The sequence below is a fragment of the Lottia gigantea genome, assembly GCF_000327385.1.
Source record: "Lottia gigantea unplaced genomic scaffold LOTGIsca_1, whole genome shotgun sequence".
Taxonomy (NCBI): Eukaryota; Metazoa; Mollusca; class Gastropoda; family Lottiidae; genus Lottia; species Lottia gigantea.
Window position 1 is genome coordinate 5,502,102 of NW_008706746.1, and position 68,808 is coordinate 5,570,909.

General features: G+C 31.8%; 4 protein-coding genes across 4 annotated transcripts in view; 2 read left to right on the forward strand and 2 right to left on the reverse strand.

Annotated features, from left to right (window-relative positions):
- Positions 1-3,230: 3,230 nt before the first annotated feature.
- LOTGIDRAFT_152282 (hypothetical protein) lies at positions 3,231-9,316 on the forward strand (the record flags this gene model as incomplete). Its single annotated transcript, XM_009045729.1, has 8 exons — positions 3,231-3,260; positions 4,934-5,086; positions 5,574-5,576; positions 6,224-6,410; positions 6,643-6,848; positions 7,277-7,391; positions 8,469-8,592; positions 9,037-9,316. The coding sequence occupies 8 exons, from the start codon at positions 3,231-3,233 to the stop codon at positions 9,314-9,316; spliced, it is 1,098 nt and encodes a 365-aa protein (XP_009043977.1).
- Positions 9,317-15,696: 6,380 nt separating this feature from the next.
- LOTGIDRAFT_103205 (hypothetical protein) lies at positions 15,697-21,147 on the reverse strand (the record flags this gene model as incomplete). Its single annotated transcript, XM_009045730.1, has 9 exons — positions 15,697-15,842; positions 16,316-16,424; positions 17,037-17,221; positions 17,594-17,639; positions 18,058-18,190; positions 18,705-18,856; positions 19,200-19,267; positions 20,545-20,669; positions 21,047-21,147. 9 exons carry the CDS (start codon positions 21,145-21,147, stop codon positions 15,697-15,699), a joined length of 1,065 nt encoding a protein of 354 aa, XP_009043978.1.
- A 4,866-nt stretch (positions 21,148-26,013) lies between these two features.
- On the reverse strand, positions 26,014-35,235 carry LOTGIDRAFT_52481 (hypothetical protein; the record flags this gene model as incomplete). The annotated part of the gene is made up of 5 exons (XM_009045731.1): positions 26,014-26,162; positions 27,090-27,625; positions 28,005-28,114; positions 28,733-28,777; positions 35,107-35,235. Coding segments are annotated over 5 exons (969 nt in total), but the record flags the coding sequence as incomplete, so codon positions are not given.
- A 29,861-nt stretch (positions 35,236-65,096) lies between these two features.
- LOTGIDRAFT_102597 (hypothetical protein) overlaps positions 65,097-68,808 on the forward strand; it is a gene marked incomplete at both ends in the record, with an annotated part of 30,323 nt that continues 26,611 nt past the window's right edge. The window contains one exon of the mRNA XM_009045732.1: positions 65,097-65,219. Within this exon, the coding sequence (XP_009043980.1) occupies positions 65,097-65,219 (123 nt within the window). The remainder of the gene's footprint in view (positions 65,220-68,808) is intronic.

A 68,808-nucleotide genomic window follows, 5' to 3' on the forward strand; every position in this document is an offset into this window, starting at 1 on the left:
ACTTTGTTAAAACGCTTCGAAATTTGTTAAAAATAGTTCGTGAGCAGGATTGAAGCTACAGTTTTCAACCGATTCTGATGAAACTTGGTGTGATCATTGGAATTGATAAGATCTCGGACAAGTTCTAACAAGAGATATTTTTGATGAACATTTTTTGAGTTATTGCCCTTGACTTTGTAAACACGCGTCAAAAGTTGTTTTTTGCCCTTGATTAGAGCTGTGTGATTTAATTGTTTGTTGTATTTGGGTTATTGATATTGATTTTAGAAAATTTTGTAGAATTATTCAGCATGAATAATTTCTTCAATATGAGAAAATTCGTACTTTAGTCACTAAAGACTGTTTTATTTTTTCTGACATCTGCCAGTGGGCGTATGTTACCTTGCAACGCAAGCTATCTTTTGAAAAACTATAAGGTCATTTCACTGTGATTGAAGAATTATGTTGGCTATAAATGCATAAAATATTTAATGGTTGAAGTTGAAGGAAACTATTGTAAATGAAACAAATTAGATTCATGTAGTTCATAAAGACACACCCATGATAGACATACAAGCATGTATACACATAACCTGAACATATTATAACCACAAAAATCACAAATCTCCAAAAGATATATCTAATGGTCTAATCAGACAAATGTCTCAAATAAAATAACATGTTATTTAAGTCGTCATGTTGAAGAGTGACAGATTGGAACTGGCATCATGCGATCAGAAAGTAAACTGTCTAATGATAATGGATTCTGTGTCTTGTAAAGAATAAGAAGACTATCTAAATGTTACTGACTTGACTTGGTGTAATGGAATCACTTCCTGTAGACAGTCAACATTTTACACTTCATCTACCATTACATTTATTAAACACTTAAAAAACACTGAGACTTTTACACAAAATCAATCGTTACTTCCGCATTTCTGTTGAAGGAAGAAACCTTGTCTGAGACATATTTCATCTTGAAATTTTGGCTTTGTGTAACTAAAATGGATTGAAAAGCATGATATTCCATCAACTCTAAGCAAACATCTACAATAGACACATACCAATTTTCAACGCCAAGTTTCATTCACTTGGAATTATTTTACCTATTGCGTGTTTGGGTCAAACTTTACCAGAAGAAGAATATTATGATCATGGTGTGAATGAAGTAAACTTAAGAAAATAAAGAAACATATTTGTAATATAGGTTTCGCACTGGCTGAAATTATCTACTGTCTTTCCAATTCCAGTATTTATTCTAAGCAACAATTTATAATGATAAAAGATATAAATTATAGTATAAACTTAGGGCATGAGTAAACTTCATCTCACTATGAATTAGGTCATAAAATCATTTGAAGTATTTTCTAAGCATGATTAACTTGTATATGATCAGTATGTAATATAATCTTATTTTAATGAAAAACAATATATCTAGTGTATTTCACTCAAGAAATATATTAAAAGAATTCAAGTGTATTATATTGATAAATATGAATTATCATATCTTGTTGAGGGTTTTAGAATTAGATTTGATATGCAATAGTTTAATAGTTAAAAACATTTGATCATTTTTGGTTTGTTTAAAATTTGTAAAGCACCAGTCATATATTTTGGTCTCTAAAATTGATATCTGTTTAAGATAATGAAATTTCTTAGAAGGCCACTAAATCCAGGATCATAACAGCCATTATTTTGTGGACTAATTCTATGTAATTATAGTCAATAATTTATAGAAAGCCAAGGTTGTTTCTAGCTTTAAGAAATTTTTCATGATGAATCTTCATTAGTATGCAGATCAACAAGTTCCAACTTAGATAGTTGATATATTATACTAGAAATTTGATTTATCTGTATACTTTATATCCCTACATGAAATTTTTAAAAATTCAATAATGACTCTTGTTTATGATCTGTAGTTAAGTTTTGGAAAATAAAACTATAACATTTCTTACATTAAGAGCTGCCTTGTTGATCAAATTAGAGGAAAAGTGCACAATTGGGTTACCATATGTTATTTGTCAGCAGATATTCCATTAGTATTGGTTGTCTAAAGAAAATTCTTTTTATTTTTTCAAACAATAGTTGCAAAATTTTGAACATGGTGGTTAATGTAAATCATTTTTGACAAGATCAATACAGTAACAGGTAGGATAGAATTTGTCGATGGCCGTTGATGGCCGTTTCTTTGGACTAATTTCAAGAATATGTGATTGATGATTTATTATAGCCTTGAAATATAAAACTGACCTAAAACTATAAACATATATATCAGTAAATAATTATACACATCTACTCTACATGATATTTTCTAAGGTGTGTCACAACTTAGTAATGATTGATTTTTTATAATCAATTAAGGTTTATAGGTCAATCTATCATTGTTTTAAGTTAATAAGCTTTTTTTGTCATTTTTATTTGTAAAAAGTACTCTTGAGTATATATTATATTGATCTCATTTGTCATGTATAAAGTATATATTCATATTAATTATTGACATGTTATATGTTCACATTTTGACATATCATAAGGGCTACTCATTTCAATTCACTTGATCATGTTTAAAATATTTAAATTAGTTTAAAATTGAGAAATTCATACTTAAGTTAAAAAAAAATGGCTCTAACAAATAAATTAGTCTACAAAAATCTAAATAGCATAGCCAAAGATGCTGATATATGCAGCCTTTATTCAGGTTATATGCATGTTATATTTGTTTTAAGATGATTAACTGTCAAATAACCACACGATTTGAAAGTATTTAGTAGTAAGATGTTAAGATATTCAGTATTTCCTGTTGTATATGGTTCAAGTTAAAATGATTTGTTTGTAAAATGGTTGTTTTCTAATTAAACTGTAAATAGAAGGTAAATAATCAAAAATAGCAACTATTACATTCCATAGTATATAAAATTAGATTGTAGTAGATAGATTTAGATATAGGTAATAATAGATATATTCTATCTTAAATCTTACTGTTTATAACTGACATAGTTTATTACACTACAATATAGCACTTGGAAGTAACCTAACTAAACTTTTTATTTTAAGTGCCATTAACAAAGAATATAAAACAAAATAAGAATGATTGCAAGGAGATTTCAGTATTTCTGCTACCTCAGACATATTTCTTTCAAAGTTTACAGAATGTACTCTCCGTCTACTTTTGAACTGTTTGTAAGGATTGTAAAGAGGTTTTCTAAACTAGGACACTGATATCATCAATTTGCACCATTTTAAATTTCAGTCAGATGTCTGTGGCTCTTGCAATTCAACTAAAAGTAAGCGTTTTATGATGTTCACTGTTGCAATAAGCTGCAATTGATATATAAGGATCTGTGCAATCCCTTTTCAGTGCACACTTTACACATACAATGTTAAGAAAACCTCTTTACAATCCCTTTCATATATATGTCGACAATTTTTTTCATTTTGACTATATCTTTTTACAATATAACCAACAGACCGAATACACTTGATATAACTAGTGAAACTGGAATTAATCTACATTTTAAATTAAATAATAAAGATAAATAATGCAAAAATATTCATTGGTATTTCAAATTAACCTGTTGTAGTATAAATTAGGTCAATCAAAATTCAGTACTTTTTCACATGTCCTTTTAGCAAAATAGAAGTTGTAATCTATCATGATAAAGCTAGCATGATACTCTTGAATCGTAGTTAAGATAATTAGAATACTATATACGCCAAAAACTTGAATTGACTTTTTTCAAGAAAGTTCATAAATTTTTTCATGTCTGATGTTCTACAGTTTCTATTTTGTATTATGTGTTAGTATTATATTTAAAGATATATAAGTATTATTGATATTATAACACTCATGTCTGTTGTCTGGAGGGAAACATTCATACATCTAGTAGTGTATATATTGGTCTAAACAAAACATTATAAAATCTGGGTTACAGTGATAAGAAAATTGATCCATTACCAAAAATAGTCAAGGTTGTGCTGTGTAGTCTATTAATAGCTTGCCAAGATGCCGAAAATAACTACCACATGAGTCAAAATGTTGATCTAGTATTTTGAGGGCAATGCGTTGAATGATTTGACCCAGTGAGCAGGGAATTATAATGTACATTGAAGAGAGAATTTCAACGCTACTCTACTTCATTTTTACAATTTAAATGTTACATATGGTTTAAAAAGAGTTGATAAAATATTCTTTTCAGTTTTCTTAAAATGAACTATCTGGCTTGTCCTTATCTAAAATAAGTCAATGACCTGATGGTCTTAAGTGTACTGAAATGATCCTTATCTCTTCCTACAATCTTCAAGTCATACACAATCATTTCTATTATGTGTACACATATTATCTAGCATATTTTCTTAATTATTATAAGGACTGTGGCTTTAATTATGAAATTACAATGTAATATACTAGATTAAGAATATATGTGTGGTTTTTTATTTTGATTGAAGTGATTTCTAAGGTGAAATAATACCAATACAAATACAGATATCTTCGTACTATTCTGCCATAATCATTACTTTCACTCCCTTACTTACTCTGTCATGTCCATTAATTTACTTTACTATTTATATTATATACAATTACTTTACTATTACTACCATATCTCTCAATTTTACTGTCATATCCCTTTCTATTTCTACCATATCCCCATATCTGCCTTATTCCCTTCTATCCATGCCATATCCCTTACTTTTACCACCACATTCTTTACTATTACTGCCATAGCCCCTACTTTTACCACCACATTCTTTACTATTACTGCCATATCCCTTACTTTTACCACCACATTCTTTACTATTACTGCCATATTCTTTACTATTACTGCCATATTCTTGACTATTACTTATTATTATTGGAAATATTATCCAGGACAAAGAAATCCTCTGACACAGATATTAATTCAACATTGGTTTAGATTATGGTTTGATATTGATAGAATATTTGATTATATATTTTCAGCACCTGAACAAGAAAGAACATAAAGGTTGTGATAGTCCAGAACCAATAGATACTGATCCCTATGTTCATGGTATGAGAGGTGATGAGAAATATGATAGAATTAATGATGAATATCAGAGAGTTATGCAACATACTCAACTAAATCAAATGAGGGTAAGAATATGAGCACCTAAGACTTTTGACATACATGTACATCTCTTGACTTATTCAGAAATCAAGGGATTGTTTAGGTTCTGATGATTGTTAGAAATAAGATTATGTCAGGCCAACAAACCAACCTATGTCAATTCCATTCCATTTTGATTCTAAGCTGTATGATCTTATGGTCTCAAATGTGTTAACCAACTTATCCTATCCTATAGAGATGATGTACAGTGCATGTAAATAGTCAATCATTGTTCAGGGATTGTTTTTCAACTCAACTAAAAGTACTATTGTTTTCTTAGTGTACATTATAAACATGACATGTTTCTCTAGATTATAAGTTTATTAAAAATCAATTGTAATTTGAAATGTGATTTGTTGACACCCACACGTTATAGAACTTATCTCCTCTAATACTCTCAAACTATTAACCACGAAATGATCAGGAAATAAAAAAAAGTTATTTGATTTTCTCTTGATATCATTAATATTATAGTCTGTAAGTTCTAATAAAAAGGTCTGATGACTTAGGTTGAAATGTGATTTTCTCAGGAAGAAATTGACAAATATAATCAGTACTTTCCTGTCATCTAAAATCATGTTATCTCGATGTATCTGATTTTTTAGAATTTTTTTCAATTTACGTACAAGTTAATACGTCATTATTGCTCAAGTATAACACAATATTCAATATTATTGATTGTTACCATATATAATGTGTGTCAACGTAGTTTTCCTTTAATACCAGTGTCCTCAGCTATATATAGATGATTTCTAATCGTTTCCTACAGAATCATTCAATATTTGTTTTAACAATTAACCTATTCTACTTGAATCATGTTTCTACTATATTTATGTAATGTTGTGAGAAATTGTACGTCATCACAACGTTCACAACGTACAAGCTTTCTCTCTAATCTACGTCAAAACATTTCTTTTTACCTCATTAGTCGTGACACCTGCCAAGCTGCTTTCTTTGTTTAAACTAAGAGCTTTTTTACGTTTCAAGCCAAAGCTATATTAAATTAGGGCTGTAAAATATCTAGATAGATTAGAACTGAGGACTTGTTTTTATTTTCCATTGTTATTCAGAGATGCCATTTTTACAAACTGATCTTTAAACTATATGTTCTATTACAATTTCAGGGTGGAATGCAACATTTCCAGAATGCAGGAATGCCTGGAGGATTGGGACTACCAAATACTGGATATCCACCGCCTCAGATGAGTCTTATGTCACCGCATCCACAAAATCATATTATGTCTGGATCACCAGGTCTATTGCACCCCCCTTCAGCCCCACCAAGTGTTAGTCCAAGACCAAACTCAACAGGTACATTAGCGATATGAACGCAGCCATCAATTTTGACCACCAATGTTGATTTGACCTTTTCTCAATGCATTTAAAGTTATTTGGGAAATAAATAGAGGCCATGTCTTCTGCAAATTAGAGATTCCTGTTCATATTGCTATCAATTTCCATCTTAGCGTGCTGCATGTCTTGTCTTTCTGTATTAGCCCAATAAGGAGAAGAAATTGAAATTAAAATTTGTTTTATTTTATAGGTGGAATGGTTGACATGAGTCATTCACCAACACCCAATGGTTACCATCATACAGTTTCACCATGTAGTTCACCTGGCGTCATGGCACATAAAGGTTTATCAAAGCCCTCGCCTGCTCCCACCCCTCCCAGCATGAGACCAAGTCCAAACCTTAATCAGAATTTACGTGTTATGATTCCTAATAATAGTCGAAATGATTTACAAGATGTAAGTTTTACTCTCCGTTTCATTTTCATTTAAAAAACATGAAAATAACAATGGTATAGTCCATTTAGTTATATTTTATCACCATGAAATATGCTCTTTGGAAAATTGTGGTATGGAATAAGAGGTGTTGAAAAATGGAATAAAAAATAAACAGCTTTGCTTGTTCAACAACTGATTTAGCCCTCAGATCAAATTGTTATGACCTAAGAAAAGGACAATATTTGAATCATGAATTTCCTGTCCTTTCCATATTTTACTCTTACTCAAAGATCTGGTTAATCTGGATGAAAATAAACTGTCTTTATAAATGATCAAAGGTCTGCATAACTTGTATCATATTGTTAAAGAAGATAAAAGCAGAAATCTAACACATAATACTGATTAAAGTTTTATTCTGTGTTATTTACTTTTTAAGTTCTTGTTTGTAGGGACATGGTCGATCATTGAATTCTACATTAGCTCCCCCTGTTGTTTCTATGGTTCCTAGTACTGTTGGCATGTCAAACTACCCTCCGTCCGCTCTTCCCTCCTCATATCCACAAAGTAAGTTGTTACAATTCAATATTGAGTGTACTTGATTGGCCTGTTATATTGGCTTGAATGTTACGTGAGCATATAGAAAGTGTTGTACCATGGCTAATGTTTTGTTGTAAATGATCAATATTAAAAAAAAGTGAGAAATTTGGACAAATCTTAGTCATCTTGATACTTTGGAATATGTCCCTGTAGCTATTGTCCTGGCAGTCTGCTACAAGATTAAATAAATGAAATACCACACAAAATTTCTATGCCAAATTCTTCTCAAGGAATCAATGAATTTTAAGTGAAGTTCAAACTCAACTACATAGTTTAAAGGTAATGCTTAGTCTAATTCTATATTTGAATAAGGTGTAGACCTGGGTTTCTGCTAAAGTAAACCTTAAATAACACCTGGGTTTCAATGGGTTCCATAACCATTTAGAAATTTGGAAATATGATTATCTTTAAATCTGGCATGAGTTGCCTTGATATTAAATTTATTCACCTCAGAAGAGGCTCGAAGGTCAGAAAGTAAATATGTCAGAGAAAGCATCCGTAATATTATATACATAGTTATAAATTTGTATATAATTATCTGATTTAGACCGTGGTTCGTGTCGACTTGTCATTAATCAGTCAGGAGAGTGACTGGGAGAGGTTTAAACAGTCTCAATACTCGCTGTTTGAGTGAGAGAGATTTAACGAGCTCCAGTTATTGATTGTGGATTAATACAATAGGCTGTCACCAGATAAATCCTTCTGATTACAACTCAACTACTTTCGCTTCATTTCCCCACACAATTTTCTACTTGTGTTATTTATGTGATAAGACGTAACTGACCTTGTTGGATAGATACAATCTATAATCAGGTCAACAAGTCTTCTTGTAATCTCTAATTATTTCTAAATCTATTGGACTTGTCAACCTGATCCTTAAAACAAATTCTTAGAAACCTATAGCTTGAAAAACAATGGCTTTCATTCCATTTCTTATTATGAGATAATAAAACTTGCACAAGATCATAAGGCTTATTCTTTGATGAATTTTAATTGCTGACTTAAATAATTTATTGTTTTAATGGTTAAGTGTTATTTTTTCAGATAACTTTCCAATGGGTACTGCTGATGGTAATAGCAATTTCCATCATTGGTCAAGTAATGGAGGGGGAGGACAAGGTATGATGTCAGGCCCTGGACATCCTGGTGGCCTCTCTCCACACTCTGGGTAAGTTTTGATTAAAGGTAGCTTAGTCACAACTAGGGCTGTTTTTTTTTTGGCAACGACCTGTGAAATCTGATCTCAATTTCCCCTTGGGTTTGAGAGAAGTTGTATTATATATATACCAGTATTGACATGATGTTTTGCCCTTTAAATACCTTTTTTGGTTTTCCTGATGATTGCCATAATTGACTGTGTGATGTAAGACCACCTATATATTGTCCATGATATTTCTGTCATATTTTCACAGATTGACACACCCTTAACAAATTCCCAAATCATTAGATAAGATTGTTGTGACTCACAACACTTTTGGACTATCCAATGTATTGAATCCACATATAGAAAATAACCAATATAGAAGTCAATACTTTGTTGTTCATGGTTATTATGAAATATCTAAATTATATATGCAGTATTATATATTGAATATGTAATTTTCTTTTTCAGATCTATAACTCATGGAATTAGCCCTGGACATGTGTCACCAATGGCGATAAATTCTATGAGTGCTATGAATATCAAAAGCGAACCTATTTCACCACCAAGAGAATCTACTACTCCATCTAGTCATCACATGTTACGCCCGCCTTCTAATGGCCCAGGTCACCTATCTCCGGGACATATATCTCACAGTAACAGCTCGTCACCGGTTAATATACATAATCATCTTCAAGATTATGATGGCCCTCTGATGAAACGTTCACGTATAGAGGCGTGGACGACCTAGACTCAGCTCTATAATTTTGGGACTGTTATTCGATATTCATTACCATATTTGGTATTGAGATTATGAGGCACTATCCAAGATGCCTTTTGTGTCAGGTCCTAATTGTAAATATATATATACATATATGAAAAGGCCTGTATCATGTGACTAAAAAGTGCTAATCAAGAAATCTATATAGAATTTCTTAGAGCACAAGTGTAAAGTGTTTTTGGACCTTTTTGTTGAATGCTTCTTGGTTTTTGGTGCTTTGATAACGAGAATGTTAAGGTTTACATTGGGTAAAAGGTCACACATAGCTGCCAAAAAAGGTTGGTGAATTGATATCATCAAAGCTGACGTTATCGACACAGTGCTATATTTAACATATTTATTGTTGACTAAGCAATCATAACATGTGCACATATTTTGATGACATCACATGTCAAGTTACACAATATATTATTGTATTTTGTTGTTAAATTGTAGATGATATAAAATCATTGATGTCATGTTGGTTGTATATATTATATATTGAACAGCACTGTCATGTTAAGTGCTATTGTTGTATGATATTCATTGATCATTTTCTCACAAATCACAGGCTTGCAGATAACTTTATTTTTATGACAAATACAGAATTCTTTAAATCTTGACGGCAGTTGGCTATATTGATTTTATTTAAAATGAATTTTTATCAGGATTTAGTCATGGACTGTGTGCAATGTGTTATATTTTATGAAAGATGTAGATATATATTTTAGAGTAACAGAATTTAATATTATTTGATTTTATTTTATTTCAAAATAGTTGTTAAAATTGATAAATGGCTGCTAGAAATTGGCCTAAAAATTTGTAATGAAATTTAAATGGAATGCTATCATTTGACACCAATGAATATGAATTAGAAATAAAGTTTTGACAACAAAAGGTAGAAAATGGCAGGCAATATCATCATGTATAACATATCATGTAGAACTTGTTTTATTCAAAAGCTATAAAAGCTATGGTATTGAAATTATTTATGTACTTACAATCTTAGTTACATATAGATAATAAATCTAGTTTTGGTAAAGAAATGTATATAAAATGATCACCCCATCCCCCTCTCCTTTCTAACACAAATATTATATTAATTGCAATGGATTATGTATAGTGTGTATTTTTGTAACAAACTTATTAATTTTCTAACCTTGTATATTAATCATTTTGTAATTGAATGATACTTGGTCAAAAGATGTGAAATAACTTTTTGATAGATGGAACGATTTATTGCCAAAATTAATGAAACATTTGTAAAATACCAGTTTGAATTAAGTGATGCCATTATTTTTCTGGTACTTCTAAACAAAGCAAATACATGAAACCACTTAATTTGATATATTAATTTTAGAGTGCAGGGGTATTAAATTTGGTGATATTTTCACAAGTTTGTTTTGTTGATGGTAAATGGCCATGTTTTATTGTCTCTTTTGTTTTTAATTGTTAATAATTTATTGTATTCTGTTAATTTTTGGTGCATTATTCTCTTGTTTTAAACTGGATCATCATGCATCATTATTATTATTATTATTATTTCATTATGGATTATGTTTTGTAATATAGATTACTGATGGAGTTTTATGATATTTTTGCAGCTGTAGAAATTTAATTGTTGCCAAAGTAAATTATTGTAAGAAGATTAATTGTTATTATTCACATCACTATCCTTTATCATGTTTTATATAATATTCATATCATGATGTTTAAACAATTATTACTTAAGCCTGGCTTAAACCAGACCTGGATGATCTAGATGTTGGCCGATCTATTTCCTTATCCCTTCTAACAGTAGAGGTATTGCAATAGAAAGTTCTACTTGGGTTCGTATGGTTGACGGATAGGCAACACAAACTTAGATTGTAAAATATAATATTAAAATTTAAATGGTTGGGAAGTGGAAGAACATGTAATCTTCAATAAATCAAATTATAAGGAAACAACAAAATTCACTCACACAAGTCAAAATTATTGTTCTGGTAAATAATTTATGGTTGATATTTTTTGGTGAATTATGTCAGTGGCCTGAAGGATAAGGTGACATTCGATGTTTGGTTTGACTTCTTGTAATGATTAATGTTAGACGAAGAATGATATATAGTCTATCTACTATCCTATACCTACCTAAACAATATTTACTATTGTCTTTAGTTTAGTGGGTGGAAAACTCTTTAATCATGTAATTAATAAATTTTAATTTACCATGCAGATTCTTATTTTATCAAAATTGGACAGTTTTGTTTGATGAGTAATGTTGTCTGCCCCCAATTTTTAATAAAAATTCACATAGACATTATGTTACAGTTTTCAGTACAAATAATTATGCCAAAATTTGAAGAAAAAAAAAAACAAGTTCTGCTATCTGCCTACAACATTTTTGCCAAAAATTCAATAAATCTTAGAAAACTTGAGTACATGAAAACACTAAGTCAAGAGATACTTTTCAGTTTTTAGCCTAAAGGTGTAATTTATGTGACGTCAAATAATATTACTGTTTTGAATTAACCCAAAAAGTACCAAAAAAACTATTGTGAAGTGTATGGAAATTTGAAAAGTTAATGATCTCAAAACAGAGGATTTGTGTCAAACAATAATGCTTTCTTCTTTAAGTCTGGGAAATATAAAATAATTCTTGACTACCTATTGTATTACTGATATATTGTTGCTTTGTTACCAAGGCAACTGATTTCACAATTATTAACAAGAAAATCTAGTTCAATCATCAACTGACATCTAAAATTGTTAATTAATCCCAAAACCACATGTTTCTGAAATTAAGAATTGGGTCAACTTAAAAGGACTAATTCATGTTAAAATAATTCGAGGTATGAGCTAACTTTATAATCAATCTTGTCTTGAATCTGTGATGTCATTTGATGTACAAAGATGTTGTCAAAGGATTACTGACATTATAAAATCTATTATTCTGGAAGCAAGTCTTGACCTTTTGCATGTACACATTTTGCAACTTATCAGCTGAGGATTAAATTCTCAAATCACAAATGACTATGTCTTTCTTCATTTTTATCTTAAATTCATTATCTTGTTATTTGATATTGTAGTGGTTTCAAGCAGAGCTGTCATGACATTTTTTCTGAAATCTTAACCTAAACCAAAAATCAATGATTATTTCTAATTGTAATTGACAATGGTTAGAAATTCCATGATAAGTTCAACAGTATTGTTTATGTTTTCTGGGTTAGCAAAAGAGAGTACTGCATTGCACAATTATGTGGTCAAGATTAAATTAGTGATATAGTTTCCCTTAATGGAAAAGAACGATTCAATTTGATGAAATATTATATTTCTCTGTAAAGTTAATTGGATTTCAATACACAGTGACAAGGCCTACTGTAATATTTGCAAAGAATGTTATAATATATACCAGTAAAAACATGGTAGAATATCGTAGAATTTTAAACAAATAAGCTTAGAGAATTGTTTGAAATGATTAGTAAAGGATATTTATACACAACGGTTATGTTGGAGACTAATATCTTTTTGAAAGCCTCTGATCATGTATTATGTTGAAAATCTAAAAATTATTTCGAAAATATTGAAAAACCCTGATTCACATCTGTCTTTCACAAAGAATTACTTGAGTAAATTATCACTAAATTAAGGTAAAAAAAGGGAGAAAAAAGGGTAGGTGTGATCATTATTTCAAAAAATTACACTTTTGATTATCTTAGAGCAGATATCAGGGATAATTTATTGTTGAAATCAGAAATGCCTTGAATTGTTTGTAAATATATATAGAAATAATATAAATTGCAAAAGAGGTACAACCAACTTAACATATAGGTTATTTGAAGATAAAGGTTCAGTTGGTTTTATCTTGAAAATGAAATGGGTGCTTAAATATTTGCATAACCTGCTGATAGTGCTTGATCTTGCTATCTGTAGCAGTAAGAATTAAATCTGTCACCATCTAAAACAAAATACCCACTATGTAGAAGTTTAGAAATTTGTTACTTTCTCAATATTCTTGAGTCTTAAGATGAGAAATAAGTGTTCAGCCTACAATTTAAAGGGATATAGTATGTTTCGTTTGAATTGTGTGAGAAATGAAGGTCAGTCTTTAATTCTGGGAAGTCCTAAGTTTAGCTGTAACTAAGCGCAATCAGCTGGTAAAGCAAATATTTAGACATCTTTATTCCCTTAAGTTAATGTCAAGCCTAACTAAAGATTCTAAAAGTAGATTTGGTTATTGGTGGATTTCAAAATCCAGGACTCTGTGTAATCTAATTTGAAAAAATTTGTTTACTAATTAAGCTGTTAAATGTTGAATAAGCTTGGCATTACTTTACTAGTTCTTTATTGTATAGTATTGTATTGTATAATATTTGGTCACAATCAACCCCTCCAATCACTTGGTGCACTATTTCTCCCCTCCATTATTTATATCAATGTGTTGCTTCCTGTATATAATATAAATAAACTGAGCGTTGTAGTGTATCACAGTTGACCAAGTAAACAGTTCCATCAAAATTGTATTATTATTAAAACATCAAAAAAGCCTGTCTCTGGATATTGCTTATGTGGTATTGTCTCTATAACAATTCAAGATGCATATGACATGTACTTTCTGTACAAATCGGGTTCAAAGTAGACAATAATAACTTCAGAGAGAGTATTATCCCAATATTATACTAGAATATCACTCTAAGTCAAGTCTAGTCCGAGTTGTATGAGATAAGCATAACTTGCCAGTAACACAAAATCTATAGTGAAGCTGATAACAATCAAGTGGACAATTCAGAGTTTTCATATTACCTTCACTTGAAGATTAGCCATTCAAATACAATTCTACAAAAAATAATGACATTTATTCAATTTTTAAAAATTGATAATTAAGAATTTACAGGAAGTGAAATAAGATCAAGAATTCATTGAACAGATGAGATTCACAGAAAGGCTATGATTATCATGGACATATGCAATATTGATCACAGACTAATTCCAGGATATCAGAGCACCAACCAGCATTTCGTTTCATTTTGATGCCTTGCAAATATCTACATTCAAAACTCAAAAGTTTTGGATCTACAATCAATTATAAATTCCCTTAGTTTTGATATAATTATTGCCATTAAGTTGTTAATTTCATAACAAGTCTCACAGTACAATGTTCTTGTTCAATAATGGCTGCCTTTATAAGTTACAAATTACTTCTAGGCCTTAACTATTTAGCAGGTCTTGCTGCAATTAACTTCATAAGCAAAAAAAGTTTTACATCTTAAGAAAGAGAATGGTAATTTACCATATATACAATGCATTGTGCAGGCATACAATATTACAATGATCATTATAGACTTCAGAATAAGTACTTTATATAAAGTTTACTAAGATAACAAGTAGGCACTTTTAACAATAACCAATAACAAAATCACATATATATCTTTCATTAAAACAACATAAATACAAGCAAATAAAGTTGAAATTTTATAATAATACTCTTTAACAGATAATTCTGATGCTAACAAAATATTAACATGCTTTTTGGCTGTACCCTGTTAACATATAAATCACTGATAGCCAAAAAAAGCTGCCTATAACCATCAGGTGCAGAATGCTTGGTAAAAGAAAACTGATAAACAATGAGGTGGCTTAGGCTAAAGAAAGATTATTACATAACAAGGGAAGTAACTCCACTTAATGAGGAATAAGATGACAACTAGATGTGGTCTGAAGCAGATCTACTACTGAGCAAAAACCGATATAAATTTTTGTCCATGATGCATATCAAGAGCTGCATTACAAAATTGAACTCAAAAGCTACCCAAACCACCGATTGGTTGGGTAAAGATATCCTTAATTTTTAAAAATACATTAATATTTCCAACTTGTTCATGTAAATGTTCAATCAAGGCCATAGTGGAACGGAGGCAAATGCCTTACGTTGGTAACGACAACCAAATTTAAGAGTCTTGTTTTTATATTGATTTGATACGGCCTTGTCAATCATATATATCAAAAAATGAAAGTTTATAAAATTAATGAATATTTCAAAACTTTTTAATGAGTTGAAAGGAATATAAATAAAATTTAATCTTTAAGTTAAACCTCTTATCAATATCAATACGATAAATCACAGTAGATTGAAGTGGTGTTCATACCAGAATCATCAGATCTTTCCTGATATAAATGAAATGAAATGAATGGAGTTTTACGTCCTACTTTTCTGCACTCTCCTGACATAAGAAATGCCAGCTGTTTTAGACCAAGTTATCTGATAATAGACACTTTCACTTTTTCTAGAGCCTGTGCATGTAACCAAAAGCAATTTTTGGTATAAACACAGCCATATTTGTAGAGATGACACTTCCCTTTACCAACACAGCTATTTTCTGATAGAGATTAAATCAAGAGTTCTGTTTCCATTGTTGATGTATGTATTGAAGATGATCTGAGGCACGCTGGCTAATATTTAAAGCTGGATGGAGTTTAATAAGGCCAGGTTCACCCAATAATGATAAACCACAAATACCAAAATAGGCATGGAGTGCATCTACAATATAAACAACATAAATTATGGTGTCCCCAAAGTAAATTTTTTAATTCAATGTTTTTAACCTGGAGGTACAAGCAGACACCACAGAGAGAGTAGATCCTGGACAATATTAAATAGTATTATTCCAAGATAAACACTGAAAACTGTTTACAACAATGCACTGCTGGGAGCCTCTGGACGCAACAGTCTAACAGGTTGGTAAAAGTGCTTAATAGTGACAAGATTGTTAGTAATTTTACAAATTTTGTCTATTTTTTCTTTTTCCTTCTTTGATAAATGAATTGTGCTAATTATCGCAATGAATTGTATCGTTTGGTGAGTATTGTATAGTATATTGAGAATCATTGCAGCCCTATTGGTAACCAAGGACCTAATCATCAGTTTGAACATCACAACCTGATATCTATATATTAATAAAATGACTTATAAAAGACCATTTTAATTGTTATGAGTAAGAAAATATTACGAACCAGGAGAAGTTTGAGGCCACTTTGCAAATCCACCAGTTATATCTGACTGTGTTTCTAAAATATATCCTCTATTAAACTCTGCATCAGACAACTCAAATATTTCTAGTATCTAAAATAGATATTGTATTAAGTTTAAAACTATATAAGTTTTTATCATAAATCATTATTCATTATATATTTTTATATATCAAATTGGAGATTAGTTTTAATGTTACCTATAGACCTTATTCACACATTGGCCATATTGGATCCAGTCACTGCAGTATAAGTGTGACCTTGTAGTCTTTAATGCACCTTTCTCCAACCCACTAGCTCAAAACTGACAATATTTTACATCATTAAAGTGGAATTGATTAAGCTACTTAATGACACTTTCAGATGAATTTTACCTTCACACATTTCTGAGAAAGGGCAGATTTAAGCTATTTTTCTCACTGTCGATCGGGTGTTTAGTGATGTCACATAGGCTACATGTATTCATTCACATGATGTCCCCATCTTATCAATAGATGACGTAATTTGAGTAATCAACCTCACTTTCAGAGCCTCAAAAATGAAGCTTGAATAAGTTCTAATAAAATATTAATCTAACTTTGGATTATGAGATACCAATACATGTACTAATAAAGTCAATTATGTAGGTTGTGCAGATTTAAAACTTTTTGACATTCATAGATTTATCTGAAGGAACTCATGACAAAAGGAAAGAAATTAGATCTACCTTTAATGTAGCTCCAACCCAGAAAGAATAACAAGTATCAACTACTTTATTTGGTCTACCATTAAACCCTGATGACTGACGAAATATACACCATCTTTTTAAACGTTTTAATTCTTTCTGTGTGAATGTTGATTGTAATTTCCCCATTAAAGTTAAAGATGCTATTGCACAGAATGTTGGACCACCTGAAAATTGATAACAAAGCAATGAACCTTATTGAAATAAAACAATGTTCCACTTTGCTATTGAAAATATGTAATGCACAAAAATTTGCAACATGCAATGAAAGAGGAGCTATTTTACACTCTTTTCGATTTGGAACTATTGAGAAAATGTAAAAGCAATCTGCTTGTCTAACTTCACCTAAACACTTTTGCCATATCTGCACTACCAACCTGATTGACTGACAAAATCTAAAGGTGCTGAACTTTTCTATGCCTGGATTAATTTCAAAACATTCAGTCAGACCAGAAAGTATCCTACTTAGTTTGCCACTATCAATCAAGCATAGTATATATTTCTATTTGACAAAAGCTATACAGTAAATGTTAACCTACCATGGGCTTCAAGACCTGGACCTTGACCTATAGCGCCTTCATAAGTCTGAAAAGCAAAAAGTGATTAACTTTAGATTAGATACCATTTTAAAACACTTCCTGAAGCTGCATATATTTCTATATTTTGTTGATCTCATCGTTATACACCGTTTACAAGACCATTTCAAAATTTCCTTGTTTCAATCAATGCAAAACGATTGTTACAGGATGAATTAATGCTAGAATAACCTGATCTGAGTAAGTCTGGTATGTACCTCTTCAATGAAATAGGGTGACTTAGTAAACAGTAAGAGCGATTTTTTTCTTTTTCACATGAAAAACAGAACTCTAATATGATGGTCAATGATGTTGGCTTGCATCTTTCACTTAATGCAAGACAGTTATAATATTGTTTTATAAGCCTACCAATGTTCATTGTAAAGTGTAAAGGTTCTATTTCTACAGAGGAATACAGGGAAACCTACCACACTCTTTTTGATATATTCTACAGCTCTATCTATATCCATTCCACTCCAATCATTTAATATATAACATATACAACTAGCACAAAATACAAATCTCATATCATTCTCACTGCCTTCAGGTACTGCACAAAAACTGTAAAGATAATGTCTTTTAGTTACACTATTTATCCATATTCTATGCTCAGAAAAATCAAATAAACAATATAGCATTTAGACTTCAAAGAAAGATAACTCTAGTTAAAATTGGCTGAACTAAGAAATAAAAAAAAGAACTGGAAACATTTTTTTACACAGAGTTTCACACTGAAAACTTCATAAAACCTGACCTTTTCAGCCTGTGTCCCTACAGAAGTTGGACAAATAGAACTTGTTCTAATGTTTACCTTTCGAGAAAAGTTCGGAATGTTTATTTAAAGACATGTGCTGAGTGACATTGATGATGAAAAATTTTCCAGTGACAATATTTTGCAACTTATTTGACTCTAACAAACAAAATAGATAAACTGTGTTCTTAAATTATAAGTAAAATATTGATGGAAACAGATCACATAGTCACCATCTTGTATAAACTCATTCACAAGTTTTTTAATAACAATATGTCACTAGTTTCCTTTTAAATTCAAGGTTAACTATAAGGTTCAACAAACCTGCCATCTTTTTGTTGTAAGGCTCTCAATCCAGCTGATATAGCCCGTTTGTTTAGTTTACTGAGATCATCACCCAATATAACTAGACTAGATAATGCAGTATATGTATCAGCTATATGTCCACAATCATACTTTATACTATTCTTCTGAGCCTGAAATATATCAAAAAATATACAATATCAATGTCATATTCTCGTAACTGTGCCAAATTTATAATACCATTACTTGTTCAAAAAAATTCAAAATGTGTCATGGAGTTGGCTTCCAGTGCTTGCTCCTAAAAAATCTAATATAATATTTTTTTTATGTAAGGATTAATGTTAGCTAGGCAGCAGAGACCAAATATGAAGGGCAAATCAGCATTTTAGTAAGTATAATTGGGCCTCGAATATATCTATATAGTCAACAGAATGGTACATTCCCACATTGTCTGACAGAATTATGTTTGTGGGTTAGTAAAAGCAGTTCCATCTTAACCTGACATCTGATACCTACCTTTTCTGTGTCATAAAAACTTCCAATAGCTGGGGACCCTCTAAACCCACAACGATGTAAATTAGATTCTGCAAAATATGAAAGATTCTTTTTAATCAAACGTAGTATTATTTATCTTTTGGAGATATGCAATATAATGGAGAAAAAATAGGAATAATCGATTATGTTTATATTCTAAGTGATTTAAGTTTTAAAAAGCAAATATTATGTATGTTATTAATTAAGATTAAATCAAACTTTCGTTCAGTATATTTATTAGCTTCATCTTTAAAACAGTCACTTCAGTTAGGGTCTAAAGATTGTTTGTCAAATTGACCTTTTGGCCTTACCTGAAACACATCACAAAATGCCAAATGTTAGAAATTTGATTGGATAAAGGAGACCTCATCGTTTTTTCAGTCAAAAGGTTAATTTGAAGAACGTTCAAGAGGGGTGTCGTCGTAGTTAGAATCTAACTCAAGTGGCTATATCAAAAATAAAAGCTAATAAAAACAATGGAAGGAAAGTTTGGTCTCATTCTAATCAGAATGGTTATGAAACTTAGGTGTTAATAAGTTCCCTTGAATATTCATGACTATTGCATTGGGATATAATGGAAAGCTGTATCAAAGTGAACCAATAGCAGTTCTATTAATCACATCAAAGGTATTTCTGACACATGTCGTGAGATATTATCACAGATTACCACTAAACCTCTAATATGATTAACACAATCAATCTTTCTTGTATCTGCCTTAAGCAAAATATATATCAATACTTGCTAAAGATTTGAATAGTCATAATATATTATTATCTTTTTTATTCAATAAGTTATAGAACGCAAAAGTAAAAATTTATTTTTATGAATATCGTACCCTTAAAGATGGGTTTCCTTATTTTTTAGTGTCAATTTAGCAAACCATTTGATTAATCGTTTTATCTAATGAATTATCATGTATTCTTAATCATATCATTATGTTCTTATTACATAATTAAGAGTTTAAACCAAACATAAATGTCCATGTATATACTGTCTATTCATATAAGTATCAGCATATTCATTTTCATAATGAAAATAAGGGAACCCATCTTTAAACAATTTTGAGGCAAGTGCTTACAGTTCTAACTGTTCTTGAAAAATCTTTATATATCCTGTGGCATAAGGTTATTTAATAAGTATTTTTTCTGAATGAAAGCATTATGTCACAATAAGAGGTATAATTGAATATTCAAAAGCAGTGAATTTGAAACATCATGTTTTGATGCTTTTGAATGCCAAACATATCCCACAAAAATTGATATATAATATATTTCAGCTGACATGAACAAAAATCAATTGATTAGTAGAACATAGGATCTGATGTACCTGTCTGATTTGGTAGAACTTGTAAAGAATATATCCATTCAATAATATTATCTCTATCTTTATCCAATACATTTAAACTATCTAATACATCTATTCCAGATAAGGCAAAGAAGGCAATGGTCATTCTGAAACAATATTACAATGATACTTTATTAGTAATAAAAACTAATAACAGGACATAAGAACTTTCATACCGTAACAATAACAACTTTATGAACTATGGAACCTGTCATGTTTAATTATATTGTAAAATTGAAACAGAAACCTGCTATGTATAGAACTCTACCAGTATCATCAACATCTGTTGACAAACAAAACTACCCTTAAAGGGACAGATTCACTGTACTTTTGACCAAACATTTTTTAGCGTACCTAATTCTGAACACACATTGATATGGAGGCAGCAGTGAGCTGTGAACTCTAATACTGATAGGAGGCCCAAATTTTGACGGTGAGCTGTGAAATACTGAAAACAAATCATATGTCACTCTGTACAACATACCTATTAGAGTCAAGGGTGGCATATCTGCTTGGTAAAATCTGTAGAATTCGCTGAAAAAATTTGACATGCTTATCGTGTAGAAATTTCATCTGCTCTTCCATTCTCGATTTTACTTACATTGATTTCCTCACCTCCTTTACTAAAGAGTATTGATATAGTCCCTAACCTCCAGACACTTCATATTCTTGTAGTCCGAAACTCTTCATAGTTTTACTAAATAACATAATAGTAATGATAATGAATAATTTCTTAAAGATTAAAATGTGCAGCATGCAAATTTTCAAAAACGTCGTAAATTATTCCCGAAAATATTTATGATATATTATGCTATGTATCTCCTACTAGGTCAATTAACTGAGTTAGCTTTAAAATATTATTAGTTGAACTCCAGAAACTATTCTATTTTCAAGTCTATTTTCAACTAAATTATTCTAAGTCTGCTATAATCAGCTCTATTTTCAGCTAACCAAAATTGTAGTATTTTAGAAAGTTTTAATTGGTGTCGATTATTTTTGAGAATAGCTAGCTATTACATACGTGTAGGTTTAACCTCTAGTGACTACTGTGACTACCTACCTTTTGATTTCGGGGAAGGGAGGGTTTGATTCTCCCAAATGTACAGGCCTAGGGTGGAGCAGACACTTTATTTAGAAATTAGGATTAAGGGTCTTGATATTGGGTTTTCTTCTGTTCTTATTCTGATCTGAAATTAGAAAAAGTATAGTATCTGTTTTGTACTGATTGTTTTTAGTTTACTATGAACAATATTATCATTTAAGTTCTTATTTTTGAATATGCAACTATCATTTTCTGCTTATAGACATGGGGGAATTTCTCTTGAAGGCTCTTATAGTGGGCATGAACTATCTTGCTTGCTCGATTGCTGGTTGTATTAAACGGGACAACAAAGGGTGCTATGCCTACATTATGATGAATATTTAGTCCTATAGGTCTTGCTGTATTCAATGTCTCAATCCAATGGGCTTCCCTAGATTGACGGAATTTGGTAGTTTCATCTTCGGGCAAGTCAATTTCTATACGCTCAATTGGGACTACTTTTAGGGTTAGGTTGAGGGCTCGCAACTGTTCTATATATATAAACTACTATTGTAACTAACTTTAGGTTGAGGACTAGCAACTGTTCTAAATATATAACCTGTTATTGTAACTAACTTTAGGGTTAGGTTGAGGACTAGCAACTGTTCTAAATATATAACCTGTTATTGTAACTAACTTTAGGGTTAGGTTGAGGACTAGCAACTGTTCTAAATATATAACCTGTTATTGTAACTAACTTTAGGGTCAGGTTGAGGACTAGCAACTGTTCTAAATATATAACCTGTTATTGTGACTAACTTTAGGGTTAGGTTGAGGACTAGAAACTGTTCTAAATATATAACCTGTTATTGTAACTAACTTTAGGGTTAGGTTGAGGACTAGCAACTGTTCTAAATATATAACCTGTTATTGTGACTAACTTTAGGGTTAGGTCGAGGACTAGCAACTGTTCTAAATATATAACCTGTTATTGTAACTAACTTTAGGGTTAGGTTGAGGACTAGCAACTGTTCTAAATATATAACCTGTTATTGTAACTAACTTTAGGGTTAGGTTGAGGACTAGCAACTGTTCTAAATATATAACCTGTTATTGTGACTAACTTTAGGGTTAGGTTGAGGACTAGCAACTGTTCTAAATACATAACCTGTTATTGTGACTAACTTTAGGGTTAGGTCGAGGACTAGCAACTGTTCTAAATATATAACCTGTTATTGTAACTAACTTTAGGGTTAGGTTGAGGACTAGCAACTGTTATAAGCTACTATTGTGACTAACTTTAGGGTTGGGTTGAGGACTAACAACTGGGTTAGGGTTAGGTTAGGTTAACCTACACACACCCACATCCCCAATCCTTACAAGTAAAGCTGACAAGGTAACTGTACCAACGTAGTAACAGCGTTCAATTGTCGATCCTCATCTATTTACATAGGTTTTTTTTTTAGACATCTTGCGGGCCGCAAAAACATTACTGGTGGGCCGTAGGTTGCCCACCCCTGCGTTCAAGGGACCTTCCACTAACAGGACGTAAAATGTTTGTGAAAACTGTACACAAATATCTAGAGAAATGTGCCCTTAAAAGTATCTGAAAGTTTTAACTAAAATGCTTTAGTTGTTTAAGTTTTTTTACGCCAAAACAAATGTTTACGTAAGTCCGTTACGATTTTTTGAAGCTGTTAAAAAACTACTGTACGAATTTAAGTAGAACAAACGTTGAAAAATTTTTTTTTGTCTTCGCCTTGCACTTGTCTGGATATTTACAAAATTTCATTCAGGGAGAATATATTTTCTTTAATCCTATTAGGGATGAATTGTGCTCAGTGTAGTACAACCTATTGTTATAATGAATGATGAACAGTTCTTTCTAGTCAGAACATTCTTGATTGGGTACGTTCGATTTGTCAAGTAATTAAGGCCTGCCTCTACAGGGATAGAAAGTACGACCAATCGAACAAATTCTCAACATACATGTATTGTCTTAAATCCCAACATGGACGTGAGCCGAAATCAGGGTTAAGAAATAAAAACTACTGTATGTAATCAAGGAGTTCATTGTTGTATGAAGAGGTTGAAGGCTAAAGTACCTCAATGGGAGAAACTTTCACTGTTATAAGGTATGAAATTGTTGCTTATATTGTCTTTATTCATTGAAAAACCCACAGTTAGTTAGGTCACTTATTAACCGAAGCCTCTTCGAGAAACATAGGTCTTTCGACAACCAAAAAGGAATCAGAAACTGGCGCTCTCCGGATTAAAATTTCTATTGCTCATATATGTATGTAGACGTTCGTTCATCTTGTCGCTTTATTATCAAAGAGTGTTCTTTCCATATTTCAGATTTTTGCCCAGCCTGGTGGCACATGAGTGGCTTCGATGATAGGACCAATTCTAAATGGAAATAATTTTATGGAGGAAGAAGTCTTTTAAAAGGTTTGTGGGTATTTGAGTAGGTTGGTTGGGTTCGTATAGGAATATTTCCGGTGTGTGTTGGAACAGGGGGCGATTAGAAGCGACGTACGGATCTGCAAATCTATGTCCGTGTTCCTTAGAAGAACGGTTTATTGACGTGATAACTCATTCTCTGAGTCTCCGAGATGACCGGTGGACGTATATGTTGGTACGAGGTTTAGTTGCCCCATTGCTCCTGCTAGAGTAATCAACCAGTGAAGTGGATTAGCTCGTACCCATGTTTGTCGGAGACGGTATGTGAGCGAATGATTCCCTCCCTCGTATCCAACTCAGGTGTTGTTGGTTTTGAGAGGGTCATGGAGGTGGCAAATTGGGTGAGCATAACATGGAAAGACGACCAGGATCCCGAGGCAGGGTCGCGGAATGCTAACGAAAGTCGAACTGAACTCGAACTGGAGATATAGGTTTACTGGAAAACGCTCTAAAAATGTTATCAAGAAAAGTGATAAGGGTAGTTGATGTGTAATCTTGAATAGGCAGGATTATGTTAATGAAGCTGAAGCACAATTAAGTAATCTTGATTAGTATACTCCTATACAAAATCCTATTTACATGGAAACCACCACGTTAATTACAAATATTTTGAAATATCTACTTCAAGATTTCATTCAAGCAGAACAAATCGATTACCTTAAGCCAGACATAGTGCCCCGTCAAAGACATTTGTACACTCTTACGAAATTCCATAAGAAAATTAGTGGTTCTTACGTAATAAAAAGGACGCCCAATAATAGCAGATTGTGTTGGCGAGTTTTACAGGGTTTCAAAATAGAATTATTTAGATAATTTTCTGTCTCTCAGGTAAAAATACCCAAAGTTATAGCCATTTGAAGTTAGGGTGGGTTTGACATTTTTTTTATATTTAGGATTACGAAATTGTAGACCCTTTTGGAGTATCTGGAGAGCCAATGCAGCAAACAGTGTCTGGCGTGAACCATTTTTCCTAGTTTGATGTATCTAATACACTGTGATACCTGTGTATATTTTTATCTAGCATATTTTTCTTGTCCCATTTGGAGGCCCTCAATGGCCAAAAGCATTGGCACACGTTCTATACATGTCCAGTTATACCCTGAATGATCATGCACTCGGCAATTGGTACCAAGTTAGTTTGACTGCTCCTGGTTGTGTCTTTAGCTACATAACAACACTTGTCACACGTCGATCTAAAAGGAACTCATAGAATTTACAGTCACGTTTTTATTATTTTACTGAATAAATTAATGATCAACTTATCCTGCTCACTGTTAGAGATTGAAAAAAAAACACTAGTTACTATTGACAATTAATAATCTCACAGCAATTCAGAATCAACAGAACTACTTATTGATGTATTTCCATAGGCTATTATTTCCTTTATATTGAGCTGTAAAATCGTAGGCATGACAATAAAAAAGAAACAGAAATAGATGTAATCTTGAATTTTATTTACAAAAATGATATATTCAAAAGTTTTATTTTGTTTATTTACCACCAGATCTTACATAGGAAATAGCAGGTACAATCACCAATACCATTAATGTAGAAAATAAGGTAATAAATAAAAATAAATAAAACATGGCACGATCAACTACTAAGGCAACTTGTTTCCATTCATCTTGAAGATCATTATCTTCTTCTTCCTTATCACTTTTCTCAACAATTAATTTCAAATACTTCAACAGTTCTTCCATACCCGCACTCGAACGTTCATAAATATTTGAACGATGGTCCGAGTTGTTTTCTTGATTCGAGACACTTCGTCCTTTACTTGACCGGAAGTCAAAACTGTGATTGTCGTCTGGTTTGGAAGTATCAGAGGAATAAGAAGTTCGAACTCGAGCTGGTAGATCATTTAGAAGGCTTGATGTCACTTCCGTATCTTTATTAGTACTGGAAGTGATCATGATTCGCGGAGTTGGTCGCTTCTTTTTACCAGGAAGAGAAATACATTTACAATGAATAATCCTTCCAAGAAATCCCAGGATAAAATATCGAACCCAGGAAGGCACTTCTTGTACATTGGGAGGACTGTGATGTAGTTTCATTACCATAACTGTCATTATAACTGATACGGAAGACATCGCCATGGATAATGTCAGGTAAACTTCTACAAAAAAAAAACATACATCATTCTATTAAATATCAAAATACACGTAAAATACAATCTACACTTTGCCGTATTAAATGCCCAGGTTCGCTTATCTCCTGGTACCCATAAACAGAACCACTTCTACCGCATAGTGATTTATGATATGTATCGTAAAGTAAAAAAATAAATTGTTGAACCAAAACATAATTCGCCTTTCATTTTTCAGTTAAAGAACCACTGATGGCATTCCTATGGGGGATGGGAGTTTGCACTTTCAATTGTATTTATCATTTCACATAGTAAAGAATTGCCTTACCCAATTACTCGTCTCTAACTTTTTGATTAAGTGAAAATATGAGATTTTGAAATCGAAACTTTTTGAGGATTATGTAATTTGATTGGTTGTTTCCGAGAGTGAAAGACCTTACGTTCGCCATTTATTAGCTTAAAGATGGGTTTCCTTATTTTTTAATGTCAAATTAAGCAAACTATTTATCATGTTTCTTAATCATATCATTATGTTCTAATATTGCCTGGAATTAAAAGTTTAAGCAAATCATAAGTGTCCTTGTATGTACAGTCTGGATAAACAAAAAGACTTTTTGACCTTTCTTGATCGGTCACTCATTGGAATTCTGCTGGTAATTCTCTTCTTTTTTAGCTAACCAAGAATTAATTATGGACATGTGAGACAAACTGGTACTTTTCTGAGTCATTAGAACACCTCTACTATCTATTCATGGTCTCTTCTAAAACCACGAATTTTAGTACAATCGACTACTGAATCACCCCCAGATTATTATGTAACATTGCGCTGTCACAATTTTCTAAGGCTTCTCGAGTACCAGTTATATCATTGGTACCACTAAGAAGTAAAAGTACCCCAAGTTGATATCAGTTATCGAACCCATTTAAATTATTAATTAACTATCTTTTACTACCTACCGATTAATGGTACAGATTCTGACGTGGGCGGCATACTTTCAGCAACCAGCAACATAAAAACAGAATAAGACAATAGAACAGTAATACTGAGAGTGAGCTTTTCTCCGGCATCTGGTGGTAAACAGAATGTCAATACACTGAGAATGTTCAACCAGAAACAAGGCAGTAGAATGTTGAGTACATAGTATAATATACGTCTATAAATCATGATACTGATAGTCACATCGGGGAATACCTCGTCACTTATTGGATAAACCACTTCATTTCTCTTCAATTTATATTTAAATAATGTCCATTCACCGTTAGAAATATAGTTACTGACTTCCAACACTTCCGAAGTATTAACTAGATCAACTTGACTCTGGCTGTATGACCACGATCCAAATTTCTGGCTACAAAATTGGCTATCAAAAGGGAAGTAAGTAATGTCGATGTGACAAGAACTTCTAAGGCGAGCTGGTGGTGACCACATCACAGTACCGTCATTTAGTAACATCACGTTCACTTTCATAAAACCAGTGGTGTAATCATCGGCACTGTAATATAACATAGGCTTTAATGATAAAAGCCATTGATAAGGGGACGTAACTAATCTAAGACAACAACTTGAGAAACTTAGTTTGCTGGAGGTAGACTACAAGACAAATTTTCAGCCATAATAGAATATACATTATATATTTGTAAGAGCATGAAATAAGGCATATACTTTTAGGAAGTTTGAGTTTATGGATCATTTAGAGGTTATGTAATTTGCTCCATTTTGCAAATAGAATCCATTATTATCCTTGATACTCCTACACAAAGGCTGAAAAATCTTTTCGAATCTATTTTATGGCCGTCCACTTGTTGGGGAGGGAAGTAATAAAAGATCCAGCTCTCTAAGATGTACATTGTTAATTCTAAGTTCAAACTTACTTGTTATATAGAACGATATCTGGAAGCCAAAGTTTTTTAGATGGAACTCTAAATACTGTTAAACCATTAAACTCCGCAGGGTCCCATTTTATTCTTTCATCTTTCCAAGACTGTTAGAATATAAAAGTAAAAATTGTAAAGGTTACTGATGGAAACGGCTACCAGACAATTAACAAACAGACAATATCAAATTTTACCACGGATTACTTATTATAGATATTGATATTGATGACATTGGCAGTACCATTCTCTGCTAGTCATGCTTATAAGATGAGAAGAGCGTCTGTGAATTTGACCCAAGTCTTCTGGAATAGCCACAAAATAATATTTAAATAACCATATATTGTCCCGAGAGAAAGGTAACCCGAACCATAAAGCTTGCTGGGGAGACAATTTGCTTCTAGCCTCGTACCCATGAAATGATCAAGCTACATTTGTCATATTCATATTCAGTAGTTCATATTTGTATTCTCAGTGTCGTATACGGTACAGAGCAAGGTATTAAAAAAGAAAAAAATGGATTGAAAGATCGACCAAGACTGTTGACATAGAACATACATCAAAAGTTAATCTATTGAAATGAAGATTTATGTAAATAAAGGAAGGAAGGCTGTATTCACGTCTCTTTACCATAATAGTTGGTGATAAAACAAATGTTTTCTAAATCTCCCTAATAATTGATTATCGATTAGCTAGAGATTGATCAGAATCTAGAATTAAAATCTTACCCATTCCAGCCAGGCATTTAATGTCAGGATTTGATTCTTCTCGTCCTGAAATGACAATAAAAACATAGGATTAATTATTGGTCTGGTTTATTTAAAAGTGAAATATCACGCGTCTTTATCTTCTTATGTGTTGAATCACCACGGAATCTTCTAGTGCAATGTCAATCATTAGTTTCATTGTAACAATGCAAAGCTGAAACTAATTCCACGCAATTCCCCTGTTGAGTATTTTAAAAGAAAAAATAAACGTCATTCAACAAACTGTATCACACTTCATCACAGGTTTCCTATAGTATTAGCAAAATGAAATCAAATAATTATTATCATCCTTGGAAATATTTCAGCCGATTCAAACTTAATTTTCATCGAGAAATGTACATGAATTTCATAGATTGAAAGACACCATTATGGGAGTCAGATCGACTGAGTATCTGAGAGCAGAACCTTTTCTGATATAAACTGTGTCGGAGCGCACTGTCTACTGAGATATTGCAGTTGCCACGAATTAGTTGTTCTTTTCAACCTTTGAGCAAAAAGGAAAATGATATTTGCGTTGATCTGAGCTTTCGAGAGCTGTGATCATCCAGTTAGTCACATTTACCAGCAGTCAATTTATCGAGCGTTTCCCTAATGTGTCGCTCATGTTTCTCTCAAATCCAATGTAGATTGTTTGAATCGCCAGTCGACCCGAGCCTATCTTAATGAAAATGACTACAAATAATCGGTGGAAGAACCACCATATAATGTTTTCACTATTTAGTAATAAATTGTTTTAATAACGTGTACTGAATGTAATGAAATTGGTGATTGACGAGCGGCAGATGGTCACCATTATATCCATGTTATATTTCTTGGTATTTATTCTGATACAAAGACTTATAACGAGGACCTTTATATCGGTAACTAATAAATGAACTTAATAGATACCACCCTCTTTTAATTAATCTGTTATCTTAATATGAACTCGATGGCATTTAATATCCAGATAATCTTCGGTACTATAAGTTCATTTTCAATAATTTGCAATGCATAAAGAAAATCAAACACCTAAACTGGATTGCCACTTTCTTTTCAAGGAGGAAGCCTGGAAATTGTGGAGCATTTGATGGCCAATCGTTTACATGTCAAATTATGCATCGGATAAGGTCAAATCTTTGCCGATTTCGAAAAATTTTAATTTAATTTTAATGATAATAATTATAATCGTACAATACGTGAAGTGTACAATTAAAACTTACTATTTGGGCCATTGTTATAAATGGTGTGTTTAGAAAGATGACAATGATGTCAGATATTGCCTGTAGGTTGCAAGCTCGAATCAAATTGAGTGAGTTTGATCAGACGACACGTTACAATAAGTTAAATGATTGAAACCAGCTCCACACTTTCGTTCTAAATTAACAATTGTAATTGTTTGAAAGATATGAAATTGGCACGGTGCTATAGATTGTTTTAAACCGAGATATTGGCGAGACTGAAATGAGAAAATACAGAATCGTCAGGAATAATTAGAAAATGTCGGTGAGGCACAATTTCAGTTTTGTGAAGTTTGTGAGACATTTTTCAATCATTGGTTCTACGATCTAGCTTACAAAACTATTAAGCCGACAAATTAATGAATTAAAAGTAGGTCTGTGTTGTGTTGTTTTTATAGAATTGTATACCTATCTCAAAGGTGACAGAGTTCAAACTTCATATATGCAGAAATTGTAAATAAATCCTTTCGCCCAGTGATCAACAAATTATTAAATTTGTGTTAATTATATATAAGAGGTATTAATTAGTAGTTTTACGAACTTCATTTGGTTACAATTTTTCATAAACAATCACATTTTCAAAATCATTTCTCTATTAGCTTATTTCCAGGTCCTTATTACGACTATGATTACATTACATATGACAGTTATATTTTATCAACATTCCTTGTATTTGATCCAAATTTTGTCAATTTCCCAAGTAGTTAAGTTATCAGAGAGCAAGACAAAGCATTCTAAATTGCGCTGATGGTGAAAGAAAATGATCTGGATGAGGTTGATTCCTTTCTTCTGAAATTTTCTATTTTAAAGAATATTTCTGAAGAAAACAAATGTTTTGTCTCACTGAAACAAAAATATATCAGTATTAAATAATATCCTTTCAACTGTAATTGTGTTTAACTTGCATAATTCTGAATAAATGAAAATTTTATATCATCTTGCCGACAGACCGACTCTCTATGGTTATTAAACTTGGTTAATGTCTAGAAACATCAGAATAAATTAGTGTTTCTTGTGTAATACAAGACAGATATAGAAATGCTTGAATTCAATATTTTTAAAATATTCTTTGCACACTATCATTGTTCTGTTGGGATGCATTATACCAGTTCGAATTTCCAATAGAAAAAAGCTTCGTGCATTAATAACACCAGAAACTTTTCCCCGGAGCAAAAGAAAGAGCTTCTGTGTGATCTTACATAATCATTGACTACTGTTCATGATAAAGAAGCATCTGTAAGAGAACACAATTCCTTCCTTACCGAATAACCATGGCACATGTTTCGTTGAAAAGGAAACATCTTAAACCCAGTTGAATTTGATTGGTTAAAGCAATTATCATCAGGTTCTGTCAAAAGGTGATTTTGACGATTGTAGACCCTTCTGTGAAGTGGCTAGACTAAAAATAAAAACTAATGGAAAGATAGCTTGCCAGGCAATGTAACATACGCCAACTACCAGCTGTCAGAAATTATAACTGAGTCTTTATAAAGTGGCTAAATAATGAATTTTTAAATCAAAACAATTACTAACAAAAATAACCATTTTTTCAGAAGCATATTTGGAATACCAGAAACAAAAACTCTATCCTTCAACAAACAAAAAAGCAGTAAAACTTCTTAAAAAGCAGTATACACTATCAGTAAGAGCTATGTAGATCGAGGATCTACTACTTTGTATCGGACTGCGTTATAAACAAACGTTTATATAATATAATATATCCCATGTGGTATATAATAGAATATTCCTTAATTAAATGTCAAATTATAGGTGAAATTCTACTTAATTTATCATTGATCTGTTGATGTAAAAAAATCTTATACTTTAAGATGTAGTTATCTATCTAGTAGCTGTTGAAATTCTCGAAGAAAATCCAAAGAGAAAATCGATCCCTGAAATAACAGACAGACAAATCAGTTGGGTTCATATTTGTTTATTCAAAATTAGTCCAGTGTGATGATTACGTTAAATATCAAACTACACTATTTGACCAGTTACTATATAACAATATTTGTACATTCGACGATATGGTCAGCAATATAAATGTTCCAAATCGAACTCAATAGCAGTCAAGCAAAAATTCACTACCCTTTTATTTTAGGCAATTGAACAAAAGCGAATATAGGGATATTGGTGATTAGAGATATTGTTTTACTTATAAAAATGGGTAGACAATATAGAATGCCCATTAAAATAAATTCATATCAAATTTCCATGCAAATATCCAAGATGGAAAAGAACAAAAACTGATGCATATTTATTGGTGAGAACTTGAAGTTGTCCTCCAAGGTAAATTGTTGAAAAGACTATAGTATAGAAAGCTCAAACCATCTAAAAAAGAAAAAAGCCAAAGCTTAATCGTTATTAGAATCGTTGAACGTTCTCAATAGAGAGGAGATACAAAGACGGCTTTTATTCTAAGAAACCTGCAATTTTATCTAAACATTTCGGGAATATAGAATTTAGATGAATATCTATTTGATAATGAGATTTCTTAACTACAATTTTGATTTTATTAGATCAATATTTTGTCGACACTTTTATAGTAGTAGTATAGTACATATTATGCCATAATACGCTGCTTAATTTTGATTAAATTGATACTAACTTTACTATTATATAACAAATAGGATATTTTAACTTTCAAGTAAAATTGGATTGAGAAGTAACAAACATAACATAATCATTGAATAAAGAAGTTGTGCCTTTCTTTTTCCCACCTAAAGCTTCTGATCAAAGCATTTGATACTCTTACTATAATCGTTTCACAATTAATTCCCTGTAGAGATTGTTGAGAAGGTCAAAATAAAATATCAGACATTAATCATACCATAATCTTTTACATCATAATAAAAAAAATACTAGTCATTAAATCATACTTCGAGACTAACATGGAATTTTTAATCCTTTGACAGCCATGAATCAATCTGCCAGAAAAAATATATAAAGCCATTTTAAAGAAGGATTATTTTTCAGTAAACAACGATGCACACATCAATGGCAAATTACCTCCGGATTTAATGTACATAATGTTCCACCAAAATTTGATTTTCATCATCACTACAGGGTTTCATCACGCAAGGGTATTCAAGTCGACAAGATAGCTTCACTCATGACTCATGATATTTCCGACAAAACTCAACAAACTACAATTTCATATTAATGTATGCCCGTTTATCAATATGTATGTGTTATGTCATATGCAAGACAATATCAAATAATTTGGCATTCGACAGTTAAAGCACATCACCATGTCTGAAATTGCTTGTTTCATTATTTCTTAGGCCTAATACAGCGATTATCTACCTTAAATTCACAAATGTGCTAGATCTAAAAATGTCAATGCCTAATAACATTTGCCTTACCAACCTAATTTGAAATACCAGTTACACTTTTCATATTTAAAACCATCGTCTGGTCCTCCTTCAATATAGTCAATAGCAGTTGACAAGGATCAAGTCTTTAGAATCCGTATCACTTTTCACAATGCTATACTCTACAATCAAATTAAAATGTACCATAGTCGTCTAGGTTGTCGTGTGCAGCTTTTGCCGATGTTATGACGTCAGAAAAATCAAAAAGTTAGTGAAGCAATTATTAAGACAAATACTATCTTTATTTTTCACTATAACGTTTATAGATTTAATAGAATGTGCCAAAAATCTGAACATACTCTGATAAATTTTCAAGCAGAGATAATCGTCAAATGATTTCGGAATTTCTTTGAACTGTAATAAGGTAGTACTTTCTATCAGGATGCGTGCAAAGGAATTATCTTTTAATAGCAATGAGTTAGTTAAAACTAAAATAAATGACATTAGAGCTGCGATATTAAGACCAATGGTAGTGGTTGAACGGTGATAAAGTGTTATGTGTCTCATGGGTATTAAATGTCTGTGTCTTGATTGTAAATATAACATAATCTCAATATTCTCTCTTCTAGTTACAATGAAGTGGACTATGAGTACGACCATGAATTAAAAATCGACTCGTGGGTCCTCATAACTTACTAAAATATCTTAGAAAAAATATCTCACAAAATTCAAGAACAACATCCAACTCGTTAAAGTCATTTATTACTCTTTTCGAAACACCTGATTGGATCTTTTTGGATGAGACAACTACTATACAATTTTTACTCCCGATTTTGCCATTCTTTGAAAATGACTTTTGATTCACGAAATTGCCTATGAAATTATTCTATGAATGAATTATCATTTTTAAACACAAAACATCTCAAAATGGTACATATCGTCATTCGTATAGACCCCACTACTGTTACAATAATAATGTATGATTAAATTGAACTCATCTGTACCACTTTCCCTAGGAAATCATGTAAATTTACATTAATTCTGAAAAAGATTTAATTGAAAGCTTCGCGGTTGATGTGAAATTAGTTTTTATTTGAAAATGATCTTATTAAGTTTCGTGCCACAGGATATAGGTTTAAAATGAAATATTTTGATATTTTACATGTTTGTTACCAGCATGGCTTTTTTTACCATCACAAGTAAGTAGTTTGATCTATAATCAAATCATCATTATTTCTGTAACCGATGTTGATATATGCACAATTACCATGTTGGACGCATATCTGGATTGATTACGTGCAAACTATGTAGAATTAGTCATTAACATAACATATAAAGTTTAGGTACAAATTGTCTTTCAGATTATAATCTCGGTATTACAGTTCAAAAAACCTCTCCAATAACCATTACCAGCAACCGTCAACAAAATGATAAGATATGAGGCAATTGGAGTCAGTCAGGTACATACGAGTTTGAGTAGTCCTAAATCATTCCAGTCCAAGTCAAGTTTTAGACCTTTCATTCATTCAACATCTTAATTTACGTTCAATCAGAGCTAATTCAGAGTATTTCAATAATATATTTTATTAACCGGATTTTGACATTAAACCAATATATAAATTGGTGTGGATCTGTCTGGCGAGGCAGGGAGTCTTCACCATTCCGAACCTCATGGCTAATAAATTTATAAATCAAACTATATCTAAGAGAAAAAAATCTGTATATAACCTGCAAACAACTGGTACCACAATCTGATCTGTATTAGCCAGGAATTTCAAAATAATAAATAAACCAATGTACTTACCATATCCATGACTTGAATAAGATTGTAATTAAACGATACAACTACACGATGTGATGAATTGAAAACGGGCCGAACACTGGTGTCATAATTAGAGAATAATTTATGTAATAATCGTTGTTCATCCGGTAAAACTGAATCTTCAGCTTTCAACTGTGTAATAAACACCAATACCACCACTAACCATCGACCATATTTCTTTAAAACGTCCGTTTCCATTGTATTGATTCCTCATTGAATCAAGTCGCAAAAAATTATCTCCCAATTTTAATGTTTCATGGTAGATAGTTCCTCGTTAGTTCAACCAAATGTGTGCTTCGATGAGAAAATAATATAAATATCTTGTTGACTGCCAATATCGTCCACCTCTATAAATTATATCACAATATCGATAAGTCAAACGAAAGGAAAGTGAAATAGATTTTCTTAACTTAACTCGTTAACGCAGTGAATAGCATTGGAAGAATCCATTAAAGATACATTGACTTCAATACAGTAGTATATAGAAAAAATATGGCTTAAAACCAACATGCCATTAATACTGATCGTCAATTACCTTCGCAATCTGTAATTATCTTAAAATTCTGAGTCTCGTCGTATTTTACGAACAGAAAATATTATTTATTATCACACCATATTGAATGAACATGCCTGTTAATACTTGTTAGTCGTCAAGTGAACCGGACTTGTACACCTGGAATTCCTTTCACTACAAATTACACCTATATAAAATATCTTACTCTATTATTTTCTATGACTAAGTAATTTAATAGTAGTTATAAAGCATTGACAAAATAATTTAGTCGGGCTAAAATGAAAGGAAGTTTCTAGATGGCTTTGACTAGCTCAAAGTGTTTCACATACTCACAATTGTGACAAAATTAAATTAACAAATTCAGGTTTCGGTACGCTTTAGTACGCATTTGGTGATCATTTTCCATATAGAGGTTATTATTTAAATACTTGCATATCTTTAGGATGATCCGATACCGAAGTTAACGAGGAAAAAAATTCAAGGCAGAACTTTTAGGCGCAAAAATTGTAATTTGGGTGAGATATTACCATTTTCTCTTACCAATCTAAGCTGAAAAACGACATCTTTAGATTCTATTACAGAAATATAGGTCACAACCGTTAATAAGAGGCTGCCTCCAGCATTTATTGTTCGGATAATGAAAATAAGATAAAAACTAAAATTAACTGACAATCAAACACTTTTATTGAATAAATAACCTAACTAATTACAAAGATATTACCATTCAATCTGTACTTCTATTCAATAATGAGATACGTTCTTTCAATGTAACATTGTTTATAATTGAACATGCATTACCAATGTAACATTGTTTATAAATGAGATATATTCTATAATGAATTTCTTACCAATATAACATTGTTTATAATTGATGAATGTATTACCAATGTTGTGTACAATTGGAACATATATTCACATATCGTACCATATATTTTATAATTGAGGTATGCGTCGCTAATGTACCTGTGTGACGTTGAGACATACATGTATGTTCCTCTAATGTGACGTGGTTATAATACTAATAGACCAGTGGCTGAACTAGATGAGTGGGGGCCCTTGACATTTTTTTTTTTTAACATATGCTCACCTGCATTCTTTTTAAATTTTCCTGGGGGTGAGGAGTCCCTTTTTAGGATGTGGACCCGTAGACTTGGTTCAACCGGTCCCTGTGGTAGTTGTGCCACTGTAATAGACCTATGTACTACCAAATGAAACACTGGTAGGTATTGGTTAAAAATAATTTCGTTTCCAAAACTATTATGACTTAAATAGCCTCTGTTGATTGATTTCAAGAAAAATATTCTCAAAGATACAGATCATAGTAGAATTATCTTCATTCCATTCCGAAAAGTTTATCACACAAAATTATGTTGATCTGCGTTTTAAGAGAGTTATAAAGTGTGTCTTGTTATAACTTTGTACCTGTTCAGTAACAATAGGCTAGTGTTAATGATATTCTATTTGTATTGAAGATCTGACTTGTCATTTATGCTGTTCAATAGCCCATTGTTATTAACACACAATTACATTTCTTACAAAGTACTTAAAGAGACTTATCCTGTGTTCGTATGACTATCTCCATCATTTGCTCAATTTCAAGAAATTCTACCACATAGAAGGTTACAAGACGTATCGTAGGTAACACACATTACTTTATGAAGAACGAGTTCGAATTTAGACGTTTTCTACGTTTAATTAATTCAAACGTATCGCATTCGTTTCGTTTCGTTTGCAGCATGATTTTCAGCATATTATTACCTTGTTCGAGTGATGTCCACCATATGTGACGAAAACATTTTTAGACCTACTCTTATTATCCTCGTGCCATCATGTAATGTGATTCGAATGTACTGGTATATCATACACAGTCGCTTTAACTTGGCCTGTTTCTACATATTTGAAAATACAAAGAATGAGACTATGGTATTTTGAATAGAACGAACTATGTCGATATTTTATATCTCCAATCGCAAATCATTAACTGATATGCTGTAATGTTTCTTCAGATAATTAACTTACAAGGGAGATAAATCTCCTATCTAAAACCAGGCGAGATTTAACTTGTCTGATATGAATGAAGTTTAGAAATGTAATTGACTTCATTTGCATTAATTGTTTATTTCATGCTTATCAATACGGATAAGTAATCAAACAAGCTTCAGGAATATGGGGAAATATCAACGTGCACCAGAAAACCTTAACTGAAAGAAGATAAATAGTACACCTGTGAATTCGTGGGTGAATTTTATGTTTGTATTTACCATTAGTTTGCTGAAATCGTTTTATTTTATTTCTTTGTTAATAATATGACTAAACATAGAAGACACGTGTTAAAGTAAACCATAGAAGAAAATCGATGACAAACCATTGACGAAATTCAGGTAAGAACTAGATTTGTACCGTTTTCTATTCGTTATTTTCATAAAAAATAAATTTGAAATTGCACTTTGGTCACGTGATTAAAGTTTGGCAACATATTATCTCCATACATTATGTAGGTAAACCACAAACTGTTTTGTGTTTTTGTAACTTACAGAACAAAAAAATAGCATTAAATTGACCTTATGACGGTTTAACTTAATGGCACATATTAGATTGCCCATAGCAAATTAATTCTAGTAACAGATATTAATACAGGGTGAGTGTAGGATTTTCTGTCTCTTGCACATCGAGTAACGCTACAGAAAGAAAAACCTCATGAAATTAATTGATTATAATTATTGAAGACATAAGATCTCATATTCACAGTAATGAAATTAGCGGGTGCTGTAATATCCAATGCCTGCTATAGTCAAAGTTTCTTTTCTAGTGCGAAACCTGAAAAAAATAATATAAATTTCGACCAACCACCTTAAGTTTTGTGTTGCCGATATCGCAGATCCAGATACCATTTAATAATATGTTCTTAGACATATTTAATATCTTTTTGATCCTTATCTGGGGGTCAATCTAAATCACAGAAATTATTTCATTGCTTATAAGATTTTATTACATTTGATAATATAAAGTAGGAGGGGTCAAGTTACGGCTTAACCTGAAACATATTTCCCAGACACCAACATGATAAACTGGTCAGAAATGATTGGCATAAAACGATAACACTGGGTGCGTTTCTCATCATTTAGTATCTTATATTTCGTGATTATCTTATCCCCTTATCTCTTATTTGATGGCACTCTCTTGAAATAATCAGATTTCCAGGATATGGGAAGTAACTCTTCAACTTCCAGTAATTCTTTAGATCATTTCTATCCGTCAAAAGTCAAAAGATCCAGTTCCAACATTATGATAAAGTTAATTCAAAAATTAAACAAAATACAAATTTGTGTCTGGAAATTTTTTTATGAAAATGAAAATTAGCATGTAATGGGAAGATTAACATTTCTCATTCTGATGTCACGGTTCCTGAGGTCTAAATCTGAATAAACAGCGTATGATTGGAAGGACTACACGTACATGGCTGTACACAACATCAAAAGATGTAAATGATTGTTCATCTATATGATATTCTGTTATCAAAATAGATATCTGCTCTGATCTTTAGACAACCGTTCTTTGTTTTCTGTATTTTGAGATTGGTTCGATCTTCGCGATAGTTAGATTTGTTGATGAGTTATTTACCTCTCAGACCTTTCAGCCTAATTCAAAATCCAATTTCCACTAGCATATTATTCAGAATATCCTAAGGTCATGGAAATATAATATACCTTAAAAAAAATCACAATTTCTTTCGATAATTTGTACCTTTTTTTTGACATTTTGGGGGCTTTTCTACCTTAGCTCGATAGTTAATATACAGATAGTCTAAACATTTATTAACTGCTCGCGTTTTACCATCAATACTCGGAAGGTGTACAGATTTTTCTGTTTTGATGAGCTAATCCTTACTAATCAGTAAATTTATAAAATTTATCACGTATTGAATAGTTTGTGAACTTGGTGCTAATTATCAATAACTGTCTTGAGGATATTTTTAATAACACATCTAATTGGCTAGAAGATAATTAGGTTCGTTATTATCACGGAAGTGGTAGGTTTGAGGAAGAGTTCTTTATGACCATGATTGTTGATAATTGTAACCTTTTAATTTACCATGTGTAAGGTCCATCGTACTAAAGTGCACACACTTATATGGGAAATCCTTCGTGCAGACATTTTCACAATTTCAATTTATTACGAACTGCGTCTATACCTGCAATAACCACCTTTCTTGCATTATAGAAGTTTGTTGTAAATTGTTAGTATTATATGCAACTAGTTATAGCTTGACATGGTGAAGATGTCGTACACACATCTTAGGTTTAGAGGGTGAAAGCCTGAAAGACTCTGAAGCTCAGGCTAAAGCATCAGAATTTTTCCTATCTTGAGGATGGTTGAGTTTATCAAAATAATTCTTTGGCTTGATCTGAATTTAAAATAACGACCGAAATTCTGCAAAGATAACAAGTTTGGCGTGTAAGCACGAAGGCTTTCAGTGTACAAGAAAAATAAAATACAACATTGAGGTGTTTTTGTTCATAGAAGAAAAATCGTTATTTTCAAGGGACGTAATATTCTTAATCCATAAAGTGCAACTACAAGAATAACCTAAGATACAGTCAGAACAAATATCAAAGAATAATTAGCTCACGTTCACCCTTACACTATTGATATTAAAACAAATCTTAGTACGAGCTTTTAATAAATATTAGTGTTATTGTGTACATGATCTGTCATAATGATGCCGTTTATAGATAAAATATTCCTGGCAAATGACATCTATTTGATGCGGCAAAGGAAAGGTTTTAATGTATACACCATTAAGTCGTGTAATTTGACAGTTGGAAATTGTAAGATGTGACTACAATAACGATAAGTGTATTATTAAAGAGTAAGCTTGGTTGGTATTAGTAAATTAAATTGTATGTTTAGTCCTTCTCTTTGGTTCTTGTTTTACCATTATTGCTTTCAGATCGGCCATAGTATATACTGGTTGTGCAATTTACCGCTGTGTTTGCTTCGTCAGTTAATAAGTATTGGTATATATTTATTAAGTCATGAAGGATAGGTCATTTTTGTTCCTTGTTTCTGCTTACATTTACATATATGTTTGACCCAAGACTTTCACGATAAGACAACAGATTTATAGCTTAGCTTCATTGTGGATTCTCTTTAAATTGTTTCCTAAGACTCGAAACAGATTTGTGAACCCCTATAGGTAGATTGATTCTTTCTATGTCTTAAGATGGAAGTGCGATAATAAGAAAATTGTGTGACTTGAAATATTGGCTTTGAATACGAAATTAGAAAGTTGATTAGAACCATTTACACTATTCATGGGAGTTTTATTCAGACGTTGTAGACTTCAACATTGAGTAAGTACATTTTTTAATTGTTCCTTTAACGTTATTTTATTTCCTAACATGGTGTTGACAACCGACTTTCGATCACTGATTGTGTTACAATTTTATTCACAAGACAGAGTAATAGTTGTATGGATTGGTCATCAATGCATCATGACTATTGTAATGCGTCAGGATGTAAACATTTTGAATCAAATCCACGTGATCTTATTGGCAGAGCCTTAACTCCGGTATAACAGTTCTATTGATTGTTCAAATCTCGAGTTTGCTGTATCGGCAAGTATTTCTGAACTGTATGACTATCGCGCGATTTCAGAAATTTTTCTGATAAACTCAATAGTTGCTCATTATCTCAAAGTATCTTCCAAAAAAGTTTACATGGCCACTCTGTTAACAACATTGCATGTAACCGTTGATTTCTTGGATGAATCTTCGTGTAGATCAGAGGTTTTCAACCTTCTTCTTTCTATTATACTTTTCAGAATCCTTGATCGATCACATTACTCCCCTTCCCCTAATACATCCTTATTATTTCGTGATTTGGTTTTAGGACCTCCTGCATCATGTTCATATCAGAGAATATAGCTCTGACTAAACATAAAAACATAAAGTATGATTTTCTAAAAACGTTATTCCTCCAAAATATTTAAAATTACCCCATTGGCTACCCCCAAGTTGAAAACCCCTGTTCTAGATCATAAGTAGACATAAGAAATTATCAGAGAGAGAGAGTGTGTGTACATCTGAAAACACGTTCTTGATGACTATATTACTACTTACTAAATTGTTCTTTTTAAGAACGCCAGACACCAAGATACTCATGAATCTGATATAGTTTCTACGTTTAGTTGTGTTCAAGCTCTTGTACCCTACCATCAGAAATGAGAAGTGACGATAAAGGTTCTGTTTTATGCCATCAATAATACGGTTTCAAAAAAAATCACAGGATAGGGCAGTTCAACATTCTTGGATAGATTAAAAATGTAAGACAGATCCTTTATGATTAATCACGAAACAATATCACCTTGTCTGGCCTGTTTCTTACTTACATCAAGTTATAAAATGCTGCATCATAGTCCATTTTGGAATTGACCAATACTTTTTGTGACCACCGTAAACGTTGTTAGTAACCTTGTATCATTTAGAGGTAGGTTTCTTTGTACTTGCATAACCAGTAAAGCAAGTCGTATTCTACAAAAGTAAATTTTCTTCCAGTACCACGGCTGCTTTGGGCTTTGATTGGCTAGAGATAATCTTTCTACACTATTTCCAGGAATGGTTGTCAGGGGGTACGACTAATGTACCAAAATATTTGGCAGTTATAAGGTAATGGTGTGTATCACATAGTTTTGTTTATTTTTTACTTCATTTATTCACTAAAACAATTGTTTTTTAAAGGCATTTGAATGTTGAAGACAGATTGTCATTCAAAATCTACAGAAGATATTGAAGCAGTATAGAGGTGCTCAATGATTCCAAAGTACATCGATAAAACACTGAATGCTATTTAATCTTTGTCTAGACAATTACTTTACTTAAAATGGTAACAAACCATGTATCTTACTATGAAACCGACCAATCAATGTAATATATTAAAGAAATTCAGAGTTGGTGTAAGCTGATCCCATAAAGAACCGAAAGCTGTAAACTTGAAATACGATCTCATGGTAACTTCCATTATTAGGTACCTTAAACAGATAGTCGAAATCTTTAATACAGTTATCGATTACTATAATTAATGCTCGTAAAATTCGAACTGATGACAAATCAGGAATAGGACCGTATCCCCTATCAGTGATGTAAGTCCTATGTGCTGCAAAGGAAAATATAACTTATTTGGTTTAGAGTATGTCCCATCCCTGACTTTGGTTGTAAAAATTCACACTCCACAATGCACAGTGTTGCCAATTATTGCACCGTTTATTTATTTGATGATACGATTCTCTGTGATAGAAATGAGCGCATGCTACGAACGGCTAATCGTGGGGTTCGAAACGGGTCGCACGACAGATGGAACCCTAGCAAAAGGAGCTACACCCCTAGACTTAGATAGATTTAGGTATTATCTGAAGTTTCTTCTCACTGATCATGTTCAGTCCATTAGTTAATAACAAAATGGTGAAGTTGTTGCCTACTCATCAACAGTTCTGGTGCAACTAAAGTAATTTAGGCTCAATACTGTCTGATATTTGTACGTTCCCCAATAGTTTCCGGAATACTCCAGAGATTTCCTCGATAAATACCTCATTGAAAGGAATTATATTTTTAGCTGAACTAAATAAAATCTGGCTGAATTGAGATATCATCAAAATAAGAAGATCGATTTCAATTTAAATGTCGAACTTTTTCAGTTAGAATCGTAGTAATTCTTAGAATAGGCACTTAGTTTATGTAAATAGACGTATGTTATTCACAAAACTTGACTATGTAATTATAAACTGACATGCGATATTGGGATAAAATGAAATTCAACAAATTATATTGGTAATTGATAGGTTTTTAACAAGCAGACCAATTCAGACGATTTGCTTATAAAATTCAATATACTTTTCATTTTCTTACATCTTCACACAAAAAAAATTGAAATAGAAAATCACAATTTGGAATTGATAGGATATTTAAGTTTATTCTTTTGAGACCAAATATGAAGACGTCTTGATAACGACACAAATCCCATTCGTCATGATGGAATTGTCTTTGACAGAGGAAGCATGCAGTAGGAAAGTTCTTGATAAAGGTTATATAAGGAAACTCTAGACACTCGTAAATTTGGACTAAAATCGATGAAAGTGAAGGTTTAGTTAAACACAAAATATCATTTGGCTGAAATTAACTAAATATTTCTACTTTACTGATTTCAATATTTGGTAAGTTAAGTTTTCACTTTTCGTTCAATTAAAATACAATTGCTTATAGGCTTCAGCTCAAAATTATGAAGCAAACTTATTTTAGAGTTACAATTGATTTAATTATTTTAATTGATTTGATTTAATCAAATGATATCATTGAAATGGCACGAGTCACTGATAGCAACTTCTTGAAACTAAATAAATCGTCTGCATGTAGAAAAAACATGACAAATGTGCAAGGAGAGAGGCCATGAAAATGAAAGAAAGTGTGATAGATATAAAGATAGATAGAGATATAAAAACAGAAAGAGAAAGAAAAGATACGAGAACAAGGGAGAGAAACTGTAGAGGAATGAGAGAAAGAGACAGTAGAGACATAAGAACAAGAGAGAGAGACAAGCAGACATACATATAGACAGACAGACAGACAGACAGACAGACAAATGTGAGAACAAGAGGTAGACTGTCGAGCCATAAGAATTAAGAACTGAGACTATTAGAATCAGACAGAGACTGAAGATATATAAGAACAAAAGATTGTGGGGATATGATAGAGAACAAGAGGGGGGGGGGGGGAGAAGAGATAACAATAAATATACAGTAGGGATCTGAGAACAATAGAGACAATAGAGAGACAGTAGAGATACTAGAACAATAGAGAGACAGTAGAGATACTAGAACAATAGAGAGACAGTAGGGATATGAGAACAATAGAGAGACAGTAGAGATACTAGAACAATAGAGAGACAGTAGAAATACTAGAACGAGAGAGACAGTAGGGATATGAGAACAAGAGATAAACTAAAGAGGTATGGGAACAGAGAGAGGACAGTAGAGATATGAGAACAAGAGAAAGAGACAATAAAGATATGGGAACAATAGAGAGACAGTAGAGATACTAGAACAATAGAGAAACAGTATGGATATATGAGAACAATAGAGAGACAGTAGAGATATGAGAACAATAGAGAGACAGTAGAGATATGAGAACAATAGAGAGACAGTAGAGATATGGGAACAAGATGGAAACTAAAGAGGTATGAGAGCAGAGTAAGAGACAGTAGAGATATGGGAACAAGAGAAAGAGACAATAAAGATATGGACACAATAGAGAGACTGCAGAAATATGAGAACAATAGAGGGACATTAGACATACTAGAACAATAGAGAGACAGTAGAGATACTAGAACAATAGAGAGACAGTAGAGACATTAGAACAATAGAGAGACAGTAGAGACATTAGAACAATAGAGAGACAGTAGAGATATGAGAACAATAGAGGGACAGTAGGGATATGAGAACAATAGAGAGACAGTAGAAATACTAGAACAATAGAGAGACAGTAGAGATACTAGAACAATAGAGAGACAGTAGGGATATGAGAACAATAGAGAGACAGTAAGGATATGAGAACAATAGAGAGACAGTAGAGATACTAGAACAATAGAGAGACAGTAGAGATATTAGAACAATAGAGAGACAGTAGGGATATGAGAACAATAGAGAGACAGTAGAGATACTAGAACAATAGAGAGACAGTAGAGATATTAGAACAATAGAGAGACAGTAGAGATACTAGGACAATAGAGAGACAGTAGGGATATGAGAACAATAGAGAGACAGTGGAGATATGAGAACAATAGAGAGACAGTAGAGATACTAGAACAATAGAGAGCCAGTAGAGATATTAGAACAATATAGAGACAGTAGGGATATGAGAACAATAGAGAGACAGTAGAGATATTAGAACACTAGAGAGACAGTAGGGATATGAGAACAATAGAGAGACAGTAGGGATATGAGAACAATAGAGAGACAGTAAGGATATGAGAACAATAGAGAGACAGTAGAGATACTAGAACAATAGAGAGACAGTAGAGATATTAGAACAATAGAGAGACAGTAGGGATATGAGAACAACAGAGAGATAGTAGGGATATGAGAACAATAGAGAGACAGTAAGGATATGAGAACAATAGAGAGACAGTAGAGATACTAGAACAATAGAGAGACAGTAAGGATATGAGAACAATAGAGAGACAGTAGAGATATTAGAACACTAGAGAGACAGTAGGGATATGAGAACAATAGAGAGACAGTAGGGATATGAGAACAATAGAGAGACAGTAAGGATATGAGAACAATAGAGAGACAGTAGAGGTACTAGAATAATAGAGAGACAGTGGAGATATTAGAACAATAGAGAGACAGTAGGGATATGAGAACAATAGAGAGACAGTAGAGATACTAGAACAATAGAGACACAGTAGAGATATTAGAACAATAGAGAGACAGTAGGGATATGAGAACAATAGAGGGACAGTAGGGATATGATCACAAGAGAGAGATATGTCTACAATACATACACAATTGATAAATAGACAAAGCATGTTCATTCACGTCGAAAATATATTTGTGCAATTGTAAATCAACAGTTTTATTCTTTCTGTAAGGATAAAATCTTAAAAGATCACAACCTTTACTTAATACCATCTACTTAAATCTTTCAAGACAGTAATAACCTTTCTTAAACTCAGCGATCAAATCATCAAAACATCAAAGATACAGCAATTTTCTTAAAGTTTACACAAATACTCTCAATCGTTTTATTTGTTCAAGAAAATTGGAGCACTATTGATTTATGAACTTCGATCACTCCGGTGATGTTAATCATCTTCATTAGTTTTTTGATACAGTAACACTAAATAGTAAATATAGATGGTTAAAATGTACAACCCTCCATTTAAAATTGAATGGACTTTGACAAATAATGTATTTCTTTAACTGATATTGAATATATACCATAATTGTCTGAGTAGTACTGCAATTAACTAGCTATCAGATTAGCAAAAAATTCATATACATGTGAGCTGGATTGGGGACCAGCCTTTTGGCTATTTTATATATATAACCCTTTTGAATTTCAGCTTTTCATTTTGATGCGAATGAGTCCTCAGATATTTCAACGATTGTTTTTATCTACTGCAAGGTGTGGTTGACAATAGTTTGGCAGTTGTGCGTTCTTTCATACATGTAAATAAATGCCAAATTTGATGAATAAAGGGTTAGTAACGGTAATCTAATTTGTCAAGTTTTACCTTGAGTTTTGCTCTATTACCTTAAGCTTTAGAGCTGCGTCAAGATTTTACCAGATTTGTTGTTTAATTAAATACTTTAGCTTGTGACTAGTAATGCAGACCGAACTGATTGTTTTGGGGTGGTCTCATATTCTTTAAAGTGGTCCGGTACTGGTCCTGTCCAGAAGCGATCAATTGACATTTTTTATTCCATAAAATATATAGAAAATATAACTCAAATTATGTAAGCTGTCAAGTTATAGCCAGTCGGATTGCCTTTCATTCTTAGTTTCTGATGAAGATATTGTCTATCATATTTACTTTTCCCAATATTTCCGATGATTACGAATTTAAGGTATTTATTGAATATTCGACACTTCAAGGGTTTTCTACGGCCAAGAGTGCGAAGTGGAAAAAAAGAATGACATTTAGGATCATTTTTTAGTTGTACGTATATAAAATGTATTTATTATTTAAAATTTATTATTGCCTACTGTCATAGGTTATTTTAATCTCATAACGAACATAAAGACATGCCATTTATTGTGATAATATTTGAGCATCTGTTTGTTGTTACAATAAGATGTAGAATGATAAATACCAGGATGATGGGTAGATATCAAACCATCTGTTCACTGTCATTGTTGGACCATGGCTAATAAGTCTACCAAGTGATCGATGTCTTATTGATCACAATATATTCTATTGAAAGATTTCTTATTACTGAAGAAACGTTAGTAAGTTATATAGGATATTGCCCTCAAAATCTGAAGAGTGTTAATATAATTATTACTAAAAGTGTTTAAAAGACTTTAGTTCTAAAATTTCATTTAAGTGAGCAATTTAGAAATACCATTGTGTTACTTGAAAAACGTTCCAAATGTGAAAAATGTGAAATTTGACGATTCTCATCCTAAAGACACTTTTATTATTCTGATCCATGACATAACTATGACATGACATTGATGGCAGTCGCTAAATTATAACCAAATGTTTAAATAATATCTTTCTTCTTCATTATTAATTTAAACAATAATTGGTCCTAGATTTTGTTGGTGGCCTGGATACGTTGACATTAGTTTGATCGACAACATTGACGGTTTTTTTGTGTGTCATACTATTACAGACAGCTTCAAATTTAACTAATTCATAATGAAAAAGACAAATTATTCATTACCCCATACTTCTGCCACCGACAGTGGCGGAGCCGAAGCAATTTTTTCGAGCAAAAATCGCATAACTGGGTTAGAAATTCGGGCAATCTCAGATATTTCACCCTTCGGACGCAAAACTGGCTCCGCCTTGTCACCGACCCTTCGTGTGGGTACATATTGATAACTTTGGTGTTTTAGAAAAGTTATGATAATTCTTACATTCTATAAAAGTCGGGTAGGGATTTAGAAATGTTCCAGTTGACGGTGACGGTGACGGTTAGATCTAAACCATGAATCATTTATGATGAAATCTATTGAATAAAACAATCCCTTATCAGGATTGCGTACAGACGCCTTCTGTTTTGGTGTTTAAATTTAACTGTGTTATTTGTACATATATCAATAACTCTTATAGTTCTATGATTTGTACTTCTCATTCTTAAATCTTAGATATTTGAAAACAATAGAAATAGGTATAATTATTAAAAAGCCCTCTTAAAAAAGCCCAACGCAGACGAGGAACATTTTAAGTGAACAATCGTAAAAATTTTGTTTCGATCATTTTTTTCACCGTCTGCGGATTACAGAAAAACGAACAAAAATGTTCGTGAGAATTGTTCGTGAAATCAAGCATGTTTGCTTTTTTAAAATTTGTTCGCCTCCCGAACAATTCTTTGTTCGCCGTCTGCGTTAACGACGAACATTAGCGCCGAACATTTATCGACGAAAGACCAATCAGCGATAGAAGCCAGACCACATGACACTCAAAATGGCGACGTCCAGTGAATCCACCAACACAAAATTTTGGACTGTGGAGAAGGTGCAGATTTTAGTAGATATGTGGTCGCAATCTGCCTGTTTGTTTATGATTTCTTCGCCCGACTATTCAGATAGGAAACAATTAGTAAATTTATAAGGTTGCCGAACACACCCTGCTCTTTACGACATTGAATCCAGGTACGGACCCAAATGCTCCTATTTCGCCGTCTACGTTGGCGTCTTTTTTTAAATTAATAAAATAGCTAACGCAATTTTACATTTTCTTCTGGACGTTGCTATTTTGAGGTCATGTGATTTTCCGTGACACTGGCGTATTGTTCGAGCTAAATGTTCGTCGTCTGCGGAATTATGTTTGTCGTCTGCGGATAACCGAAAACAAATATATTTGTTCGATGTTCTTGTTCGTCGACAGAAATGTTCCTCGTCTGCGTTGGGCTTCATAATCTGGGCCAAAAGTCCCTTTCAGTCAACCTGAAGACGGGTGTCTATTACTCATGGTCGTCAAATTTTCAATAAATTCTCTTTCACATTCCTAATCATATACAATTGGATTATCAGATATATATGTTGTGGAAAATGCGTGAAACCAGAAATTCCATGAAATCCGCGAGTGTCCGTATCAGTAAATTCACACACGCAATCCATATTTCCCTTATTTATATAATACCATAGAATCCTATTAGGTTTTTGCCAGTAATTTCAAGAAAACACTGAACTTATTTACCAGACTAAATAAATTCCATTTATGCAATAAAATTAATATTATCATTTAAATTCCTAACTTCAAAATTGAATTCATAAGTATAAATATTGTGGCTTACAAACTAGTTTACTTCATTTGATAAATAAGGTTTGAATTAGCTTTGTTTTCTGCTAGCTTTAAAGATTCATGACAGCTTTAATGTTTCATGATAACTTTCATGTTTAACGTTAGTTTTAAACTAATTTTATGATATCCATAGTTTCAAGAAAGTCTTACTGCGCATTAGGTTTAATATTTCATGTTAGCTTTATTATTTCACGGTAGCTTAAATGTTTTCTAAAACTTGTATTATTTCGTAGTTGCTTTAATTTTTCAAAAAAAAGTTTAAAGTTTTACGAGGTTATTTTTTCGTATTTGTTTTAATGATTCATAAGAGGTTTATTATTTCATGACTGTTTTAATCTTTCGCGAGGTTATTAATTCATGATAGTTTTATTGGTTACTATTAGTTATAAAGATTTAAAGCTTTAATCTTTTGAGCTTTGATTAATTCATGGTAGTTATATTGGTTTCTGTTAGTTAAGGCTTCACGAGGTTTATTATTTCATGGTAGCTTTAATCTTTCGCGAGGTTATTATTTCATGGTAGCTTTCATGTCTTCATGATAGTTGTATTGGTTTCTGTTAGTTATATAGCTTCACGAGATTATTATTTCATGGTAGCTTTAATCTTTCGCGAGGTTATTATTTCATGGTAGCTTTCATGTCTTCATGGTAGTTGTATTGGTTTCTATTAGTTAAAGCTTCACAAGGTTTATAATTCCATGGTAGTTGTATTGGTTTCTGTTCGTTATAAAGCTTCAGAAGGTTTATAATTCCATGGTAGTTATATTGGTTTCTGTTCGTTATAAAGCTTCAGAAGGTTTATAATTTCATGGTAGTTGTATTGGTTTCTGTTAGTTATAAAGCTTCAGAAGGTTTATAATTTCATGGTAGTTGTATTGGTTTCTGTTAGTTATAAAGCTTCACAAGGTTTATAATTTCATGGTAGTTGTATTGGTTTCTGTTAGTTATAAAGCTTCACAAGGTTTATAATTTCATGGTAGTTGTATTGGTTTCTGTTAGTTATAAAGCTTCACAAGGTTTATAATTTCATGGTAGTTGTATTGGTTTCTGTTACTTATAAAGCTTCAGAAGGTTTATAATTTCATGGTAGTTGTATTGGTTTCTGTTCGTTATAAAACTTCAGAAAGTTTATAATTTCATGGTAGTTGTATTGGTTTCTGTTAGTTATAAAGCTTCAGAAGGTTTATAATTTCATGGTAGTTGTATTGGTTTCTATTAGTTATAAAGCTTCACAAGGTTTATAATTTCATGGTAGTTGTATTGGTTTCTGTTAGTTGTAAAGCTTCACAAGGTTTATAATTTCATGGTAGTTGTATTGATTTCTGTTAGTTATAAAGCTTCACAAGGTTTATAATTTCATGGTAGTTGTATTGGTTTTTGTTAGTTATATAGCTTCACGAGGTTTATTATTTCATGGTAACTTTAATCTTTCGCGAGGTTATTATTTAATGGTAGCTTTCAATACTTCATGGTAGTTATATTGGTTTCTGTTAGTTATATAGCTTCACGAGGTTTATTATATCATGGTAACTTTAATTTTTCTCGAGGTTATTATTTCATGGTAGCTTTCAATACTTCATGGTAGTTATATTGGTTTCTGTTAGTTATATAGCTTCACGAGGTTTATTATTTCATGGTAACTTTAATCTTTCGCGAGGTTATTATTTCATGGTAGCTTTCAATACTTCATGGTAGTTATATTGGTTTCTGTTAGTTATAAAGCTTCACAAGGTTTATAATTTCATGGTAGTTGTATTGGTTCTGTTAGTTAAAGCTTCACAAGGTTTATAATTTCAGGGTAGTTGTATTGGTTTCTGTTAGTTATAAAGCTTCACAGGGTTTATAATTTCATAATAGTTGTATTGGTTTCTGTTAGTTATAAAGCTTCAGAAGGTTTATAATTTCATGGTAGTTGTATTGGTTTCTGTTAGTTAAAGCTTCACAAGGTTTATAATTTCATGGTAGTTGTATTGGTTTCTGCTAGTTATAAAGCTTCAGAAGGTTTATAATTTCATGGTAGTTGTATTGGTTTCTGTTAGTTAAAGCTTCACAAGGTTTATAATTTCAGGGTAGTTGTATTGGTTTCTGTTAGTTATAAAGCTTCACAAGGTTTATAATTTCATAATAGTTGTATTGGTTTCTGTTAGTTATAAAGCTTCACAAGGTTTATAATTTCATGGTAGTTGTATTGGTTTCTGTTAGTTAAAGCTTCACAAGGTTTATAATTTCATGGTAGTTGTATTGGTTTCTGTTAGTTATAAAGCTTCAGAAGGTTTATAATTTCATGGTAGTTGTATTGGTTTCTGTTAGTTATAAAGCTTCACAAGGTTTATAATTTCATGGTAGTTATATTGGTTTCTGTTAGTTATAAAGCTTCACAAGGTTTATAATTTCATGGTAGTTGTATTGGTTTCTGTTAGTTATAAACAAATAAGCAATAAACTCAGTTTTCAGCCAGTTGTATCAGCTCAGACAGCTAGTTATCTATATTACAATTGACTTATTTCATGCTCGATTTATTATGATTTAAATGATTAAAAGCTGACATGATGATTGTAGAGGACTAAATTTGAAATCATCAACTTGGTACAAGTATGGATAATGGATATATAGATATTTATGTATGATTTCTTTTTATGAAATATAATTTTTTTCATGTATTCAGCTTTAGAATTTTACTGTCTAATTATCTGGTGAGATTTTTCACATTTGTGATATCATGAATTATAATTCACATACGTCATATTTCAAGATATATATTTAAGACACGACATTTTCAAATATTCATCAGCTAACCATTTTTAGTGTTTTGGGTAACATTTTAAAGATTTCTAATCCAAATTTCTTAACATGAAACTTGTCAACAGGAACGTCATCGAATAACATCACGTGGTTCATAAATAACATAATTTTAAGTTTTATGAGTTGCTAATTTTGTTGTCATCATTCTTAAAATCATAACGATAAGGGTCGTATAAACATTAATCTTCCCAACCCCTTTTGATGCATCAAAGATAATAAAGAATGCAATTTAACTGACTTGTAATATAAAAACAAAAAGAAACTGTTTATAACCACAAGTATAGTTATTTATTACTAACGTAATGAATGATCTATTGCCAATTATCACCCAACTCTGTGATAAATGATTTCATTTTGAGTGAAGAAAACGAAATAAAGTGACATGCTGTAGTTCTATATAATTGTATAATTGACAGGCAGTACAGATAGGATATGTAATAAAATAAGAATTAATTGAAACATTTCAGTCTAGTAGTCACCATTAACCTTGTCAATAACATTCACCCAAATTTCACTTCCTCTCGTTAAGCAGTAACGTTTATTACTCGGTGTCATAAGCATTTTGTTTGATCTCATCCTTATCCATAAGGTATCTCCAGAAGTTTAAATGATTAATGACGAGATGAATCTTGTGTAAATCTAAGTCATTACTCATATTCTAATTAACAATAATCATTATTACAGTACAATCTGTGGTTATTTTATGTACATTGGCCAAAGGCTCAAAAAGAACTACAGCAAATAGAAATCTCGAATTGTATTTGAATTTAATTGGAAAGGAAATTAAATTGTAATCATCATTATTGAAAAAAATTGATGTCGATTTCCTTGGATATTGAAAATCAAATATTTTGTTTGTTTAAGTAAAAGACAAATTTATCACAATCTTTTGAACAAACAAACTTTCAGGCGGTTAAACTGTTGAAGGTGCTGAATCGTACGAGTAAATAGACTAATTTACTGCTTCAATATACATCGCGGAATTTTTTACCTCCTGCAATAAATTCTCCGATATTTCTCATATAATCCAATATAATCCAATAAAATAAGTCAGTGTGAAAGTTGCAATAGTTAGCTAACTGATTTCATAATAGAAATACACTATATTATAAATATTTATAGGCAGATGGTCCGAGTATTGAAAATCTCTTCGATTGACAAGTGTAAGTTACGTTCACTGGCTAAGGAGACATTAAATACTAAGTTTTATGTGCATATTAAGTAAAGTAATTTGAATGGAAATAAAACTGCGATTAATTAATATGACTATATGATCAATATTTTATATCTTGGGTTAAAATGTTCTATATTTTACAGTTTGTATTGTGAATTGTTGATGTAAGAAGATGAAGTCAATACAGCAGACAATAAAACTAGTTATAGTGGTTTTATTCTGTTTCACAGAAACATCAGGTTAGTTTTTTTTTTAATCTTTTTTTCTATACAATCTTTTGTTCAAGTGACGTGTCTCAGACTGCATGATTTAAGGATTTGCATTTTATATGTAGTGAATGCATTATGGATTGACATTCTATATATATGTAGCAAATGCATATTAAGGACATACCAAGCCGACTTAGCGTATTACATGTATTTGAATATGATTTAAAGGAAATGGAGATTAATCACATTTTTGCAATGATATTGGCCTTAAAGTGTAACAGCTGAGCGGTTTTTTTTCACGTCACATAATCCAATATTATTAATATCACTATAACTACATCACAAAATGTGTTCTTTTTTCTGAAAGACGAATTCTTACTCGAAATTTGTTTGTTTTTTTACCAAAAAGGACACGTCATTTTATTGTTTTATTTGGTACTATAACCAACATGTTTTAAGCGATTTCTAATTATCAAACTAGAACAGGTGCATTACCATTACCAATTTGATAATTGTACTGATGGTTTCCTATTCGCACGAATGGATAACGCCCACAGTGGCAATAAACAGTCGTGTGATTGCTGATGCAGTTGTATTGTAAACCATGTCTGGGCTCGATGTCAGTTGTTTTCAGCGCTTTTCAGTAGAAAGGATCAAGAATATGACGTTATTGATAATATCTGTAAGCCAGAATGTCAATAACTGCCTGGAAACGGAAATAGATCCATACTCTGTTTAAAACGTTATCTCCCTTAAGTTTTAATACCATTAATTACATGCGTTATATTTATCCAGCAGTTTGTAATATTTGAAAGGTAATATATAGGTTTACAGAAGATATATATTACGAAAGTCAACAGCTTCAGTTAATTAAAGATATTAATTATCATTAAATTCCAATGAAGCATGTAGCCCATCGTCTGATAAGAGCCAGATAAAACGATTTCATTAAATTCACTAGATTTATTATCTTGATCAAGGGAGATAAATCTCTACCTTCAGCAAGTAGGTCATACTTAATTTACGTGAATAAGTCTAATTAAAACACAGGCACCAATATTAACTTTATTAATTTTAATGAGATAGGTATATCTAACCATGCCCAAATTATATCATAATTATTATATCTGGCGTTCCTGATTCGGAAATTTTCGTGCAATTTAGACAGCTTTTAAGAATTTCAAACAAATTACTTTAATTTTATTTATTATGCGTGACGTATTATATGCATGAAATTTATCTTTGACATTGGAATATGTAACATAATATAAAATTTATCTTTGACATTTGGGATTTATGATACAACACAAAAATACTTTAAATGTTTGCTATCGGACGATAGTGTTGCAATCTCAATATGATACAAATAATCAAAATATATATTGTATTCCTTAAAAAACACATAATTAATAAAAAAAATTGTTTGTTAGGACAAAATTATGTGAAATATTTTTTGTCGAGGCATAGCAAAAAACATTTTCTTTGCATTTGTCATTGTTCTACAGACCTATATAGAGGTAGCCTAAATAATTGCATATAAGGCAAAAGTCTTTACGAAGTGACGACTATTTTTGGCCATATTTATCACAATAACCCACTAACTTGTTCTGGTGCTATGATCCCATTGGTCGAAGCAATTCTACTTAAAACAATAAACAGAAGTAATGCTCTGCTATCTCATGTTCATATCGTGTTATCATATCAATTTTAAAAAAAAAATCAGCTACTTAAACGATTTCCTTTATCCATATTATTCACATTAACCGCCATTGATTTCAGTATGTAAACAAATCACAAATCGTTCATAATGGAATTCTCATATATTTTCGCCTGGATGCATGAAAGTTGCTGAAGTTGACAGTTCAATTACTAGAGTAAACTTGTAACCTTGACATTGTATGAAGACTGATTGTTATTTATTCATGATTGTTGGTGTACGCCTGGTTATTACACAGATTTGGTATGAATCTTGCTTTAGTAGTTGGTGTATTCATTACTACATCTGAATCTCAGTATTTACAGTAGTGTCACTAGACATAGCATACTGTGATATTGATAAAAATAATGATGATTAAAGCCACTAACCAGTCTTCTAGCATGCTATTACCTTGTACTCACTTATATAGACCCAATTTGCCTAATAAGCCTTGAGATCATTTACATGTTTACACTAGGAGGTCCCACTATAAAGCTATATATAGAAACCAGAATACCAGGAATTAAAGATTGTTAATTGTCACTTTTACTTCCAGTATTTAATGAGTGGTCATGCAGACATGTCATTTTACAGCTTATCTTTCTGAATCGACCTCCGCAATTTGTTGAAGTTCAAATTTCAATTCTTTTATCCAACTTTCTGTTAGTGAAAAGAAATCAATAAAAGGAGATTTCATCTGACAATTATGTATACGAATCTTTCAATTTTAGGATTAGAATGTTGTTTTGGAACACCAACGATTCTACACACAAAATTTTATTTTTACTGTAAGTTTTAACCTTAAATATCAGCCATGTTCCAATCTGAAATCACATTATTTTTTGTCTATCACATCTACACCAATAGCTGCGGGGATCGGGATCCAACCTAAAATAACTTTGGCTTTATTGCAACCACAATTGTAAGTAAATTAGCCGAAATAGTCATCTCTATACACGTACTATAACTCTGTGAGATTGCTATATTCGGTCAATCCTTGATGTCAATTAGTTTTCGCTGTCTTAAAATAATTCACCAATACAGAAAAGAAATCAAACGAAAACATGTTTGTCACAGACATAAAAGTGTCTTATTGGTCCAAAACTTTACATATTTTTCACCAATTCAGTTTTTCCTCTCCAAAAGGTTTCTGTGTTGCTGAATTTTAGGCAATCAATCTCTAATTGTCATTACAATTCAGTATTCTGCGATTCCGGTGAACCGAAAATCATTATGAAAATCTGAAAACGACCCCGGTCAGCAAAAAATAATATAGATTAAGGCATGAAATAGCCTTTAATGAGAGTCATGTTTTAATGAAAAATGGTTTAGACTGATTAGCCGTGAGCTAGGAGAGTATTAATTCTATGATCACACGCCTACAATATTACATTCTACAGTTTTGCCCTAGAACCTGTAAGAATGAAACAAATAATAGTCTTGAAAATTATTTCAACAAGATTACAGTCGTACGTTTTATTTTTTTACTTTGAAACAAATAATAGTCTTGAAAATTATTTCAACAAGATTACAGTCGTACGTTTTATTTTTTTACTTTTAATCCTATTAGACCTTCTAATGGATTCAGACTGGTGATGATATTTTCAACTCTATAAAAAGAAACATGCAGAAGTGCTAGTCATGACCCATAGCTAGAGCCCAAAAATTGTGCTTCCATACCAAATACCAAAGCATTTATCATATTTATGCCACGCAAAAAGCGGCAAATCCATTAGGCACCCAAACATTATTCAACAAATTAAATGTAAATAAATTTCGAAACAATTTCTGCATAGCTAAAGCGAATCATAACCAGAACGAAACAATTTTTTTCTATTTTTATAAAATTATTGCATGCGTCCAAAATGTATTATAACTCATTATTCAAATAGAAGATAAGTGATATAGTTTTGTATATAAATGAATGTGTCAGTAGAATCAAATGGCATTAATAAAATTGTTATATTAATCCCATATTCATACATTCCCATAGAAAACTTGTAATATACGTAATATGAATTAGATCTATATGATAATAGGTTTCCATTTATATGCATATAGTTTACTGGTTACACACAATATATATATGACGCCATTTATGTGCATGAATATTGTTTTCTTTCGTAAGACGCCTAATAATTTGCTCAATTTTGTGAACAGTAAAATTATACGCTTTCTTGAAGGCTACAAATACATATTATTATATTTTAAAATAAATATCGTATAATTCTTTTGTCCTAAATCTCTAAGATTATTCTGCAAGACTTTCCTTTGAAATTTATAAATCATACCGATTTTAGATCTGGGTGGATAAAAAAGAAGAGCAAAGGGGATTGAAACTTATATAATATTTTATATACATAATATGAACCAAATACGTTTTTACTCTTAAGCATAACGTATTATAACTAAATATCGTCAAAAACATTTAAAAACTATCAAAGGAAGAGCTAAATCTTTCATCAACACTCGTGGTAAGCAACCCTTGGTATTTTGTCACGAGATTTCGACATAATATAATCCACTATTGGATATTTTTTCAGCATAAATGAAAGCTATCGGTTAACCCGAAAAGAACCCTCCAACGAAGTTGTGATGGTTACATTCAGGAAAAGAGACTATAGCACATCGTTACTCTTGATCATCATTTTGCAAATATCACTTCGTTTCATCGCAGCGAAATTTAACTTTTCTGTTGCAGACTGTAATTGGTTTCGACTGAAAATGCCAAAGCAATTCAATTATATTCATTTCAATGATAGATTGTTATATTCCCTTAAGACTAAGCAGTGTTAAATCTTCATATTAATGTGTGGAAACATCACACAATAACTTTCAATTGGATAATTATTCTCTGGGACTGTCTTTTAAAAAGGTTTTATAATTAGTGTTTACATTCTATGAATATAAATAAAGTACGGTGCTACATGACAGCGCCTGTCTTTAAGTATGTATATGTAATCTATACTGAGTGTACACAGCCTGTTTGATGTGTCCCTGCTACACCTATTCTTTATTTCCGACTGAAGGTGTTGAACCTCCTGAACCGAAGTGTGAAACAGCCCAATTCCTGCGTTATTCATTAAATTGCAATTTTAAACGATCACAAATCCGTATTCCACTTTTCAACTGATCTCTATGATCACAAATTATTCTACAAAGTATAAATAATAAAGCAAATGGATGTGGCTATTAAAGCTTTAGTGAATAAGTATACAAATGGAGTAGGTCTATGCATGAAGGCGTCTTAAAGAGTATTTTGGTATTTATCATATCATAAAGACTATCCATAGCTTTAACAATGTTTGTGGGAAGTATCATCTAATCCCTTTCCACTCAAAAGAAGTGGACTGTCGACTGCATTCATTGCAGAGTGAGTCTCAACGATGAATCGCTTACCCGGCTATACGCCATGTTGATCGACCACTCGAGATATTGCTAGTATTGTGGGTATCTGTCTAGAGAGGATTGAGCACATTATCCCCACTTATCGCTATCTGATTTTCATTTGGTTCACTCTATGTTAAGGTGGTACAAGTAGTTATATAGCTATCCACCTACGACTAATATCTGTTCCAAGGGAAGGACTATTTAAATTAAGTACAGCACCTAAAAATCTTTAAGATATGGTGATTATTAAAAGCAACGGGATCAAATAAAGTGAGTTATTGATAAAGATAAGGATTTAAGTGATGATATAAAGTAGCAGATGGTAGAAGATAAATAATACTACTTATATCTTATTATTAATGATCAGTTCAAGTTCTCTGACCACTACTTGCTTAATGATGACCAGTACCACTTTATCCATCCACTGTAGGTTAATATAATATTCATCATGTGAACAGAGTCATGATTGTGAATACTAACTTTCTTTTTAATACTAGATTTTTCTCCCGATTAATCCATCTTGGTTTTTAACCTGTACAGTAACTGTTTCTGACCATCTGATATAGTATTAGTGTAAAATCGAAACAGAAGCTCCAAATTAGCTATGTGGACAAAACTGGTCGTAGACTAGCATCATAGATTCTGGAATGGTGTATGTCTCTTTCTGATAAACTGATAATTCAGGGAAAGTAGAAAGATATCTTTTATATTAACATGAATGTACAAAAGCAACAGAATGTTATTTTTGGTTATATTTTTATATTTCTCAAATGAATATATTTTCATATAGATTTATTTATTCCTATAACCTTTCTATATGAAAAAAGGTACTAGATATCACGTGTTGGTAATTTCTGTTCAATACTAAATGATGATAAGATTTAAGTTCGTTAAGTACAGACTCGGTACTCAAGAACTCCTCTTATTGCTATCTACCAGTTAAATCATATTTTCCACCGCTATCAGACAGATTGTGGGTGTAGAGAAACTAAGTATCCTTAAAGTTATTGCATATCTTTTATATCTCAATTACTGTAAGATATCAATGTAACTTGTGCCTATTGCTCGCGGAAAGTAAATCTACCTGCATTTACTTCGACAAACTTCTCTAGTACGTATTTCCGTATGGCAGTGCGTTATGTTATTATTATTATACCGATGACCATCCACAATGTCAAACTAATACGATATGTGTCTGATATCTTGACAACAATAGGCACATGTAGTAGTATAAGGAAGTTTGTAAATGCAACGATTTGAATGAAAATACGCTATCGTATGCAGCAAATTATAGCCCTCTATTAAAATCTATCCAGATTGTGTAAGTCTTTCCGAGTTCTCCCATTGGATTCCGTGACACAAGAAAATGGCTATTGCAGTCAAGGAAATTAGACGAAATTGTGAAGATGAATGAAGACTTGAAGTATGAATCCATTCATCACAATGCAAGATGATCCAATTGTTGATTGTTAGAGATAATCTGAAAAAAAAGAACCATGCCTGATCGTTGATGATAAGTTTGTGTACAGGACCTTGAAAGGTAATTTGAGGCATATCTTGCTATGTACCAGCATGATTGTATTTGTATTCCAATGCTCATTGTGAATGACAGGCGAACGTTTTTCCTGATTTCAAACAAGACCTAATCAAAACCAACGGTAGAGATTGGACAAGGCAAACATTTCATTCTGTCAATCTTCATATAAATTTTTCCGCTATCCTAATCATATAATAGATTTATAAATGAAATGTTAGTATTTTTGTTAGTTGGCCAAATAAACAGTAGAACGTTTGAAGATATCTTCAGCTGTTTAAAAATGTTAAATATTGTTGATATATGTAAATGTTTTCATACCCACCGATCATGTTTACAATTTATCAAGAAATCTTACACTGCCCATTATTTGGATATTTATAGTAGAGTGGAAATCAATAAAGGTTAAGCAACTGCCACTGTCCTGGTAAAAATGCACCTTGCTTTTATGGAGTTGTTTGAAATGGAACAGAAGAGTAAGATGCAAAACGCTATTTCCATTATATACCAAGATTATTGACGGAAATAAACCTGGAATATTGTTTACATGTCTAACATCCTAGAGATGAACAAACTTATTAATTGCTCGTGTATTTTGGAAAACCTTCATCGAATGGGCACAGTTAACACTTAATGGCATCTGAGTGGAATCTGACCGTTCGCCATAACAAATGAGAAAGTCACAGTTTCCGTCGGTATTGGATTTCTTACACACGGAAGTAATGCTTTAACCTTTGGATGTTTAGATTCTGACATATACACAATTTTCTGTTATTGCATAAAAACCTATTTAACAAATCAATTGGAGAACAATACAGATATTATGATATTATATTGGTCGAATGTGACAATCTGAATTAAACTGAACATTCAATTTCTTTATTAATGTCGATCTATAACAATCCCTGTGATATTTGATAGATGTTTTATTGTTCTTTATTCAACATCTGTGCTCATTCACGATAAATATTTACAGGAGTTATCATAAAGCTTAACAAGATAAATTGCTTCATATGCTAAATAGTTGGAAAGGGAAGAACATAAAAAATAACACATTGTATAATTGACAGAAAACATCGAATAATCAAAGATGGCGTCCGAGACAGAAAAGAGCAAACTCATGTCATATATTAGCTGAAAATCTCTAATTTGCGCAATATAGACATTATCTTTTATATCACCTAGGAAGTTCTTAAAGTGCAAGACCAATTGTCCACCATTTCGTTCCTGTATTTTGTTTAAAATACAGATCTTTTGTCTGTGTGGAAGACTAATGAGGAATTGATATAACTAGTCGACCTTTCACAATCCTAAATATAGATTGTTCAGCTATCTCTAGTTCAATAGTTATGCTACTGTTCATCATTCTGTACCAAAATTTATTGTACCAGACAACGCCATGCTGTTTCATTAAGATATTTCAATATAATGCTTATTAATGATGTAAAATATATATATCAAAGAAAATAAGTATATATAATAACTTGATTATCTAATAGTATAAATAATTCCACGTGTTGTAGGCTACATAGTACATGTCAAAATGCTCTTACAACGGTGTCAATATTCTTCATTGACAGGTGTTAAATTACATACTTTGAATAAGGAAATGAATGTAAGAGAAAATAGTCATTATTGGTTTCTAAAAAGCGATTAACTATTCATATTGAGGTGGTATCCGTTCTGTGAATATTTTCAAATTTTTCTATGTCATTCTAACTTGCCAACATTGACAAGTCTTATCTAAAAGAAGAAGAAACTTTTCAAGATGAGTCAATTTATAGTTATAATAAAAACAAGAAATATCAACAACAGATGATTGTGTTCAATGAATGATTATGAGTGATAAATAATTTTAATTTTAATGGAAGAAATGTGTTCACTCTTAGATTAAATGTATAATAATCGTCATATGATAAAATAGTCGTTGTGTTAAGAACGAATTCGGTATGAAAATAATTTGTTCTGGTCGCTGTATTAACAAAATTACCTTATATTACAAGAAATTGCCCCCATTTTTTGTACATTATAAAATCAAATCTAACTTGTCCGCTATCAGTGAGGTTTAAACGATGGTAGATCAAAAGTATTATCCTGATTCAAGAAATGATTTATATCAGGTTCAAGATAATGAACGTTACACAAATCGTTTTAAAGATGACAGATGAATTAAGCGATATTTTCTGACATCGATAAGATCGATCAATTATGATAATATTCTAATAAGGATGAAATGGGACTACCATTATTAAAGTTGGCGGCTCGATATTGGCCATCTGCAAACGCGAGAATATAATCACCTACCATTGTTCAGTGTGTAAAGAAATATTCTAGATTTTTATCAAACTTCTATGCATAATCATAATATTGCGCATTATGCCCATTACATTGTACTTATTTTAGCATTATGAAATCTTGGAATATTTCATAAAATGCAGGATAATATTCCAAAATACAGCTACATTGTATGTTATTATAAAATAGCAATCCCATTATGGAGATTATCTGGAAACATTTGAACACATTGGTTCGTTAACATTTGTAAATGCTCTCTCTAATAAGTACAGTTATTCAAAGATTTTTTTACGAAGTGTGTGTTCGTCTAAGTGCATTCCGTTCATATGCTTATAATAGACAATCGACAAATTTTACACAGTTACTAGTTACATTAGACCATTAACTCAGGTTAATTAATTCAAAGCTGAACTGTTTGAACTGGCTTTAGTCTTACAAATTATGTTTTCTCCTCCAAACTTAACAACGTATTTTCCTGTATCTCAGACAGTCAACGTGCTGTAAATGCATTTAGTGTTTGAAATACCCTCTTAATTTTCACAAAAAAACAAAGCAGAACTTTCCCGAATTCCAATCTAGTACATGTATGTAGTGGACAGATAAGTTTTAAATTACATTCCAATGAGCTGTTAAATGTATAATGTATAATCTGTGACGACAATCCTTGTTTCCAAAAAAAGATAGTACAGTAACCTTATTTCGTGCAAACCTAATTTCTTTTATCTCCGGAAATGATAAATAATTGACATGTGCGACCTCGTGACCTCCGAATTTGCATGTTTTAATAAACATGGGTTATCTCTACAACGTCAACCTGCTGTACTCTGAATTCCAAATGTCGTCTGCTAGAATATATTCCAGTGAACAAAGTGACAAACTAGCGGATTCCAAAAATTCTATGGAACACAAAGTGGGCTATATTCTTATGTTGATTCAATGAATATTACAAATAGGGCCTAAATTACTCTTATGTTTTTTTTTTTCAAATAAATCATTGTTCTTTGAAAGAATGGTCATTAGTTTTAATTAATTGCTATTTAAGATAAATACTTTTTTTTTAATTTTGACGAAATTCGGTGTTGAATCCATATATACACGAATATAGGTTACACTACTGTACGTCAGTGTCTCCTCTACTTTTCCCTCCCAGTGAAACACGTGTCAATTCTAGTTCTAGTTCTAATTCTAGATAAAATGTAAATAACACACGGTATCGGCATGTTGATATATCATATTTTATCCCTACACTATTGAAAAGTTAATAACTTACAGCTATTAATTAACAATGGTCCAGATGAAACACAGATTCCACTCTGATGTTTAGCCTTCACGATTTATTTATTAATGAATACTTGCCTTAAGTAGTCTTCGCTTTCTGCACATTTCTGAAACTTTTATATTAAGCTCCTAAAAACTAGTCTATATACATGAATGGTAATAAGCACCGTGGGCAATGAATCCATATTTTGTATGTTTGCATCTAAATTGTTTATCCCAGTTTATCGCTGACTTTAAGGGTTGCATGCTAATTGCAGGTTCAGTAACTTCTTCAGAAACCAAAAGCTAAACCAAATTAATGTTGGCGTCAAAATTGTTTTGGACATCGATACAGTGCAAACCTGAACTCATATTGGTTCTGGATCACGTAAACCTATATACGTTATTTCTTTAATGATCTTATTAATATTAACGTTTTAATTATTGTACGAAATCACAGGAATAATGAATGGATCGTTTCATTATTATTCTGTATACAATCAACTAGGATTTGAATGAGGCGCGTGGTATCATCAGGTCGTATATTGGCTATTTTCTCTATTATGAATTGAGTATTGGCAACGTGGAAGAGTTATCTTCAATAAAGTAAAATCGGCTATGACTTGAACGGTCCTTAGCATTTATATAACGCTAAATGATCTTAGTATTAGTTCTATCGGGAAAAGGCTAAATCGATTCCCAAAGTTTCTTCAGGGAGTTGTAACTTCCAAAACAGATGGAAAAGTTTAAATAATAAGTAATAATGAGTTAGAAAGGATAAAAAAAGGAATAATTTGCGAGTATGTGCCCGTGGAATATATTTGTGTATTCTACTCTAGTTGGTGTAATATTTGTGAATTTTGTTGATAATAAACCAACAGATGAACAACGATTAATGGATGTAATATTACTGGATTATGATTCGGCTTCCCGTCCTGTGTATAATGCTTCACACAAGGTTACTGCTAAATTCGGATTAACGTTGATCCAAATTTCAAATATGGTGAGTAATTCTTAATACTTTATTTTTAAAATTTAGATGCTCAAGAGTTAAAACCTCAAGAAACGCCCGATGAACAGAAGTTGATCAACAAATTGTCTGAAAATTATGATATTTTGGCGAGACCAATATTCAATGCATCCGATATCGTGACAATTAAATTTGGAATGGCATTGATACAGCTACTTGATATGGTGAGTTACATTTGTTCCACACAATGATTTAGATATATAAATTGTTTAGTTATTATACACAATTGTTCCTGTTGTTTAAGGCGCATATAGATTACTATATTAATATCTGTGACAAATCATTGCGTTCTGCAACTATCTTGTAAATCTTGTACACATGGATTAGTCATTATAAATTAATAAATTTATGAACTGGGTTTTTAAAGGCCAGCAAACACCTGCCTCCAAGTACAAAAGCATGTGACTATATTATGTTAAGTTAATAAACGTATAAACGTTCATTCTATATCAATATATTAACGTAGCATATCATCTTCACTGAGGGAGATCTTAAATGGTTTCAATGGCTTGCTACCGTACCTCGTCTATCGTTTCAATCAAACTTAATCTTATCGTTGTTAAATTGAAAATTGTCATCATCTTGAACGCATATACTTACATTGGTTTTGATGATTGAGAAGGGTTATCACCTTCTGATAAATAAAAACAAGAAAGGATTAACCAGTCGTGGATACGATCTATGAAGATAAAATAGTTTGTTAAAAAATTGCTTCTGGTGGTAGCAGGAGAAACCTTGTATATTCTATTTCATGACAATGCCTGATTACAGCAAAAGACGTCTACATTACAATTTGGACGCAAGTTGTTGTCCCTCCTTTTCGGTTCTTCGTCGTGCTTCCTATTGTATGTGCATGCGATACAAACTACAAGCTTGTTCGGTTTGACAACAATTGGTATGTCCGTGTATTTGGATGTGGTCTCGTTTTAGTTCAAATTTTATGAATTTTTTTTATGAGTTCGACTTGCTAGCTAACGCAAAAGAGGCTGGATTTTGACGAAACCTTGCATGCATTATGTATATTGATTATATCTTGAATGAGTTTCACCTATTTTCGACGAACGGTTTTTGAATAATTTTTGCAAAAAATACGTCAAAATTGTCAACGCGATCGGGATAGTATTTGTTCTGCTTTTAACAAATCTTTTTTCGCATATTAAGGAAGTTAGACGAGTTTCATTTTCATGTCTTTTTGTATTTAGTTAATGGCCTTCACGATATATATCAGCATTGACTTGTGAATGCAAATAAGAGATTTTGTTCGGATTTTGATGAAACTTGGTATTCTTTTTATAATGAAAATTGATTATGAGTTGTTTTCGCGATTTTTATGGCCCGTCTAAAAATTGGTTAAATTTAATGGATTAGCGATGCCTTTTGAAAAGAATGGGCGTATAGCCTTCGGGTTGATTTGTCCGTTGTTGTCGTATATTACATAAAACTCTCGTATGTTTATATCGTTGAATATTTTGTTGCATATACAAACGCAATTAATTGCTTTTTTTTTAGTTTAGATCATTTCATTGATTGTCTGTTACATCTGTCACCATGTCTTTATTAGCACCAATTTACAAAAAAACCCCTTGAATATTGAATATATCATTTGTTATTCAAATCTTCGTGATAAAAAGGTTGTAGGACAATAAAACTTGAAAAAACTTATAGTAATTTGTTACAAATAAGTATCCTACATGAGAGTACTTATAAAAGGTAAACACCACTTGTGTTAAACAGTAACTGTTTCCCAATGCCGATGACTTCAGAAAGGCACATTTTATAGAAAGGTCCAAATACTGCATATTTCAGTTACGTTTTTATATGATTATGATCTAATCATATACCAAGGAACACGGTAGACACCTATTCGATAGAGAAAAGTCATAATTGTTGATTCTAAGAAAGCTGTATGGCTCCCATGATGGATTCGAATTCGATTGGATTCGATCTAAAAAAAATACTGCCGTTCTTCGTCCTCTCTCCGTCACATCCCATCCGAACGATTCGATGCCTCTCCAGCTTAGCAACCAACATCAATAAGAGGCAACTGGAAATCGTAAAGGATTCTCTCCACCATTTCTGGGTCAGGAACTTTTATCCATTCGGGTTCTAGTGATTTGCCACAAATTCAAATTTCTAGTTTTATCGATACAATCAGAATAAATAGATACCACATTTGATTATATCTGCATAAATCCCTACTTTGAAGTAATAATGAGAAGGATTGAAATGAAAAGCTTGTTTTTATTAGTAGCATATTGAAGTGGCATTAATGGCTTATTTTTTTCTTTTATCTCCACCGTTCATAAGATCTGGTGCATGAAAACAAACTCAATTCTCATACGGAGATAATATCGGTTTTATTGAAATTATAAAAGGCGCGTATGAATGAAAAGAATTGGAGCCAACGGTCGTTTTGAACCAATGCTGGTTAATAAAAACTGATAACGACACAATTTTCACAATATGCCACTATATGAGCTTATTAACTTATTTTAAAACCAAAACATATATTAAGTCTTAAGACCAAAGTTGAATCGCAAACATGATGATAACTACATTTTGAATTTTGCTGAAAAAGATTAAACTATTAAAAATAGGCTCACTGTTCAGACCGCTATCAAGACATCTTAGATCCAGGCAACATCTCAAATTAAACAACATTCGTCATGAATTCCTAATTTCTTTGTATTGAATGCTTTAATAAAATTAACTCATTACTTTAAAAGGTTTCGTTATAAGAATTCTTAATTCAAATTCCTTGTGGCTTTTATTTCCGAACCTAGAATGGTCGACGCAATAAATATTCAATTTTTTAACAGCCTACACATTTTGTGAGAAAATTCCAACATAGTCTTTCTGTTCATCGATGTGAAAGATGTTTTCCACAACCAAGTGGACTTTTTCGACAGGGTCATTCATATATTTGAAGAACCTTGGTCTCTTTCAAAGGCGATTTCTGTAACTTCAATGCACTTGCTGTAGAGCTTTAAGACCTTTATGAAGTGAAAGAAAGGCGATTGTCTCATTTATATAGCATCACCAATTTCCTGATGTTGATTATGGAAAATTCTATTTTTTACGCCCACACATTAATGTGAGTGTATATAGCCGTCGCCCCTGTCTGTCTATCTGTCCGTATGTCTGTCTGTCAATTGTTGTGATAGAGAGCTGGTTTCTTGATGGATTTTGACGAAACTTGGTGTTAGTGTTCGTAATCACCCAAGGATGAACCCTATTGAAAATCAGACACATCGATAAATATTTATTGAGTTTGTGAAATTTGTTGTGGACACGATAGAGGGCTAGTTTGATTTTGATAAAATTTGGTCTGAATGTTTCTCATCGCTTAAGGATAAACCTCATTGAAAATCAGACAAATTGAAAAATATTTGACATGAGTCATGCCCTTGTTTTTGAAAACGCTTTCAATTTTTAAATGTCTTATTTACAGTTGAATTTTGATAAAATTTGGTGTCATTGTGTTTTATCACCTAATGATAAACTCTATTGAAAAACAGACAAAACGAAATATATTTGATATGAGTTATTGCCCTTGTTCTTGAAAACGCGTTCAGTTTTTAGCTTGTGAAAGGTCTAGAAAACAAAATTCTTGACGGATTTTGATGGAACTTGGTGAAATTGTTTATTATTTATTTATTAATGATGTACCCTCTAGATATTAGGATGGCAGTTCCGACGAGATTAACAGCAATGTGAAATATAGATGAATATTCAGCTATTAGCTAATGATGT